The following is a 65,554-nucleotide window of genomic DNA, read 5'->3' as shown; positions in this document are numbered from 1 at the left end:
GAAAGAAAGAAAGAAAGAAAGAAAGAAAGAAAGAAAGAAAGAAAGAAAGAAAAGAAAGGAAAAAAAGAAAAAAAATCCATTTTTGGAAACATTCACTTTGGCCATGGGACAGACAGCACTGTATATTTGTTCTAATTTTTAGATTTGCATCACATATTTCAGGAGAATGCTCCTAGCTCAAAGAGTGAAGGAAATACAGAAGCATAATGCTGATATACACCTATGGCAGCACTGCAGTTTACTTCCTCAGGTAAATATTTTCTTATCTTTAAACAGAAGACTTTGAGTCACGTATACTAACCTTGGCAATTCAGAGCAAATCTCATCCCATAAGACATAGACTTTTTCCATATATGAGAAACCTATACCTTAGAGTGTACATCTGTTTTCATCTCTAAGGAGTCCATGATCAATGAATCACTGCCACAAGTCCCTAAAAGTCAAACACTGTGATTACCACTTTATTCTTGCAGCTCATTAAGACAATTGAGCTCATCTTGTCTCTACTAGTTAAACACTGATGTGTGGACACCACTGCTTTGAGATTCCATTCTTCTATTGCAGAGAACAACCGTGGCAGACGTTGGTGCTTTTTGTTATGAATTTCCTCTTGAGGACACATGTACTGGGTGACTGAGTGATTTTATGTAATAGATTCATAACAGCATTTCAACCTCCCTGAGCCCTTGGGCTCCTTCCACTGCAGTATTCCGAGTTTCTAAGCATCGCAGCACTTCTTCCTCCCTGACTTTAGACCGCCGCTGTGCCTCGTCTTCAATCCACCATAATTACATTATTCCCGGATGACGAACCGCTCATATCGCCGCCCACACCCAAGTAAATGCAACTGCATACATACACTTGGCCCAATCTGTCTTTTCTTTTTATTCTTTTTAGTACATAGTTGTAGCATATAAGGATTATGTACTGATTATATATATATATATATATTATATATGTTCCTCTACCCCTCTTTATTCTTTATTTCACCCATTTTCCCCTCTCCTCCCTCACCTCTCCCTCCAGCTCTCGGTATCCTTGTCTTTTACAAAAGATCTATCTCCCTGTTTCTAATTATCTATACTTTATTTTTGCTCTTTACACTTATTTTTGTAGTTTCTCATGTAAAAGAAATCACACACTAAGTTGTGTCTCATTTAGTTCACTGAACACTATGGTCTCCGGCCTCATCTATTGTTCTACAACCAGCTGAAATTGGCTTTCTTGTGGAAGAGTACCGCTCCGTTCTGTGCACAGTTGCTCAGTCTAATCTTATATTCTTCCTTTTCAGCTGAGTATCCTTAGACATTACTCGTGTGTGCTGCAGACTTCTACTGACACAACTTGGCAAGATCCAACACCACTTTGAAGTACGTCTCTTTCCTTGTTAACCAGCTTGTAATTTCCTGTGTGCTTTCTCCTGTGTACCCCATTCTACTTCTCCAGACTGTGTAGTTTTGGGTAAGCTACACTGTGGCTGAGTGTTCTCCTTAAAATGAAGGTAGCAACATCTATCCTAACCTGTGCCTGCGAGATGACACATATATAAATAAGCAATACCGATCAAAGGTTCCTAGCACAGATCCTAGGACACAATTTGCACCCAAAATATTGTAGTATTCTCTCCCTTTACAGCTTTAAAACTCTCCCTTCTACTATATTCACAGATACAAGCAAAAATAACCACAAAAATTGAAATAATATAAACTACAATGATTCTTTTTTTTAACTATGGCTGTGGATAATATTTTAAACATTAAAAACTATTTTGGTTTAGACTGTCTCATAGTAGACACTGTGAAATATTGCTTGTGGAATTAAATCCAAATCCAAAATTCAACCTGTATCACTGTCCTTGGAGTTTATTCTCCTTCAAGCATTCATGTTTGAAGAAAAAAATCCATAGGATTTCCAGATTTACCAGTAAAAGATAAATGAATCATAAATTAATATTTTAATTGCTCATGAGTGGGACTGATGCTGAGCCTTGAGTATTCTTAACAGGTTTTGTTCTTCGTGAAAGCCTTCATTTCCATTGGCATTGGAGATCAGATTACAAATCTTAGCTCCAGCGCAGTAATTATGTCAAATTCAGCTTGGGAAGGTAAAAGTGTTCAGCAGAGAGCAGTTGCCCTTCTTCAGAAGGAAAAAGAACAAAAAGGATTACTTATTAAACTCGTCCTACTTGGGGAATGGCAAAGTTCTTACAGAAGCATAATAGTAAAGCCACAGTTAGAAACCACTTTCCTCTTTACGTGGCACAAGCAAATGGAAAGATGATAGAAGTGGGCCTTAAAAATTCATTTATTATTAACTTTTTATTCTCCTATTGTTTAGGAAGAAAGTGTGAGCATACTATTTTATCCACATGTTTTCATTTATACTAATACTTTTACCAATTAAGTTGTTGGGGAACACCCTTTTAAAAACTGATGTATTTGGGAGTAGTTTACCATCCACTTGTGATGTCAATGCTAATTGCTTTAAGAGCCTACAGTTTGGGGGAATTACCACATGTATGCACCGAGGAGGCGATACTCATTCTTTTGGGAAGCAACTTTCTTAATAACAAAAAGGTGCAATATATAAACTCATAGGCTGGAGTCATCTATTACAAATTCATTCCTTCTAAATACTCCCTCAATGTATAAAATGGAGATATAAAACAACCATTCCATGATGTGCTTCAAAAACATACCAGATGTATTTCTCCATTCTTATGGGAACCTGTGGATTAGCCTTCCCACATGAGCAATCCTCAGGCAGGAAAATCATTTCCTCCTACTTTTTCCCACGAACTCTGCTGCAATTTGCAGGACATTATGGGAAATTTGCCACAATATGTGGGACATTTTGGTCTCTCACTGGAATTTTGCAAGCATGCACTGCTATGGCTTGAAGCAAGAATCAAGATATTTGCTTAATATGGTGCGATCTAATGTAACACTTCATGAGGGGATCAGGAACTTGCCTCCCGTGCCCAAAGTCATTAGAACTGACAGTACATCCCATCCATTCAGTCAAGCTGCAGAATATGAAGGCATATAACCATTAGCTACTGACATCCCTGCTGACTCCACTGTGCTGGAGATGGCAACCTCGTACCTTGGTGCTGGCAAGAAGGGAGAGGAGCTAGCAAACCCGGTCAAAACTGGATTCTCTTTCTAAGGGAAGTTTAAACTCCGCTGTTCTGTTTGCTGTCAGTATCACAGACGTTTGAACAGTAACAAATCAATATTGCAGGCCCTTAGTAGGCTCGGTAGAACCAGAATCAGGGAAATGATTATTTCTAAACTAGAACCCGAACTGTTTATGTAATGCAAGTTTTTATTTAGCCAAGGGGGAAGTACACTTTTAAATCAAAATTTTCTTGAAGAGAAATAATTTGATTTAGGGAGAAAATGCTTTCTGCATGCAAACGTATAAAATCTTAACCCTATAAAGCCTAAAATTTAAAAAAATAATTTGAAGTTGTAAGAAACACTCACTTCAGGTATTTCTACAATTGTATTTTGTTTGTTTTTACTTTTGTAACACTTACTATAAAAAGTAGAAGAAACTCTGAAAGGTATACATAAAGGGAAGTAATTTAAAATGATAATTTATTTGATAAATTCCAAGTCACTGCCCTGGGTTTCTGCCTTGACTTCTATGCTAAGACTGTGAGTCCCAAGACATACAGGTATATATATCTTTATTATAAAAATAGCTAGACAGACTCATAAATGGAAGAGTTAATTGCACTGAACTATAGTTGATATAATCATGAGTTAGGATTGGCTATTAATTTGGATGAAAAATAATTCAGTCTGCATATGATGAGTTAGTTCCATGGCAATCCTAGAGACATGTCTCTTATCAGAGATAATAAAAATTCAAAAATTAATGTCTTGCCAAATTATCACTGTGGCCTTCACTATGGAAATCTTTTTGAATAGATAGGAAAAAAAAAACTAATCAAATTCTAACTCAGTTTTTAATAATAAAATTTCATGATGAAAACGCAAAAGCATATATGACTTGAAAGCTGGTCCAAAATTCTCTAAAGAGTTGTAGAAAACAGTTATTTATGTTTTCTTACCTCCCCTCAGCTGCCAGCCCAAACCACCCTGCCTATTGTATCCTCTCTTCCCTTCGTTTACACTCACACTTTAGGTGGAAGCAATTTCTGCTGCGGTTAACACAGATAAAATGACATCAAGTGTAGAGACACATTTTTGGTCCTTGTCTTACCTGGACCTCCACAAACATCATACTTAACTCTTTATTGCTGTCTTCTTGATAAGTTTTGTTTCCTCTGGCTGTTGTGTACACTGCATTCCTGGTTTCCCTTCAACTCTGGAAACATGTGGCAACCTGGGCATTAGTCATCTTCTTCTCCCCTATGTACTCTCTTCCTAGATAATCTCACTGAAGAGCACTGCTATGGGTTGTACATGCACCCCTCAAATTTCTTGTGTTGAAAACTTAACCTCAAAATCACATGTTCATGATATCTGGAGATACGGAAACTGGGAAGTTAATCCATATGTTAATCCATTCCTGGGTTCATGGATCAATGGGCTAGCATGAGAGCGGCCAGTACAAAAGCTAGTTCTCTCCCGCATGCTTGCTGTCTTGTGGTGTGTGGTGCTCTGCCCTGTAGGATGTAGCAAAAGGACACCAGAGGCTTAGCACTATGCTCTCAAATCACCAAACCCTCCAGATCATGAGCTGAATAAAGCTCTAGTCTATAAACTACCCAGTCTCAGATATTTTGCTATGTAACAGAAAATGATTGAGATTTTCATGCAAATTTGTGTACAAACCTAACTCTGCAGTCCAGAGTTCCCATTTCAGGTCACTGCTTGACATGTTCACTTGGTTATCTTACAGAAAAGATATCCAGAACTAATCTCATCATAGATTTCTATTCTAAGTTGTTTGGCTCCGATATTTCCCTACGACAGCACATTGACCCTGTTATCTAAGCCAGAAACCTAGGAATAACCTTCACCAGTTCTCTCCCCCGATTTTGCCCTATATAAGTAATCCTGTGAGAATTCCTCCATTATTTTTATTGAGGTCATCCTCTTTAGCCCATCTCTGGTGACAGTATCCCTGTTGAAGCTACTTTATCAGACCATTATAATAACCTCATAGGTGAGCTTTCCATTTCTACTCATGCCCTATGTGAACCAAAGTCCCAGTATGGCCAGAGTAATGTAGGTTAAAAACTAAGCAAATAAATAATAAACCATTATCACCCACTGCATAAAGAGCAAGGCTCTGAATGGTTTTCCCTCTGTATACATCATTAGCACGGCTTCAGCATGCTTCTTCCCATACCTTCTGCTTCTGCCACACCTACTTCTTTCAGTTTCTCTAGCACAGCCTTGTGCCTATCCGTGTCATATGTTGGTCCCTTGCTCACCATGCCCTCCCTCTTTCCCTCTTCCATCAGTCAGTCCTTCCTGATGGTCTTACCTGCAACGTCATCTCCCAGAGAAGTCATTCGTGAATTTCTTGACTGGGAAAAAGTCCTCACAACTTGATCTCATAGTATTTCTCTACTGCTGAATTGCAGCACTTTTGAGTCATGACGTGAAAGTTATCTGTATATAAGTTATCTGTATATAAGTGGTAAGACCCATGAAGGCAGTGAAGTCTATTTTATTCTCCATGGTATTCTTTGCTTTAGCATGGTATAGGTGCTAAATCCATATTGGTAGAAGGAATGAATGACATGCTCTGGAAATTCTTACTAAAGAAAAACTAGTGATGTTGATAATGAATGATTGAGAAGACAGGGAATTGATACTGCTGGTGACAATGATGAAGCAAGCTAACAATATGCTTCAGACAAAGGTCATAGACAAAGTACCAGAAAAATACTCATCATAACTGTACAAGTAAATATCCTTGTCCCCTTTTTATGAGAACATTGAAATTTAGAGATATAAAGGTGACTTGTGCAATCACTATCATTAAAATTTGATGACCCTCTCAAGCGTGTTTTCATTATTATTTTCTATGAGGTAGAAGAGGACGTTTTACTCTTTTTTCAATCCAGTAATGCCAAACTTCATCTATTTAGTGCCCTTAAGGGAAATTTCTGACCTTTAATAATGAGCTTATTAACAAACATTTCCAATAATTTAAGTGCATTGTTGCTCATCCTCAGCAAGTAAAACTTTTTTCCTTTGGTACAGGAAAAGAATTAATCTAAAATATAGTATGTCCAGAAAGTTAGTCAGTCGACCCAATGTTTTTTCTTGTAGAATATTATCTCTAAAAATCTAGTTTCTTGTTCAAATTAAGAAAAATTTAGTATTTTAAAACATTAAAATAGAAATTATCCTAATGTGGGAAGTAAAACTTTAAAACCTAGAAAAAATGTAATGTATAATGATTACTTTATCTATTGTTAATAAATATTTTCATATTTGTTTTACTAAAAATTCTAAGTTCATAATTACAAAGCATAGTAGGACAACATAGACCACAGCAAAAAATAAATAATCAGAAGTGATAAAGATTCCCCTCAAAACTACCCTCATGGATTGTCAGTTTCTAGTGCATTGTATAAAGCTGAATTAACAGTAATAAGCTGAAGCCATGATTTCTTGATATAAAATAAGCTTTAATGGTTGCTAAACTTTTTACATATTGGAAAAGATTTCTCTATCTCTGGCTAACAACCCATGATAATATAGAGCAATTTCTCTAGGATAGTAGGCTCAACTTCCCTTGATCCTAACTTATAGGAACCTTCTGTCACCTAAACTTTTAGAATATATAACTAATAATATAAACTATTTGGGTAAACCTGTGAAAATGACAGCTAATCCTGTTTTAAGAAATGTGTCACTCCGTCTCACAAGAAGTCATGCAGTACTGAGACCTAATGATGGCTTTACAACCATTTTCCAGCATATTTTTACATTGCATGCATTTTCACTTCCAGTACTTAACAAGACAGAAAATTAATAATTCAGCTAAACATGTTTAGCCAGGTAATTCAATCACATGCTAACTCCCCCAATGAATGAGCTTTATTTTATTTTCTGCAGAGATTTTAAGTTATCTGGCATTATGAGCAAAGGAACTGAAATTGTAGTGAGTGAAAATATACAACAGGTATACACTTCAAAAGTGCTTTGCTTCGATTTGCTGAAATGGGGCAAGGAAAGAGTTAAGGGAGGAGGACAGCGAACTGACACTCCATGTGTAACTTGCTCCATTGTATCTCATTACTGCAGCACATATGCCTCATACCATACTGATCTGAGCTCCCTCCAGCACCTAGGAATAAGCAGAAAAAGTGTCAGCCTTCACTCTCAGTCTCCCAACTTTGGAGATTTTCCCTAAGAGTATTATTTAAAAGTTGTTAATTTCCTTTGATAGCAGTATTTTAATGGAAGAAATTCATCATAGAAGTGTAAAGGAGATGGTATGATAGACTGTAAAATTTCTAAAGATGTGTAAATACTTTTTTGTGCACCGTTTTGAATTTTAGAATATGCTAATAGTCATCAAGGATTCAGAAACACATCATTGGTCTGTCAATACTTGTTTTATTCTTGACTAGTAGAATGTTAAAATAGAAAGTGCATATTTTTATTTGTTTAGTAGGTTATAAGGACCCTAACAGGACTATTAGTCTGTGCATAACTATTTGAAATAGATTGTGAAAATTAGCATCCCATAGCACAGCAAAAATCTTTCAGGAAGCTCTTCCACAAAATAAAAATCAAACAGCAGTCTAAAAGTCAGATATACATTTTGGGACTCACCATCATGTTTTGCACGATCAGATATTCTGCAATTTTCCAAAACGTCAGATCAGCAGGCATTTCTTGTAACAATGTCAAAATGGTTTAGAACTCTTTCTTTCCCAGAAAAAAATTTCAACAGCAAATTCCCCTTGCAGACATGGCTTTGCTCCTCAGTAAGTTTTCTTCTGGGATAGCTTGGAAGTAAAAGAACAAATTTTGATCGAGTTTGACCAGTTCCACAACCTTGAGGTTCAAAATCCACCACTTCTACAACTCTAAATCCTTCATTAGATTAGTGTGAATGTCAAAAGAAAATGCATTTTCAACAATTTATTTAGAAAATGAAAGAGATAAAATTATTCACCTAGAAAAACTTAAGTGGATAACTCTTATTTACCATATGCATGAACCATTAAACTTTTTCTGCTTCCATGTATTTAAATACATTTATAATTGTAAAATAAATATACTTCATATTTTTAAAAATTTGCCCTTTTGCATTTTGTATACTAACTACATAACATATACTTTAACAACTCAAATATAAAAACATAGTAAATTTCTTATTATAGAGTAACAACATTAAATAATTTATCTGCCGTTTACTTGTGTGTGTTTTATATATTTGCCTAGCAGCACAGAAAGATATTCAGGGAACTTAAACAGGGAGGAACAAGTAACCAAAGGCAAGGAGTATATTAGAAAAAATGCTTAGTTATAAGGACATTGTTGTATTGAGGCAGGTAAAATAGAAGGACATTAGTCATTGCTCATCTGGAAAGGTTTCTACATGTATACTTCATTTGTCTCCAGATGGAAGTAACCTAGAAGAACAAAGAAGAAATTCAAAGCTGATTCAGAAGTGCTGGTACTGACTATAACCCAAACTTTGGTAATGGGAAATTGCACTGAACAAAAATTTAACTTCCTATTTAACAGAGGAAAAGACATTTTAAAAGGATATCTGAGTCCTTGCTTTTGAAGGTGGATGATATATCAATTTTTATAGACAATAATTTATCAATAACTTCTGGAAGCAAATGCATATGTATGGAATTTCTTCAGTATCATTTAAAATAACTAAGAAAAGGAAATATTTGGGATAGAAGGCATTTGGAATTTTATTAAAAACAAACCATTTGTAAAATAACAAGCTGTTTAATGAGTTTAAAATGTGGATTTGTTGGCAAATTCTCCTTCTGGATTAATAAACTTTTTTATTACTAGAGCCTGGTGTAGTGTCAGCACTGCTCTCCTTCAACAAAGAATCCTAGTATTATACAGGGGCCATATCTCTAGTGTCCTTCAGGGCTGGAACCCTGGGAAATAAGAGATGGCAGAAGAGGGATGATAGCAAACTATCACCATTCTGAACAATTTTTCCAGTGTTGACTTGTTCTTAGAGACAATTAGTATGAGAGAAATACTTGAAATTTTATTTATAATCCAAGTAAAAGTCTTTCCCTGGTGCTTTGAATAATTTTAATGTACTTGTCCTGCCAAAATAAATAACAGTCATTGGAAAATAGCTTTATATTTTTTTAAATGACATAGAAACAGAAGGCCACAAGCTTTTGCCTACTTTAGTGTCAATAGTATTCTATAATGTTGTAGTAATTGCAAACATCACTTTTAAAACTTCAGTGTCCAAGGAGTCTACTCCAAAAACCAAAACTTAACTTACAAAAAAGAGAAGTTGTTATGACTTCCCAGTACCAAAGACTGACAATACAATTTTTATTTAAAATATACTTGAATAATAAATTTTCTTTGCGTAAAAACCACTTTGTATATCTGAAGACACATCTGCAATGGTGAATGTTAAGGATAATTATTAGAAATAACAAAAGAAGAAAGTAAAATAAAAAGCATGAAGCACACAAATCAAAGCAGAGATTTACTTTTTGGTAAGACATTGACTAACCTGGCTAGAAAAAGGTGAATGTAGAAGCTTATGAATGAAACATAAATTGACTGTAAAAAGCTTTTAATACTGAACAGAAAAGGTAGAATATAAGGCAATAGAAAATAGGTGAGAAGTTTTCAGTTCAAAAATGTTTTGAAGGAAAGATGTATTAGAAGCATTAGTATAGTTGTATGTAGAATGAACTAGAGTAGAGACACTCAAGGAAAATGATCTAGGATATTATTACAGAACTACCAACATAAACTGATTAAGAAGTGAGGTGTTCTATCTACAACCACCAAAGCCAATGGAGCAAAAAACATAACCAAACGTCAACAGCCAATATGCTCAACTAACACAGAGATCAAAGCATGTTATTATGGGAAAACCATGGACTGAAGACTTTATCATTTAACTCTGTGACCATATTCAAGTCAAACACTCCCTTTAAAGCTTTCAGCTCATCTTAAAGGAAGCGCAAAAGATCTATAAGAGTTGAAAGGAATAACTGGGATAATGTAGCTGAAGAGAAGAAAAATACAGTACAGTACTTGTTTTTATTATTAAAAGCCCACACAGTAATGAAACGTGGAATATTTGTGATTTTCCATGTTGGCCAAAAATATTTATAATCATTTTTCTTCTTCTGACCCTGACAGGGATACTTCAGAGAAAGAACTGATGCCTGGGGCCCCATTTGATGAAAACTTTTAATCATTACTTGCAAAAAAATCAAGTTATTTTCTGTTCTGCTTCTTGCTGATATTGTTTTTCAAGCTAGTGGCTGAGAGAGTGAAAAGTTGGCAGGACAAACCAAAGAGATGCAATTTAAGGGCCATACGGACACTGACGAATGAAGAAAACTAAAATTCTGCTATTGATTAGTTTTGCTTCAAGAACTGCAGGTATTTTTGCTGGGTAGTTTATGTATTTTTTATAAGATAATAGATGCTACTCAGGCTTTACTTCTTTTATCTTTTTTCCATTGCTGAACTCTTTATTTTCACATAAGCAGGTATCTGCTTATACAGAATGTAACCTGTTACAAAAACCAAGTCCAAGCACATCTTTGCTTCCGGGTTGCTCCTATCTCCCATATTAAGTGAGCCCAGTCATTCAACAGCTCAGAATGCGGGTATTTATTATTACCTGAAAGACATATAGCTACTGTTCTTGAACTGCTAGTGTTCTAGAAACCAATAAAATTGTCTTCCCAAAAATGTAGATGGAATTACAAGTCTCCCTGGGTGTCAACCCCTCTATCAGAAAAACATATTAGTGTTGTCTCTCAAAATATCTCTCAGAGGGGCTGGGGATTTAGCTCTGCAGCACAGTGCCTGCCTGGCAAGCACAAGGTCATGAGTTCAATTCCTGGTACCAGTAAAAAAACAAAACAACAACAACAAAAAAAAAACAAACAAAGAAAACTCTCAAAAAAGTTTATTCCTACCCAAACTTCAAGGAATAGAAGACAGAAAAAGATGATATTATAGAGGACACTGCTTTAAACTTGCTTAGTTTCAGGTACTTTTAATATTCTGAATTTATATTTTTTCAACCTCAGGCTTTTTATTACATAAATTATATAAGGTATAGTTATGAACCTACCACAGAAATATAAAATATAAAATATGTCCATTACCCTTATGCTTGCTCGTTCTGCCTTAACCTATTCCTAGCCTGCGGCATCCACTGCAATAATACTTGTTCAAAATATTTTTTTCCTTCTCTGAAGAGCATGTAAGTGGAATAATATATAATTTTTTTCTTGCCTTTTTGAATTTGTAACTTGACAACACCCTGAGCTTCATCCACAATGTAGTAAAAATGTATAAACAAGTCATTTTCCCCTTTAATCTTGTGTAATATTTAATTGTATGGATATACGACAGTTCATACTTTCAGCAGTTAATGGACCTTTAAGTTACTTACAGTTTTGAAGAATTAGAAATAAAGCTATTGTAAATGTTCATATATTGTTTTGTGTTCACATTTCCATTTTTCTTGGGTAAATACCTAGGAGTGTAATTGCTAAGTGAAATATCAAATATAGAATTAATTATATAAAAAAATTCAAAAATGTGTAAGAAAATACACTGGGGATGTAACATTGTGCATTTCCAGCAGCATGTCCAAGAGTTACAAATGCTCTGCGCTCTTGTCAGCACTTGGAGTCATCAGGGTTTTTAGCTCTTGCCTTTCTAATAGGCATGTAGTGGATTTTCATTATGGTTTCATTGACTTTTGCTTATTGACTAGTGACACTGAGCATCAGTTCAGAGTGCAGATACTTACTTCTACCATAAAGGTACATAGCTGCACTTCTCAGTCTGTTAGTGTACCAGAGACAAATGCGATTATTTTTCAAGAAATGTAAATGAACAATATGAAGTATTTATAGACACATTTGGAAATTATACTTACTTCCTGTCTGTATCTCTTCTCTGATGAACCATTCAAATAGGTTATCCATTTTGTTAACTGGATAATACTTTATGTTTATTGTTATTGAGTTATGCATGTTTATTTCTGTTATTGTTGAGTTGTTGTGTGTGTACAAGACTACCAAAAATGTGTTTTGAAAATATCTTTTTCATAGTTTTGCACGCATTTTAAATTTTGATGAAATTAAAATTACAATTTTTCTTCTTTTGTGCTTTTGGTTTTTGTTTATTAGCTAAGGCATATTTGCCTTATCCAGCATCACAGAGTTTTGGTTTTTAGTTTTGGGGGATTTTTTTACTTTGTTTTGTTCTAGAAATTTTGTAGTTTAGGTTTGTGACTCTAGGGTACATTGTAGTCAGTCTCTATCAATGAAATGAGGAATGGACCATCAGTAATTTTCAACTGACCGTATACATGGGTCTATTTCTCACATCTGTATCATGTTCCTTCATCTATGCCTGATCTTTCACTGAAGCCACACTTGTTAATTTCTATAGAACTAAATATGAAGTATAAGATATGCACTTTGTCTTGTTGATCATTCTAGGTCCTGTGCTTCTCCATATAAATTTTAGAATCAATGTATTGATCTAGATACAAAGTCCTGTAAGAGATTTTACTGAGATTGCATTTTCACTAAATGAAGATGGGGAGAAAGACCTTATAACAATATTGTTTTCCATCTATGAACATAGTATACCACTCCATTTATTTCAGTTTTCCTTCATTTTTTTCTACACTATATTGTAATTTCCAGCGTATAAGTAATGGGCTTTTCGTTTTACCCATAAAAGTTTCATATTTGTGTACATTATTATAAATGGTACTGCTTTTCAAAATTTTGTTTTTCTTTCTTTTCTTTTTTTATTTTTATTTTAAAGAGAGTAGCACACGAGAAACAAATAAACAAAAAAATAGAACAGTAGCAGCATACCAGTATTACAAACATAAACAAATCAAAGCAAGAACATTCAAAGTGATACAGGGTCTCAAGACAAATTAATACAAATCAACAGTGGTTGTTAAGTTGCATACCGCTTCCTCAAATACATTGCTCAGATTATCAGATGTAAGAATGAAATATTGCCCCGATTTTTCTTTGAGGATACATAGAAATACACTAGACTTTTGTATTGATGTATTGCTAAACTTACTTATTACTTGATGTAGTGTTTCTTGTTTTGTTTTTGTTAATAAAGTTTTTCAATGTAAACAACTTTTTGATTAGGAACAGTTTTATCTGTTCTTGTTTAATCTACAAATCTTATTTTTCTCTTTTATTTGCCTGATTACACCACCTAAGAATTCCACTTTACACCCTAATTTTATGGTAAAGAATTTCACTGTAAAGCATTATATTAACTGTAGTTTTGCATACAAATCCTTTAAAAAATGTATGATGGCTCCTGAGAGTGTTATTATGAGTGGATGTTAAATGAAGTCAAATATTTTTTCTACGTCTATGGAGAAGAGGAGATTTGTTTGCATTTTTAGACTGATAATATGGTAAATAAATCTGATTGCTTTGTGTGTGTGTGTGGTAAGGGGAATCAAACTCAGGACCTTGCACTTGCCAAGCAGTCGCTTGTGCTGCTGAGCTATATCCCTGGCCCTTGATTGCTTTTTAAAAGGTTAACATAAATTTGTTTGCATTGGGTCACAATGTGTTATCTTTTTAAAATATGACTGTTAAGAACTTCTGTGCCTATGTTGATGAAGGAGATATTGAACTTTTGTTTTCTTTTTTTATTCTAAAGAGAAAGGAACGAAAACAAAATAATAAAAATAAAGACAAAAACAAAATAACACAAAAATAATAGAAATGATACAGAATTCAAAAAAATCATAAGAAATTAACAATGGTTGTTGAATTACATATTTTTACCCTCAAAGTAGTTGCTCAGATTACCAGATATAGGCATGCAAGAGTGATCAAACAATTAAACATTAACTGTTCCTTTCAATAAACCGTTAGAAATCAGTAGTACAATTGTCTTAGCTATCTTGTTATATCTTTTCAAGTATTATTCTGTGAATAATACTGGCCATACAAATTAGTTGAAAAATTTCTCTCCTCTTCCTTTTTCTCAAAATTTTGGGTAAAATTAGTATCATGCCATCAGAAAATGTTTAATAAACTTTTCAATAAAACCATCAGAAATTAGAATTTTCTTTTTTGAGCAGTTTTTAACAATAAATTTAATTTCTGTGATAGTTACACATACAGAGATATCAAAGTTATCTATTTTCCTAGTTCATGTCACAAAAGAATTAATCTATATCATTGAGTTATCAAGTTTATAGGCATACAGGCTGTTAACAAAAGATCTTATTGTCATCTTAACTTTCAAATTATTTGTGATTTACTCTTATTCCTATTATTAGTAATTTCTGTCTTTTATTTTTATTTCTTGATAAGTCTGCTTAAAAGTTTATAACATTTGTTGGCCTTTTAACAAAAGTAACTTTTTGGTTTACTGGCTTTCATTATATCTTTTTAATTTTTTATTTTCATTTTCTTCCTTCCACTCCCTCAGGACTTGATGTGCTTCTCTTTTCTTAGTTTCTTTAGATAGCACTTATCTCATTATTTTAAAACTCCTCTTGGGTTCTAATCCAAGCACTTAATGCTATAAATTCCCCTTTCATCACCACTTTGGTTTTTCCCATAAATTTGTACATGTTCTATTTTTATTTTCATTCAACTCAAAATATTTTCTACTTTCCCTTGTGAGTTTCTGTTTGAGATTTGAGTTATTTAGTAGCCTAGCATTTATTTGGGAATATATACATATATATATATATATTTACTGATTTATATATTAATTTTTCTTTAGTCAGAGAACTTACTCTGCAATTTTATTCAATAAAATGTGGTAGTTTGCTTTATGTTCCAGAATATACTCTATATATCTTGTGTGAATAATGCACATTCTGTAGTTATTGGGTACTATGTTCAAAACTGTCTAAGAAGCCATGTTTTATGATAGTGTTGTTGATGTCTGCTATCTTCTTATTATTTCTTATTTGCTTTTACTATCAACTATTAAGGACAGAGTACTGACAACGCTAACTGAATACCGAATTGATTTATTTTTCCTTTCAAGTCGGTCAGTTTTTGCTTCACGTGTTTAGAAACTCTTTTATTAAGTTAATGTATACTCGGACTTGTGGAATCATCTTGATGAATTGACCTGATTAACAATATTCAATGCCCCATTTTAGCCCAATAATATACCCTGCTTTGAACCACTACATCTCAAATCTTTTTCACTAGAATATTCTTGGTGTATTTTTTTAGTCTTTTAATCTGTAATCATGTATATCTTTATAAATAAGGCAGATTTTTGTCTAAATGGCAGATCGTTGAGAATTGCTGTTTTAATAATCCGTCTTTTTTAATGGCATGTTTAGATTCTTTGCCTTCAAGTATTGAGATGTTTAACTTAAAATTTACCATCTCTTATAGTTTTTGTCTAAATTGTTTCCTTTTTCTTTCATCTCCTCCTTTCTTTGGATTAAACACTTATTTTTTTATAATCTAATTTAAAGTCTAATCTTGTATTAATTTACATTACCTCTTTTCATTGGGTGCCCACAGACATACAATCTATATTCTTAGCTCAAATTATCTTTTTGTATTTGGCATAAGAAACATTACTATATTTCCAAAATCCCCTCCTTATCATTTGTCCTTTTTCTCAAATGTTTTATATTCACATATTTTGTTTACCATATATTTTATCATTATTGGTCACATGATCAATTATTTTTAAAATTATAATATACTTCTTATATATTTTAAATTAAGCTTTATTTTTATCAGTTACTCTGCTGTCTATTTTTTTTAGATACAAGTTTACATTTGCTTTCATACTCTTACAAAAGTCCTCTCCATTTCTTCTAGTGCTGTAATTTTGGCAATAAAGTCTCTAAACTTTATGGTGTCTGAAAATGTTTTTGTCTCACATTTATACTTAAAAATTATCTTCACTGGGGATAGGATTTTGAATTGATGCTTTATTTTGTTTTGATTTGATTTCCTTTTGGTAATTTAATGATGTTGATCCACTGGATTTTAGTTTCCATAATTTCTGACAAAAATTCTGGTAAATTCTTTATTTTTGTTTCCTGGTTTGTAATATTTCTTTTTGGAGTAGAAGTAAGGATTCTCATATTGTACTTATTTTTAGTATTTTCATTATTATACATTTAGGTATAATTTAGTTTTATAGTATTTTACTTATTCTACTTGACATTCTTCAATCATTTGGATTTCTTATTTGATCAAGTATGTTTTTTAAAAAAATTATTAGCCACTATTTCTTAAATATATCCCCTTCTCCATTCTATCTTTCCTGAGATTATAATTGTTCATATTTTAGCCATACAGAATTTAAATAATCAGTTCTGTTCATAATTCTTTTCTCTTTATTTGTAACTTTGAATAATTCTTGTCATCCTCTCTTCAACATCTGTGTTTTTCCCCTGACCTGTGTCCATTTTAAAGAAAATTATGTCAAAGGAACTCTTGACTTCTGGTTCCATGTTGCATGAATCTGGTTTTTTTGGATTTTTTATTGTTTCTTTTTAGCATTCTCACATGACTATCTCCTGTACTTTCAGTATCTCTACCAAATTTCCCAACTAGTCATATATACTGTCTATATTTTCTTCTAAGGTATTAGTTACCATTATTTAAAAATCCTTTTCTAATAATAGTTCAAACGTATACATTATCACTGTTTAAGGTTTGTCAATTGCTTTTATCACTTCACAACAGATTTGTTCTTTCTTTCTACATCCTGTAGTTTTCTTTTTGAACCTTTTGACATTGTATGCAGAAGAAGGGCAGTGTTTGTGCCTGGAAGTGGAGATCCCCCTGCCATTGCAAACGATGAGATGAGAGTTAGCATCAATCTAGTCAGCATCAACTCAGTTAGCTGAGTCCGCGTTTCACTGCTGTTAGCTGACCACAACTTCAGGACACCTCAGGCTCCAAATTCTTCCAGCAATAGAGGGAAGTCACTGTTATCACCTCGGTCTCAGAGTGATAGCTGAGATGTTAGAGGTTTTTAATCCATTTTCTTATTTGCTTTTTGGCCTATCACAAAGGCCTACTAGCCTACCAGCTGTGTGTCTCTGTTCCCTGTTTTAGTAAGAGATTGCTGTGCTTGCTGCTCAGCATCAACCTCTGGTAAGATGGCCGCTTCAGGTTAGGGCGGGCCCCTATGCCCTCATGGACACAAAGCTCTTCCTTATACCTGCAGGTACGTCTGGGTTTCTCACCTCTCCCCACGAAATTGTAGATCTCTACATGTTGTACATGTAGAATTCTGAAGCCAAGATTGATTTCTGCTGCTCCCCTGGGCATAGTGAATTTTTGTTAGTTGTTTTTTTGTTTGTTTGTTTGGTTGGTTGGTTGGTGTCTACCTTTTCTCTCATAATAGATTTTTTTTCTAGTTTTTAAAAGTCTGTTAAATATACCTCCTTCCCCTCCTTCTAAAGCAGACACATTTTACTGGGATTTCTCCACAGAATTAATGAACTTCAAGGAAGCATCTACGATCCTTCATATGTGAGAGGGCCCAGGAGAGCAGCACTGTGCCTCTCTACTATACTACAGTAGAATCCCACCATCCCCTTCATTCCTGAAACACTGAGCATACGCTCACTGCCCCCTCATATTCACCCCATATTTCTATTAGCTTTGGCCTATGCAGAAATGATTCTGAATTACTGTAAATTCCTCTGTGTCTCAGACTCCATATACTCAAAGAAAAGAGCTTCCAGTGTAAGTATTTTGCTATTGTCAGTGCAGTGGAGGTAGTTTCCAATTATTTAACCAAATGCTAAGTTAGGTGTTGATCTAAAGAGATTTTTGAAGACTTGAGTAAAATCTTTAGTCAGGTGGTTCAGATAACAGAACTTACTTGAATGCTTCATTCAATCCCCTGGAAAACCTTAAATAAACATTTGAGCTTCCTTGGAAAAGATGACACTCTGCCCAGGTACAGCAGCTTAGGCCTATGCCTCTCAGTTTTTTTGTAGATCATTCCCATCTCGACAGGCTGTTCTCTCTTTAGTTTCGTCTTTACTTGGTCAGCTTCCACAATCCTACAACTTGATTCCAGCAGAGATGATTATGGATAACAAACAGAAAAAGAGATGATGATGACAGATAGATGATAGATAAATGATACATAGATAGATAGATGATAGATAGATAGGATATCTGCTGATTTCATTGCTTTGATTTAATCCTGACAGGCACAATTCCTGATCTAAATAATTTTGTATTACAGGCAGATACTCAATAGTAAACATGAAGAAGTGATCACTAATATGAAAAGACATTATGTAAGGCAAAAGCATAGAACACATCAGAAAGTGATATGATCTTTGAAGAAGCAATACTGTCCATGTATTTGAAAGAACAACATTTCTCATGTAAAGAATAGCAAGTCCAAATTCATAAGATTACAGAGTACTTTGTGTGGGGAGGAGAAGGACAAAAATGCAAAAGTTTGGGGCATCAGAATCATAACTGAAAAGGTAAGATCATGGCTATTGTTTGGTCTGGATGTTCACCCAAAACCTCATGCAGTCATGAGGCAGGCTTCTAGAGTTTATGACTGATTCATGGTCCAAAGTTGGAATTATGGATGTGAGTGCTATACCCACACTGAAGCGATTACATTGTTTGCATGCAATGTAAGGGAGGGAAAGAGACTATTTGCCAGTGTTTCTCCCTTTTGTGCTTGTTGCTTTTGCTGTTTTCCTCCTCCATGAATTTTTGCCTTGTGCCATGGGCCACTCTGCCTTAGAGCCAGCTGAATATGGATTGAAACCTCCACAAACTTTGAGCTAAATAAACCTTTCCTTCTTTAATTTTGTGTGTCAGGTATTTTGTCTCAGCAACAAAAAAAAAGTAACCAAAATAATCATCCAGCATCCTGGGTAGAATACGTGGGGTTTGGAAATTCATCGAAATTTTTGGGTCTCATTTCAAGTCTCTGCATAGTAAACAGGCATAGATAACAGATACCAAAAACTGAAATACATAAATAAATAGGTACTTCTTTGCTGTGTGAAGAACAGAATACAAGGTAGAAGAATGAAATCAGTGACCACTTGAGGAATTATTCCAATACCCCAGGAGAGGGGTGAGGATAGTTTGAAGCAGAGTAATTGAAAGGAAGAACACAAGGAATTGTTAGACTTTCAGTGTATTTTGGACATAGAGATTAATGGTCTCTGCCTTCAAAATATTAGAATTTACATGAGTTGTAGGAAAAAGCAGAGAAGGGAATGATATCTACCATGGTATAGATATACGATGTCTCCTAAAAGTCATATTCAGAGGTAAGGCCAAGCTGAAAAGGATGTGTCACTGGGAACATGGACTAAAACAATGTATTCTCTTTCTTACATCTTTGAAATTCATTTTTTGAAAGCTTATTCAAAATATTAAATAATACAATTTCACATATGAAAAAAAGTACTGCAATAAAACAGTTCGGGTGCATTTCCACTCTGCTCCCCTCTGCCCTAAGAAGTTGATTGTTGACCTGAGATGAAGGAGGGCCTTCTTCTATCTCCACACAAGCTCATGCCCTGTGGCTCACCTGGGCTTTGTTTAACATATAATGGTAGAGATAATGTTTCTTAAAAAGTATTTTAGACACCTTAGAGTCATGATTTAACTGTGATTGATTCAAATCACATATTTACCAGTATATAAACCAATACAGTGAAAATGACCATACTTCCAAAATTGTTACACAGATTTAATGCAATCCCCATCAAAATACCATTAGCGTAAGTCACAGAAATAGAGACAACAATCCTAAAATCCATTTGGAGCCAGAGGAGACCTAGAATAGCACAAGCAGTTATGGACAACAAAGGCAAAGCAGGAAGCATCACAATCCCAGACCTGAAATTATACTACAAAGCTACTGTGATAAGAACATCACGGTAGTGGGAAAAAAAAAAAAAAAAAGATGCAGTGATCAATGGAACAGATTAGAAGATGCAGGAACAACTCCAAATAAACTCATCCATGTTATTTTTGACAAAGGAGCCAAACACATTCACTGAAAGAAAGATAGCCTCTTTAATAAATGGTGCTGGAAAAACTGGCTTTCTGTATGCCAAAGATTAAACCTAGACCCATATCTTTTATGATTCACTAAACTGAAATTGAAATAGATCAAAGATCTGGATATTAAAACAGAAACATTAAATCTGGAAGATAAAATAGGTAGGACTCTTGAAGACATAGGTGTAGGTAAAGACTTTATGAACAAAATCCCAATCACACAGGAAATAGTACAGAGAATCAACACCTGAGATCTCATCATATTAAAAAGCTTTTGCACTGCAAAAGAAGTCACCAACAGAGTGGAAAAACAACACACTGAGTGGGCAAAATTTTTGTCAACTGTTCCTCAGACAATGAATTCGTATCTAGAATATATAAAGAACTCAAAAAATCACCCCTCCCAAATTTAAATACCCAATCCAAAAATGGGAACCTGAAATGAATAGGCATTTCTCAGATGAAGAAATACAAATGGCAAATAAATATATGAAAAATGTTGAACATCACTGGTCTTTCAAGAGATGCAAACTAAAACACTGAGATCCTTCTCACTCTAGAAAGAATGGCTATCATCAAGAAACCAACCAATAACAACTGCTGTCAGGGCTGTGGGAAAAACAGAAACCTTTCCACTGGTGGTGGGAGTGTGGCTTGGGGGAGCCACTGTGGAAACTGGTATGGAGATTCCTCAAAAAACTAAAACTAGAGGTTCCATTTAACCCAGCTATTTCCATTCTTGAAGTCTTCCTAAAAGAATTAAACGCATCACATCTCACTGATATGCACACACCATGTTTATAGCAGCACAGATTGTAATAACTAAATCTTGGAAACAGCCTGAATGCCCATAAGTGAATAAATGGATAAAGAAGATAATTTTATATACAATGGAGTACTACTCTGCCCAAAAAAAGGATAAACGAGCACTTCTTGGTAATTGGATACACAGAGACCATAAATTTAAGGGAAATAAATTGGACACCTGTGTTTAAATATTACATTGTTTCTCTGGTGTGAGAAACTGAAAGAGAAGATAAGGACAAAAATGTATAATAGATATTGGGAAGTAGAAAGAAAATGTTCAAATTGGAAGGGGAACCAAAGATAGGGGAGAGGGAAAGGAAGGAAGAAAAAGGAAAAAAATGATAAAAAAGGAAAAAATGGAAACAAGCTTTTGTAAACAAGGAGGGGGAGAGGGATTAAAAGAAGGGTATCAAAATGGGAAAAAGTAAGAATCAAGTTATATCATATACAGATATAAATCCCCTATGATGTATGTGATCATTATGTATATGTAAATACACCAATAAAATTATTTTTTAAAAACTGGAATTTTGAACAGTTTGTAATAGCTAAATCTTAGAAATAGCTCAGATGCCCCTCCATCAGTGAGTGGATAAATCAGGTGTGGTTTTTCGATAGAATGGAATATTACTGTGCCATAAATAAAGACAAGCTTGAGGCCTTCCAAGGTAAATGAATGCACCTTGAGATTACACTCTCAAGTGCAATGAATCAGACACACGTGTTTAAATAATTCATTATCTCCCTGGAGTTAGAAACCAAACGTGTAAATAAGGACCAAAATAATAATAGATATTGAAAAATGAGAAGAAAATGACCAAATGAGAAGGGGCACAAGGGAGGGTGTAGGGGGAAAGGAAAGAAGGGACAAGAAAAAGGGAATAGAAGGGAAAAAAGGGAAACAAAGTTTTTGTAAATGAGGATAAGAAGTGTTGAAGGGAGGGGGGCGGAATGGGGAAAATAAAGCGAGATCTATCACGAGCAGGTACAGATTCCCTATGGTGAATGCATCATGATGAATATCTAAAATGCACCAATGCCATTTTTAAAAAGTAAAACAGAAGACAACTGGGAGTGACCTTTAGAAATACTCCAGCTCGGTGCTTCATTTTGTTGGTGAGAAAACAGAGCTGCAGGAAGGAAGAGATTTCCCTAAAACGTGTGACTATGAGATCTTCAATGTGACTGTATCAGGAATTACATACTATGTGCTTCTCTAACATGTTTAAATAGTTAGCACATCAACTCAAGTTATTAGGTATGTTTTAATGGTCTAATCTACATCAGATACTAAAAGATATATACAGATGTGTGAGATATGATCTTTGCATCTCATGGAGCCTATCACTGATTAAGTTGCATGAATGATAATTTTAGGTTAGACATAGATGCCAGGTCTGAAGTTCCACATGGCCAAATAAATGGTGTTATCTACATTAATAAGTCATAATTCTTGGGATTTAATTGATAATTTCTTTGAAAAGTCACATAGTCTTCTTGATTAGGTGTTGGCACCTGTAGGGTTTTCAGAGTTTCACTGAAATCAGGAGCAAAGGGAAGAATCAAGAGCAATAGGCAGAACCAAAAGTATACAACATTTCCAGTTTTTCCGGAAAGAAAGCATCCACAAAGCTCAGGCAAAGGAGACTGTGGTTATTAAAGGAATTAGCATTGAAAATAAGCCGTGTGCTTTGTATTAGGACCATACAGAAGATGGCTTGAGTGCATCTCGGTTATTGCTAAATCTCACCCATTATAGGATCAAAATTGGAAAAGGATAACCCTTTCATTTGAGAAGAGAACAACTTGACCCCTGGTGCAGAAGAGTTGCCTGGGGAATTGGTTTCCTTGGGTTCTTCTCACATAACTCAGCCATCTAGGAACTCAGAAACTTCTACAAGCCATGGTCCAAGGGGAAAGATAACATACTCTTCATTCTTACTTCATAGCATCCGGGAAGATAGAGATAAGCCAGCACTGAGGAGAACAATATTGTCCTTCTTGCTACTGCTGGAGCAGGTGGCAGACCTTGGTGTAATCCATGTGGTGCTGGTTTTACACACAAGCAGAATGCGAGAGTTAGGGGGTTATGGAAGCTTCCACTCAGGTTTCAGAAGAAAGTCTGGGAGTCTATGCTTTGTGACCCTGAGGAAGCAGAACATGCACCTGTGAGGGTGAAGCTGACAGTGTACAAAGTTTCAAAAAGAGATGCTCAGAACATGAGATGACTACAGAATAAAGCTGTGAGTGAGCAGAACCAGCCCATGAGATGAGTACTGTGGGATGCAACCAGCAGGGCCTTGAAGGTTGAGACTTCCGAGGCTTTGAAGCTCACATCTGAGCACAAGCTTCCTTTGGTACTGCACATGCAGCTACAGATTTTAGCCCTGTGGGGTTTCAGTCTTATTTTAATGCAATTTCTATTTCCCTATAGGAATGAGGAGGTTTGCCCTATGCCACTATATGTGGGAAGAGTTTAGCTTTCTTTTTGATTCTTATAGGGGCTCACAGTTAAGAGTTTGCCTTAGGGCCACATTGGAGACTTTGGAATGGACTTTTCAACGATGCTGGAATTGTTGCAACACTGCAACTTTTAGAGATGGACTAAGTGCATTTTGAATAATTAAATGAACATGAGTCTTCTGTGGGTCAGGAGAAGACTGTCATGATTTACGTCTAAAATGTTCCCCAAAAGTTAAGAGGTAGCACCTGCTCAAAAGGGGCAGGTCACTGGGAAGTGTGAGCTGGAAGAGTTCGTTCTCGTCCCCAGCTGCTCCCTTCTCTCCCTGCTTCCTCGATGTGATGGCTTGAGCAGCCTTCCTCCTCTGGGTCCTTCACCATGCTGTTTCTGCCTTGGAGCTGCCTGGCCATGGACTGAATCCACTGAAATTGTAAGCAAAAATAGGCCTCTCCTTTAATGTAGGGCTTTTGTGTATTTTGCCCAGCAACAGGAAAGTAACTAATGCAATATCAAACTCTTTGTGACTCAAATCTCACTTCTTTCAGAGGCCTTACTGATCCTTCATGTCTAGGTTAGATGAACCTTCTCTTTGAACAGTAAATTGGCCACCTATCCTCTTGTGTTTGCCTATTATCTGTCTATATCCCACTCAAGCCTTCAAGCCTTTCTAGGCTAGAGTATTTACATCTTGTTTACAGCTATAACTCCAAGTACAGTACACTCAATAACATGTATAGGATGAATTACTATTTTTTTCAAATGTTTGCTATTTATAACTAAGGAATATTTTCTTACATTCATATTAATCTCAGCCAGTTTATTGCATAATATATTAAATAGAGTCGACATCATTTTACCTTATTTTCTTTCATAAATTTGCTAACTTTATTTTCACTGTTCATTTTTCATCCTTTCCTTTTTATCTACTGAAGTGTTAACTTTTTATAAATTTGAATAAAGTCTTCTCATATTATAGACATTAATTCATCCATGACATCTATAATAATATTCCTTTATTCTTTGTTTATATTTCAATCTTGGTGTTTGGAGACATAACTTTCTTTTTGCATTTTATGAAGTAAAAGCTATTGGTGATTCCCCTCAAACTTTCTTTGAAAGTCCTTTTACATCTACAAAACAAGCATGTATAATTTATTTTATTTTTCAAGTTTTTATGTTTCAATTTTTATTTTTTAGTTATCCACTTTCCCCCTGGAATTTATTTTACATGTCACAAGAACTGATCTTTCTCTGAAAATATTAACCAGTTGACAGGGACATGAGAAACCTCCTTAATCTCTCAAGGTCAAAAGTTGTGAATTCTGTGCGTTATTTTTAAAATAGTAAATACTGACCTTGTCATTCTAGAAATAATAGTACCTATCTCTGCTGTTTATACTCAAATATGGAATACTGATATTCTCTATTTGAAAAGCTGTATCAATATACATCAGACATTTCTTTGAATTACTCGGCTAACACAACTGAAAAATTCAGAATTTACACAAAGACAGAAACTTTATCTTTACAAGGAAAGTGTCCTCCGATACCCCAAAACCAATATAGCTGAAAGCAAGGACTTGCTACTAAGCCTAGGATTCTTTTGCTCAGTTCATTCAGAAATGATGAATCAGAAAAGTGAAGCTCTGCTAGCAGTCCTGGTGTCACCAGATTACACAAATAATACTAGATGCTAACAGTAGACATAGCCAGGTGCTGGTCTCTGCCACTCCTGGCCGCCACCTTACAGTGCTAGCCTGATACTGCAAGTCAAGTCAGCTGCTTACTGGGCTCTGCCACTGCTGGCCACTGCCATCCAGTGCCAGCTTGTGCCAGACACTGTAGGTGGCTGTTGGGTGCTAGTCTCCGTCACTGGTCTGTGTTCAGTGGTCTCTGGAGCTCTTTAGTGCTAACAGTCCCTAATGTTTGTTATTCTTTCTTTTTAACTGCACTCTGTCTATGAGTAGATTTATGGGACTTTTGGAGCCCTTACCACCCAAAAAATAAGTCACAAGCATGTTCATAGGACCATCAATGCGAGTCTTTATTTCAGTAGGGCCTGTGCTGCAGCACGGAGATCAGTACACTGGAGAGAGCCTTCCTAGACTAAACTGAGAAGTATTGGGAGAGCTGCTAATCGCAGTTTCAGGCCTGTGATTGGTGCAAGTATGGGTCCATGACTGGTACACACTTCCAGAATATTCTTAGCGGTCATGGCAGCAATCCAGTGTAGTGAGTGAAACCAGGGCATCTTCTGAAAGGCTAGGTGTGGGGGTAGAAATGTTAAGAATGGGCCTAGATGCCTCCATTCTTTTTCTTGGTTTGAAAGAGAAAAAACAATAAAAGCAATCCCTCCCTTCTTTTAAAAAGACAACAGTAACATCTGAGGTTGGGAGTTGGAAAGGGGCACCACGCTGTGGTGGAGCTACACCTTGGATGAACTGTAGTGGAGAAGAGTAGCTACTGGATACCCAGGCAGGACACCAAAGCATGTGATCCCAGTCCACCGGGTAAGGAGCAAAGAGAAGCGAGGAGGGGTTTGACAGCTGCCAACCAACCCGTGTATCCCGTAACAGGCACTGGAATCATGGGAGAATCAGGCACTTCTAATATCCATGCTTTGGGACAAGGTACTTTCCAGGCAGTCTTATGGGTTCAGCAAACATTGTGTTCATTCTATCTGTCACCTAAATAAATTATTGATTAAATTATTTTAAGGCATGATACTAGTCAACTGACATGCTCTTAATTCAGACCGAACAATAATAATTGAAGGAATATTTTTAGCTTTTTCTCCCTGTCAAAATTTAACGTGAGAGCTACACAGCAGTGGAGACTGATAATATGTAAGTATAAGAAGAAGTTTTCAAACTTTAAAGCTCATAATAAATTCGAGGCCAAAGGTTGATTCCTGTACCAAATGTGGGATTTTTAATAGTTTGGGGCCCTAAATCCCCAGGGTTACAGAAATCCCAAATACAATGTATTTTCTATTATTAGCATTTGCTATTTCTAATCCTGCTAAATTTCTACTCTAACAAAATATAAAAATTTGTAGTTAGTTTATAAGATCAGATGTTTTCATGTGCAAGAATATTTCTTCTCCAACTCCAGGATTTGTTTTAAAAACTGAAATCCACAATCAACTTATCCTATTTTTTATCAAAATGAAAACATTTACTGAGGAAGGGAAGTGACTAAGAAATATGCTGGAATTTCACCTTTGTTACTTTCATTTAAATCAAATTTTTTAAAAAAATCTGTATGGCTTTCAGAGATACAAATAAAACATGTTAAGAATTTTAGCTGACTTCTAAATGAAGGGATTTCTTATATAATATTAACTTTTCAACCATAAATCTACTTTTTATGTTAGACTCTTGTCATCGGGGCAGGCAGTAGAAGTTTAAATGTTCCTACTCAGAGAATATCCTCTGGTAAAAGAGCAGGGGAGTGTTAAATGACCACCAAGTTACCAAGTAAATCATCTACAGATTCTATCATGTACATGTTACAATTATGTACCTTTGCGTTTGGTTCCATTTTCCCCAAAGTAAACAAGGGCTTAGGAAATGAAGCCATATGTTTTATCTAGGAGATGATATAGTATGAAATTTTAAGTTGAGCTAAGCAATCTTTAATAAAAGCACTTTATTTGAAGTAGTTAAATAAAAAGTAAATTTAACCATCTGTAAGAAGGAATCATTTATACAATAGTTCAAAAATTCCGTTAGTAATGAAACCAAAGATATCACCATGTATGAGAAAAGACTACAGATTCGACAGTCACCAGACCACATGAGGTGTTTTTACCGAGTATTTATTTTTTCATGCTTGGTCTAGAAGACAACACTTCCATTCTTTGCCAAATTCAAGCATTTGGCTTTGAAATCATGATCACATTCAGGTCATCAGTGGGGACTGTAGCAATAAAAGTAAAATTGTGTTATGGTGCATTTTAAGTGGTTTATTTAAATGCTTCTTCTTGCAGGCTAATAACATCTTTTGGATCTAAAAAATGCATCATTTTAACAGTGATTTTTAAAATGTACACAAGTGTCCAGAATTCTGATCACCTGCAGAACATCTGAGTGTAATGACAATATTAAATCACTTTTAACTGCCAAAGTCCAGGTTCCCCCATTTCTCTCAAGCTAAAACACTTATGATAAATCGGAGGGGTTCTAATAACTTTAAATCACTGTGTCCTGCACATGCTCAGAACCAATCACTTCCAAATTTGAGAGCATATAAAAATTTGAAGAGTTTCAATTATTTTAAATTGCCATGTGCATTGTAGAGAGAGATTTAAAATTGTTGTAGTGCCTCACATTTTCGAAGCATTTCAGTTTGGAAGTGAGTCAAGAGCATTCTCGTCTGGAAGCTCAAGACACATTGGACTAGTTTGACTCATCAGAACTAGAAATATAGACCTGAAAAACAAAGAACAATTTTTTTTAAAATGATACAACTTGAAAGGTGGGTGTCTTTCAAAAGCGAAATGAATGCTCTGTTCCAATTAGGAAACAGGTAAACAAGAAATGTAGGGATTGTTAGGACAGGCCAGGGGAGAAAAATCCAAACTGTATTTAGAAAGGGAAAGGATGGTTTTTCTTACACTTGAGGCAATGTGAGAGATAAAAGAGATACAAAGCTAAAGAAATGCAAGAAGGCTCTGTAAGCATAGCAGGCAAATTCACACACTCCTACGGCTGAATTTTAATAGTGGCATTTCCTTCACGATATTTCTCTTTGCCTCGATTTGCCCAGTAAAGCTAACTTTTTGGTTTCCTGTTGCACAGATGATTGTCCGGCCTTATGTTTTACCAACACTCTTGCGCTATATTTTCTGCATTCTCTTTGTTTGATTGCAGGAAAGGGTGAGCACTTTGACATTTTACACAGCCCAGAGTTCACTTTCAACATCTAAATCCTTCAAGGACCCCAAAATTATATTAGCACAATCGGGCTATTTAAAGATGGCCTTTCTTCAGCATTTGCCATCTTTTCATCTAAGAAACAAGTTATGGTCTCCTTTGTGACCTTTGGATTTTCACGTATTTTAGGCCAGGCACTGCCCAGAGAGCAAGACGCTCTTCATAATTCTGCATCAGTGAAAACATAATGTCCTATAGTTGAGAAGGGAAAAAAAGGGTAAAGGGAAAAAAATGAAAGAAAAAGAGCCGGAAGGCACTGGAATAATTAAGCAAATGCAGTGACAGCTGTGGCAGGTCCTGGGCAGAACTGGCTCCACTGAGCTGAATTAATGACATCAACAGCCCAGTATCTCCATTAACACTTGATCATTAATTATTACCCTCTGACAGTAAGAGCCCAAACCTTCTTAGGAGTGGCCTGTTATTAATCTACCTTACCTGCCCTCAACACTGACACCTTGGCACATTTAGTAAAGCTAGCTTTCATTTCTTGTTTCTTATAAACTTCAACTATGGCTTAACCTACTTGAATAAACAGCAATGACCCTCAGATTATAATTCTACTTTGGATTATTGTGTTTCACATTCCATTTAAGGCAGGGAGAGAACCTACCTGAATCTGCTACAGTGACTTCTTTGTCAGGCTTAAGCGGGTTGAGAAACACAATTTACCTGAAGAAATGCACAAGGTAGAAAAAGGGCAAATCATTCACCCTCGTCCTTCTTACCTAGTTCTCGGGGGCAAGGGCTCCCTGGATTTCCTCAGACTCTCATTTGTGGAACTATGATCAGCATAACTGTCTTTTCCATTCTAAAACTTCTTCACCGAAAATGCTAACTAAACACACAGAGAACTTCACTTTTATGTAGAGAGCATCAAATAATTGCCTTTATCAAATTCAGATCACCTCCTGACAAGTCACAAAACTATCTGTTTTACAGTGAAAATTACTTGTATTTTATCTTTGCAAGACTAAAGATTCATCCTATATCCACATCTAAATGAATCTAGTGAAACTTTAAAACTGTGGCCATTGCCGGGTTCGGTGGCCATGCTCCTACATCGGGAGGCTGAGGCAGGAGGATAATTGAGAGTTCAAGACCAGTCTGGGCTAAAAAGTGAGTTCAAGGCCAGCCTGAACTGCAGAGTGAGACCCTGTCTCAAGAAAAAGACCCCCTCCTGAAAAAAAAACTCTGGCTATTTAGCTGTGGCCACACACAAACACACTCACATACACAAACAACACAGATACAACACAATCTATAAAATTGCAGGAGGATTAAGAGCTGAAAATAACCAAATATAGTATCCTGTTAAAGTTTAACAATGCCTCAGTTTTCTCTTCAACAAGAGAAACTGCCAAATGTCACTGTGTTTTAGTCACTGCTGAGGAGAAAAAATTGTGGAAAGTAAACACAAGCTCACAAGCTAAGTACTCTCCTTGCAGCAGCAGACCTTGCAATATAGGAGTGATAATTAACCTTCACCAGTGTAGACTTCGTAGAAGTCCAGCATGTTAACTTGCTGATTGTTCTTTTCCTGCTAAAGACTGAATCTAGAGTTCATTTCTTAGTCATAAAAATAGACACAGTATAAGTTAATAGAGCATCTGCTCAGCTAGTGGTCCTGAAGACACTGAGAAAATCCTAGTGCTCCCAGGAATGCGTGGTATATTTTCCAGGTGGAAAGAGAATCCATGTATAAGCAAACAGTGATAGAATCAGACTTGACCACATTTCTGTCTATTCTCTTCTGTAAGGCAAAAGTGATATTGGTCCCAACATTGATGGGCAATTGTTCATTTTTCTAAACTAATTGTGAGAAATAAATATGGAGATTACATATATATATATATATATATATTCCATTTTACTAAATACATAACACTTAGATCATGAGGACTAAATGTTCCTCCATCTTTGCTGTTCTAAACCCTCAAAGTAGCCTTCCTCTGACCCAGGGGCAGACCTCAGCCCTGGCCTATATTTACAAGGTCTTGTAAATTAGTCCTTCCTGAGGATCCTCTTGAGTCTTTTGGTGGATTAATGTGACTCAGCAGCGTTTTTTCTTTTTCAGAAATCATTACTTAGAGATTACAGTGTGCGAGACAAAGTCTTTCATTTTGACCAGTACTTGGATATCCAACACAATAAAAGTGTAAAATGAAAGGAAACATGATTTAACTCTAATGACATTAGTTCTTTCATCTGGAAAAGTGCTAGAAAAAAAAGAAGCAGCGTGGTTCCTTACAAGTTAAAGCTGAGACAATTGTTGATAGATGTATATTTCCACAGCTAATGCCACAGTGGAGAAGGAAGGATCTAGAAAGACTAATAACAGGACTAAATTCCATTTAGTAAAAATTAAAATGAAACAAAAAAAAAAATTTTTGGTCTTTGATGTACAAAGCAGTTTGGGGTTGGGAATCAGTATACCTTATCGATATTCCACTTTATTTGTACTTCATGGGAATTATCATCTAATGGAACCAGTCTTTCTCATCAGTTGAGACCTGACCAAGCAGGTCTGTTCCTTAAAATTGTTCTCATCCTACAGGCTTTGTAATAATTAGGAGGAGTTAGCCCAAAATTAACTTCACTTCAGGGACATGCTGATTCTACAGACACCCCAACTGATATCCCAAATGTAGATTTTTCTGGTCTGATAGACTCAGATGGGTTCAATGATATTTTATAACTTTCTTACATCAGTCAAGTGTTCTTTCTTGATAACACACTAGTTTCAAATCTAAATAACATACTTTTAGGGCTGAGGATTTAGCTCAGCATCGCAGCGCCTGCCTGGCAAGCACAAGGTTGTGAGTTCGATTCCTGGTACCGGAAAAAAATCAAACCACAAATAAATAAATAATATACTTTTAATTCCCCTTTTCCCTTTAGCTTGCCTCCATAACAGTAATGTTGTTCTGAATTCTTAAAACCACAGGCTAGGACCATAGCTTAGTGGTACAGGTGCCTGCCCGGCAAGCGCAAGGTCCTGAGTTCAATTCTCAGTACCAAAAAAGAAAAATATTGCTAAGAATGGATTCTTAAAACCTGTTCTATTAAGCTTGCTCTAGTTGTTCCCACAGCAAGGTAGGTCTTCCTCCTAATATCATTTGTTTTAGTTTTTCCATAGTGTTTCTGACTCATAAATTGCTGAGTGACATAAGTTCACTTTAGAATCCAGCTATAAATACCGTTCTCCAACGATCGCCTACCATATAGATTCAATTTGTGCTCAAAAACACTTAGCAGAAAGGATAGTAATGACACAAAGCATTAATTCACTACATTCATGATATCTACAACAAAGGAGCCACATTTCTTCTTAAAGAAGAAAAGTTACTATATTAAACACTCTCTATTACAGCTTCTTCCTAAAAATTTTTCTGGATTTTCATCTTGTACACCACACAGAATGACCCTTTAAAAATTAAAATCTTGCATTTTGATTACTTCTTTTTTCTGCATTTAGCAGAAGATTACAGAGAAGATATTGTTTGACATTGAAATTCTGTTAACCATGTCCTCGGCTGGAGCATAGTTGTACACATTGTTTCAGAGCTAACATAATGGGGAATATTTTCAAAGAGGGCTGTGTTTCAAGCCAGATGGTTTATCTGCTGAAACAATTCTCCCAGTAGAGAAATAGTGGCTGCACAGTTGCGGTAGTGTTCATAAGCCTAGTGCAGTAGATTCATTTGGCACCCACATTTTGGAATCAAACAAAAGTGTGGCTTGTGTGAATCTCAGACTCAGACGTTCATAAGTGAAAAGGAGTTTTCTGCAGTCGCACATTGTGCTTTGCTGTAAAGGCAGTAGCGTTTGTATCACAAACTCAATATGTAAATATGATATGATTTTTAAATATATATTAATAGTCTCCCACATATGATGCAGAGGGACAATACGAGGAAAACTGCCTCGGAGATTATCACAGTCTGGCCTAAAAAAGAGCCAAATTGCCATTGCCAGTGTGGAAGGCAAATGGATCACCAAAATTCAGTGCTATTCTAATTTGAGGAGCACAAAAAGGTCCAACATTCCATGTTAGACTTTTGGCAAAGATCAACTGTTACGTGTGAGCAACTGAGAGTTATACTACCATTGCTGCCACACAGGGTGCTCCTCACCTTCTCACAAAGCTCTTAATTCAAAATCTCTTGATTTTCTAGGATGCCTTAAAAGGAGGCTGTGGTAGCCACAGAGTTGCCTTCTCCAACCGCGGTCTTCAGAGATCTCACAGTACACACTGGAATCTCATGCTCCTCTGTCGTAGGTACAGTCACTTCCCGTACACTAGTGCAGCCCACATTATAAAAATAAAACAGAAGACTTAGAGGATTCCAACAGGGGGTTACCATGCCCTGAAATGTCTTAAGCATGTAGAGGGATGGGAAAATCCCTGAGATTCCAGAGATTTAAAAAAAAATAGCACATGGGAGGTTCTAAATAAAGAAATGCTTGGGTATGTTGGGGAAGTTGGCACCAGCCTTGCAGTTCTTTCCCTCAGACACTATTTTTGTTCGAGTTAGCGAGTGAGCAAGTGCGAGCAAGTATGTGCATGGATGTGCACTTTGTGTGTGAAGAATTCCATAACTGTTAGCGACATTTACTTTCCTTGAAAAATAACAAATCTTAAAAATGTATTACAAACATATTCCCCCCTGAATCATCTTTAAATGTCACTTTGTTAAAGAAATTATGATGTCCAGTGTGAAACATCAGCATGAAAAAAAGGTTTTTTAAAAAAATTAAATGGTTAAAATAAGATTAGAACTCTGAATCCGAAAAGTGAGAGGTGGCTTAACACTTTTCCTCACACACACACACACACACAATTTTTAGTGCTGCATTTCAATTCTGACTATGGAGGGGGAAAAGGTAAACACTAGAAAAACACTAGAAACTTAATATCTTGAAATTAACAGGTTGATTGGAAAACTCCAGAACCCTGTAAATATCCACATATTGGCACTTAAGGTCATAAAGTATGAAAAATGTAGATCAAAAAAATTCAATTCAAATTAATGTGTATATTAAATCCAGACAAATGTTAGAAACACATGCCAAGATAAAAATCTTTATGTTACTGTTTCCAAAACAGTACCTGTGGGCAAATTTAAATGAAAAATATAAACACTTGCTAATTACCTGCACTATTTTGGAGACTACCCAAGATATTTCAACACATTAGCTCATCCACAGTGTATGGTGCATCTTGATCTTGTTGAGTAAAGATTTGTGTATGTGACATTAAGTACAGGTATTGGATATGCTCAAACTGCAATAATTATGGGCTTTTTCTCAAGTGCTTGCTTTACATATATTTCTCCTTTTTTCTTTTGTATTATTTTATGAATATTCTCATTTCTAAGCATCTTTTGAAGCACTACAGTGCAGACTCCATTGCATTCATAACGAGACTTTTATAAATACTTGGTAAAGGGTCTCACATGTCTTACAATAAAGAAAATCCTATCAAGTCAGATATTCAATCCTTCAAATCTTTATGAGAAATTAATGCCATATATCCTCAAATATATCCATGTACTGAATACACACCAGAATGTTGCCAACTGGTTAAAGGCAATGTTGGGATAGTTCTCTTGTTTGCTGTAGACATTTATATCACTCCAAATGATTTCACCAAGCAAGAAAATGAGTGTGTATTTTTTCCTACTTTTTTTGATATATTATCTCATCAAATTTATATACACAAAATCTTGGGAGGGACATCTCTGAAGAACAAGTTGAATCCAGTTCAAAAATTTGTAGCATCAAGAGCAAATTGGGTATTTTTTAAAAGGAAATAAATGCAGTCATTCATGAGGCCATGCTTAGATAAGTGTATCTCTATTCTAAAAATACTCATTCTAATAGTTTGTATGGTAACTATATAAAGTATCTTTACAATTTATGAATATGTGTAAGCAGAAATCAAAATCTGGTGGGGTGGTAAGTCGGAGTACGTGTGATATAACTTTTGTAACAAAATAATTCATATTTTCAAAGTAGGAAAACCTAAAACTTTGTTCAGAGATGTTATGAGGTTTGCAGAATATTCAGAGAACCAGGAAACAAATGAACGTAAAGGAATTCATCTCAACTATTTTTGTTGAAATGGTTATAGGGGTCCAGGATAAACTGTTTCTTCTTCCTATCTTACCATCATTTTTAAGGGATGCTGCCTTCTGAACCCAGGGCAGGGTGAATTACCATTTTATAGTTATACTAGCTTTCAAAGAAAGAATATTCATTATTTCTCATATTATTTTTGCTAACTTCAACATAATTTTACTTAAAATGATGAGATAATTTATCACAAATTTGAAAGTGAATTTTGAGGACAGAGAGCAAGAGAGAGAGAGGAAGAGAGAGAGATAATACAGGCACATAGGCTTTACACAGTTTTTTAGCTTTGGTGTGATTTTTGGAGTGCACCAGTTGTATGTTATGAACGGGCTATGTGGGTCCCACCAATAAAAGAGAAGTCCACCAAATATTCTCTCCTATATCATATTTATGATGCCCATTCAACATCACAATTCCAGAACCAAGTTGTTTTCCAACAGAGATGCCTCCAGGCTGTACCAGTATGCCAGGGTCTTCCTGGTCAGGAGTCCTTGAACTCTAATTTAGCTCTACACTCTCCAAGCATGCAAAAATACAGCCACAAACCTGAGCCATGCTTCTCCATGAAGGCCGAAGTTTCCAGGTGGCCTGTGTATGTTATGACTGTGCCCGGCCTCAAAATAAAAACAAATTGACAATCCCTTACCTCCCCCAAGCCAGTGCCAATTTTTAAATAAAATGTCTACTCGTGATTTATTGCCAGAGCAAACTGCCAGACTGGCAGCCCCGTTCACCTAGGAGGCAGACAAATCAGTAAAAGCTATGTCAGCTCTGCCAGTTCCCTGAAGTGTGTTCTAGAAGGCATTCCAAATACCATATTTGTTCTATCACCAGGTTTCTTATTTGTGTATATTTGGGGAACAAAATATCTAGATGACTTTAACAGTTTAAGAGAATGGTCATTGTTCCCTCGGAGGCTTCCTGGGATCATCCAACCACACTTTCCACAGTTTACACATTCCTCCGTTCAGGTAAGAATCATCCACCTGGCTTGAACATCACACAGAGATGCAGAACTGAAAGAATTTCTTTCCTGCATCTAACATCGTCTCTGGGGCATGTTTCCTACCACTTCCCCAGGGAGCAAACACCTGCCTTGGTGATTCTCACAAGAAATTTCTCTTATTTATTCCTATCCAACTTATAAATGACAGCACCTCTTGGCAAAGGTGTAATATTTTTCAGTGTTGATTTAGGCCATGCTTGGCTTAATATTCCCTACCAGTCTGATTTTTCCTGAGAGAATAATGTGCATGAGATTTTTGTTTTGCTGTGGTCAAAAGCACTTAATCCTCAGGATTAGCAGTTCAAGGAAGATTGCCGCATAAAATGTATCTAAAAAGAAAAGAAAAAATATAGTCACCAATTCTTCTTTCTGTAAGATCACTGACAAGCTGGGCTGACAAATGAAACCTCTTCCAGTCTTACTTAAGGTGCTTAAAGTGAGTAGTTGCCATGTCAATAAGAAGAAATCTTTTATGTCTCATCCCGATGCCTCCTTGTCATTTTGATGCAAACTTCAGAACTGTCTATATTTCATCAACCATTTCCTTCATGTATTATTTAATAAACTGTTTAGAACATGCCTAATTACAGGCATCTATTATACACTCCAACCTTTGGAATGTATATGAATATGGTAAATTGTCTGCTACCTAAAGTTTTAATGAGAGTATAATACCTTTGGCCCATATGCTTCAGGAACGTTATCCTTAATTATGTAACATGGGTGTTTTACTGATATCTGTTAACTGCTAGAGCAGCTGTGGTTTTCTGCTTTTTTACACAGCTCAGGAGAAGCAGTAAGTTCAGTTTCCCCTTTTTGGGGGGTTGCAAAATCCATGCCCCAAACAGGTGTGTGCAATCACGAACCACAGTGATGAACCCAAACTGCTGTCTTTCTAAAAATTCCACCAGCCGGTGACACACGCTGGTCAAGGTTACACAACCTTGTTTTCCACCGGTTATTCTGATGATTCATTCCCCCATGGGGAGGTGAATTTCAGCCATTGTTACTTTGCTCCTGTTTCTGATAATTAGAGGGATCACTTCCTCATTTTGATGATTTCTCTTTCTCTCCTTTTTGCTCTTGCTTTCCTTCTTTATTTTCTTAAAATGAATTTTGTGCTCTCGGAGGATGTTGCCTGAACTGGCTATTCTCCTCTTCATGCCAAGAAGTAGGAGAGAAAAAAGTAAAAGAAACACACCTACTCACATGCACACATGCACAAAAGAGAATTCTTCCAGTTGTTACTTCACGGCAGTAAATCTGCCTAGAATAACACGTAAACATCAAAGAATCATTCATTCAAAATATGCAAACTCGAGCTAGTAAGTGCTGTCCGCTTCCACTCGGTGACTGTGGAGAATTTCCCGTTGATTCTATTGATTTCTCAAGAGATTTTCTTATGTATGGAACTGTCATCAAAGCCTTCTTCATTTTTTAAAATGCAAATGTTGCAAATTCTCTTTTTTTAAGGGAGGGCTTGATTTTTATAAATATCCAAAGTTTATCCAGAATCAAGTCTGCTGATAAATAAATCAAGTCTTCCTTTAAATGAAGGCAAGTTTGATTACTAAATGATACAATTTAGCTCTACAAGAAACAAAAAAAGGAAAAAGATGATTCTAAGAAAATGAACTGCACAATATTTTGAACAATGGCAAATACATAGATAAAATGTAGGCTTCCCGTCACAACTGCCGTGGAAAAGGCAACACTCATGTAAATTTTGTATGCTTGGTAAAATCATACAGTATTTTGCTCTCTCATCTCAGGTTTTCTAGAAAATACAACATAAATTAATTTCTTACCTTCTTAAGCAAAAATACACACAAGGATACTGTGTAGAAGTTGTTTTCCTAATTAACTGGCTCTTAATAGACACAAAAATGCCTCAACCCATTCCACTGTGTGTGTGTGTGTGTGTGTGTGTGTGTGTGTGTGTGCGCGCACACTGGAAAGAGTTCCACCCTAAAATGTAATCATCCAATATCAGGCCCTGAGTTATCACTGACTGTCTGCCACCTTGGGTAGGTGACTAGATTTCAGTAAAACTCAGCCTTCTCATCTTTTAAGTAAAAAATCATGCTAGTATGAGAGCCAAGGTAGGAGAACTAAATGTTCCCCAAAATGTCCAGCAAAGTACCTGGCATGGAACATGTACCTAAACATGTGGCTAAGCAACTGCTATTATTAACACACATCAGCGCTCTCTTCTGCAGTATAAGCTACGAAAGCACAATTCTCTGGCATGTTTGTTACCCAGCATCCAGTGTACTATCTGGTCCACACTAAGATGAGGTAGGCTAAATATATCCTTCTGAATACACCTAAGATTTTAAAATTGAAAACAAAAAGGGATTTTAAATCAAAGTCATTATAAAACTATTCTGTAGCTTGTAGTATAGCCCAGGTTTACTGAAAATGAAAAAGCAATATCAATATATATTTTAAAATAGCTGATTTCTTCATCTAGCCTTTTCCTGCCCTCTTCCACATTTTAAGAATCTTACTTTTTATCAGTCCAAAATTAATTCTTTTTTTTTCAAAATTAATTCTTTAAACAAAAATTACAAACAACTTTTGATTAGGTGAATCTAGGTACATTGAGAAGATAATACAGCAGAAGTCATAGGTTTGTTCCAGATGGGTAAGTGGTGGGAGGAGGACTTTGAATAGGAAAAACATTAAGCCACTACTTCTATAATTCTTGGTAGTTGCAGGGGTGTGGGCTCCATAAGTGTGGCGGAGCCCTGAAGCAAAGTCACACTTCCCCAAACACAAACTCAGCAGCATGTACCCCCGCCTAACCTGCCCCAGATAGAAGCCTAGTGCTGCACTCTCCCCACAAATCAACCATGTTACATAGCTTTCATATGTATACTGACACTGAAAAGCAATTACTTACAAGTAATTAATAAATATCACTTTTCCCCCCTATTTTTCCTTCTTTTAACTACCTTCTGACCACATTCCTCAGAAGTCAGATGACTCTGAGAAGAAAATGACTAAAAGATGAGACAGTCCTGGCTCAGCAGACAATTGTACAAGCTGTCCTTTGTGAATCCAAAGCAACTGCTCTATCTGCGCACATGGACTGTCTCTGTCAAGTAACACCTTCCTGTACAAAAGTTGACAAGGTTGCAACCACTGGACCACAACCAATACTCACGTCTGCTGAACTTGGCTGGATCTCTTACTTCCATCAAACTCAAGGAAGGAAAGATCTATGGAAGAGGTACATGCTCCACAGAGGGAAGGATGGTACTCACAGATCTCCTTCAAAAGAATGGGTGGTAAAAGTGTAAAATGAACAGGGAGCTTCAATTCCTCACCACTGATAACATTTCCCTGGAATGGTTTCCTGGTGAACATTGCACGCTTGCTTATCCTGAAGCACCCGGTTACAAAAACCATAAACAGCACCTTCAACTTGCACATAGGTACCTCTTTAAAAAAAAAAAAAAAAGAAAGAAAGAAAACTTTGCTTTGTCACCGCACTTAGAGAAGAAGTTAGATAATCATGTCAGGAGAACAAGGAACAGAAACTTCGGACTTTTTTAAAATCTAGGTTGGAATCGCATGACCGAAGATTTTGCAAGTCCTGAAGGAAACAGCTCAGGCAAAGGAGAGTCTTATGATACATTACCCTGCAATCTCTTAGTAGTTAAACCACTGAGTCATAAAGGAAAATATGAATAAAACAAAATGTCAGAACTAAAAAGCGAAGGAAACACACACAGGCTACCACACCTAACAGTTAATCATCCCTCTTCTCCAGTCTCATGGCTCGGGACCACCCTCCTGGAACGGTGCGTCTCAGCACCTACGCACGCTGTAGGGCGGTGCCCGAGTCCTGCGTGGCCCTGAAACTCCAACTCCAGCATAGAAATTGGCCGAGATGAGATATTTGGTGTTTGTTAAATCAGTAATTAAAATGGCAAATAAACCTTAGTCTTGTAAAAGTGTTTGTCTACGAAGAACAGCACATTTTGTGATTGAAGCACACACACTGTAGAGTGAGAAGCACACACACTGTAGAGTGAGAAAACATGGTTAGGTCTCTTCAACAGAAGCAGGTGGTCAGGCTTTTCCTTTACCGTGTCCACTTAGTCTGCTGCCTCCCAAGCCCGCTGTTCACCATACGCTTCCATAGTTAGAGTTTTACGAGTCAGAACGGAGGACAAAGTAGAGTGGTAAAAGCACCTGTAGAGGCCTGGGGAATTAGCTCAGCAGCAAAAGCACCTGCCTGGCAAGCGCAAGGTCGTGAGTTCGGTTCCCGGTACCGGAGAAAAACCAAAAAAAAAAAAAAAAAAAAAGCACATGTAGGGCTCCTCGGCTTCATCTCACTCTTCCACTGCTCCGCTGGACTGAGTACTTACTGCGTCCCTCACCCACTCATCTCAGTGAAAGCCAGCCACATCCTTTGCTACTCAAACCAAAGACTTCAGGGCACCATTAACTTCTCTCTCCCTGTACTTCATGTTAACCCGATAAGAAACCCCGCTGGTTGGTTCTCAAAATATATCCAACCCAAACCATTTCTCATCAACTCCACAACTACAACATAGCCCAAAGCATCAATATTTCTTATGGAGGCTGTGGGACCCGGCCGTACCCTGCAAGCCATTCTGCATGGAGCAGGCAGAATAACGCTCTTTGCTCAGAAGCTGCACCCTGTATTTCCTTCAGTCTGAGCTCTCCTGTGTCTTTTGATCTGGTCCTTCCTTACTGGGACTTACAAGGTTCTACACTGTCTGTTCCCAACACGCCACCCCTTCTCTTCCCTCTCTGAACTCTGTGGTTACTCCCCCATCTGCTCCAGGCACACAAGACCATGGCACCATTCCGGAAAAACCTGATCTTGACATTGCAGGAAATGCACCTACCTGCCTGGATTACCTTCTGGATGGCTGTATATTACACTCTTTATTTGCCTGTTGTCTAAACTGATATTTTCCTCTAAGCTCCTCTCTTACTATCTTATCTACAGTGTCCTTCTCCCTCCCTGGTAACTTCCGTTGGTCTTCCTACTACATTTTTATTCTTAACATGTGTTACTACCTTACAAGTCATAGTTGCCTTTATTTATCCTAGTTATGTTCTATCATCTTCAGTAGACTATGTTACATCATGACAAGGGATTTTAAGGCTTTTGGTTTGTTTGCTCCTGTTCTATCCTCTAAGCATAGTTTTAGCTCCAGGTGCATGGCCGGTTTTCAGTACATCTTTGTCAGTGAATGACTTGAGTCTGTCAGAACGACATTATCTGCATAATGCACAGTCCTGTTTTTCTGCTTTTCTTAATATGGCACCAAGTTTATGAACTTTAAAAGAAGTAATTTTCGTACTTGCTGTGTGAGATACACTCATAACAAAACAGAATGTAATTTTGTTCTACTATGTAGTTTTACTTAGGGAAGAAGCTCCTCCAATTTTTAGATTTAGGTCACAAGGATTAAATTATATACGTTGAAAAGTATTTTCATAAAAATTAAACAGGCAAAATTAGCTTTATTTTCAAGTAATGGCACTTATAATGAAAAGAATTTCAATGATTAATTAAATATCCATTTAAAATATCTGGGAAAAGCCAGGCAGTATAGCTTAGGCCTGCAATCCCAGCATTCTGGAAGGGTGAGGGAGGATCATAAGTTTAAGTCCTGTCTGGGAAGCTTAAAAAGGGTTTTCTGGTCAGCCATGTAACCCTAGTTGCAACTGATATGTTTCAGAAACCATACCTTACATTTACTGTCGCCTCTCAGGAAATTTCCATTCTTTAGGTCAAAGAAATATTTATTTAACACAGAAGTAGGATATGAATCCTCCTTCTTAGAGATGAGTATAAGAAGAAGAAAATCCAATGTGAATGTGGTGATACTCATGAAGGCATTATTTGCAAGTGTGAAGCACTGCAAATAATCTATCCAAAAAGATAGGATTGGTAAGCACAATATTATGCAGCCATTAACAATAATGTTCCTGAAGATTAATACATGATATAAGGAAGCCAGACCCAGAGATCCACCTCTGTAATCCTAGCTTCTTGGGAGGCCGAGGTGGGAGGATCACAAATCCAAGGCCACCCCGGGTAATGTAGAAGATCCTGTTTCAAAATTTAAAATAGAAAACACATTTAAAAGGTGGGAATGTAGCTCAGTAGTACAGCTCCTGTGAGCTCAGCCCCCAGTATCAAACACACAAACATTCACATACACATACGTACACACACATACAAAACACCCTGAGAACTAAGTAAAATGACTGTTTGCATTAATTTAAAAAGTATATAAAGTTCTTTTACAGAAACAATAATCCATGAAAAGAATGTAATAGAACAGGAAAAATCTTTTAATAGTAGCAAAAAAATAGATGAAACATTATGGGAAAAAATAAGAATTGCTCAAAAACTTCATGAGTAAAATGTTAAAATGCTATTTTGAAGGTAAAGAAACTTAACAGTGAGAAAGATATATCTGCACTAAATTATTCAGAAACTGTTTTTGTACCCATTGAAGTGCAAGACCACAAAGGGCACCAGGGATTAAGCGATGAATAGGACCAGATTTTTACCATGGTACTCAAAGGTACAAAGTTGTGTGTGTGTGTGTGTGTGTGTGTGTGTGTGTGTGTGTGCTGTTTTGATTCCTTTTTTTTACAGAATTTCCTTCCTTTTATTTTATGTTAAAGAGAATAAAAAAGAAACCATAAAAACAATACAGAATTTCAAAACAAGATGATAGGAAATTAACAATAGTTGTTGTATTGCATATTGTTATCTTCAAAGTAGTTATTCAGATTACCAGATATATGCGTGCAAAATTAATCAAACAGTTGAACATTAACTGTTCCTTTCAATAAACCAATGGAAATTAGTAGTACAATTATCTTAGCTATCTTCTATATATGTATTTTTCCCTTACTTCTTTCTTTTTACCTTTCCCACTCCCAGCTATTCTTTCCTTTTGAGAACTCCAAAACCAAAGTCACACTCTTCCTCCAAATATGGCGTTATCCTAGGAGCCCCACAGCTGAGAATGGCACCAGCATGCACATAAACCCAGAATGTGAAGTGATGTTTCCCTTACCAAGCAAATCAAAGCCACCAGCAATCCCTCTGACTTCCTAAACATTTCTGGTTCATTTCTCCTCTCTGTCTCCACTACCAACACCCAAACTTCAACCATCATTTCCCTTTCTCTGGAAAAGACTGCTAACCACATCAGCTCCACCTTGACCCAAATCTCCTAAGGGGAAGGCAAATGTGATCCTTTCTAAAATATAATGTTTTACAGCCTGTTCACCATTCCAATTTCAATTCAAACACTGGTTCCTTGGGGGAGATAGTTATGATTGTGAACAGGTTCTGCTGGTACCCTTTACTACTTAGCTGAATACAGAGTAGGTGCTCAAGTGTTAAATTGATACATGCTATATTTAGTACACTGCCTTCAGACTTTAACAGAGTTGCATCCTTACTGTGTTGATATTCTCTACCGCCTACCACCATACATTTTACACACACACACACACACACACACACACACACACACACACAATGGAACTGAAAACATGCAGAGATCTTTGCCATGTGGCTCTTAGTACACAAGCACAAAACAGTGGAGGCCACAGCCCTGTACACCCACTCTCATAATTAGCACCTTTCAGAACCCAGGCAGTATGTCCTTTCATTTCCTTCCCTAAATCTCATAGGAAGAAGTAATGAATGGTTGAGGGTTATGTTGGTGCTGACACTAGGAGAACCTCTGCTTCATGTGAGTGGCAAATGTACAATTAGGTAAGAGAAAGACAAATTAGTCACTTTGTCAAATCCTTACCCTCAGACAGCCTGAATGCAAGATAATCTTGCAAAATAATTGTAATTTCCCAGAAGTTGCTGACATCTTTCTTCTCTCTATTCAGGTTCCAATTTATAACTGGGGAGGCACTCACAAACCAACACAGTTGGTTAACATGAGAATTTCTCTTGTATCAGGAAAGCAAAGCTGAAATCAACTCAAGGTTGATGAAAGTATAGTGAAACAGATACTTTGCACTGTAGTAAGGTGAATATTTTAGAGAAATATTTATCAAATTAAAAGTCTCACCCCTGGAGAGGTGACATATTCTTCCTATCTTGACTCTGTTACTTCCTTGCTATGTGATCTTGGGCAACTTTCTTAACCTCGGTGTGCCTCAGTTTTCTCTTCTGTGTAAGAGTGAAGAATGACAATAATATTACTTACTTCACACATTGGAAGAGTGAGGATTTAAAAGAACACTGCCTCTCGCATGCTTAGCACAGTACCTGGCCCACAGAAATGATTCCTGACTAACATCAATCACCACAATGCTCTCTTTTCCTGCTTCTCCACCTCATCATCATCATCATTAGACCAAAAACTGTGTATGTGTCACTTTATCTCTTTAAAAATGGAAAACACTGAACTTATAAGTCATTAAAAAGGAGATATATCCATACATGTTAATAAACAAAGTTGTTCATTCAGTATAAATAAAAAAACTTCTAGAAGAAAAAAAAGTGTGGTAGAATCCTACTTCGGTATAACTTGTGGTATGATTTAAGTATTCAAACAATTAAATAGAAAATTTCCAGAATGATATACAAAAACTATTAAAAGTGCTCAATGAAAGATACCTGAATTAAGGGAAAGACTTTATTAATCACTTTATTTTCTCTTTGTTTATTTGAATTTTTAACATGCAAGTTATCATTTTCATAGTGTAAAATTTTTATTTGTTAAAGTTGGTTTTTTCTTTTCTTGATATTGAGAATCCAACTCATGGCTTGTGCCTGGCAGACAGGCACTTGTGCCACTGAGCTATCTCCCCAGACTTGTTTTCTAATTTTTACTCTTTGTAATTATAGTGTTAACCAATTTCAGCACTTGTTTTTTTTTTTTTTTTTTTTGGTTTTTTTTTGGCACACCACAAGATTTTACATTCTTCTTTGCACTCTTGTTGAAGCAATGTGACTACTTCTGACCAACCAGCTGTAAGCAGAAGTGGCATGTATTACTTCCAGAATAAGGGAGTTAAGATAGTTTGATATCTCATCATCTTTTTGTGCCGTGGAAGACATACGACATTACTGATTGTGCTATCAGAAAAAACTGCCCAACTCCTTAACACAATTTGAGAAGTGTTATGTGTTTTACCTTAGACATTCTACTCTTTATGGACAGTTCTACCACTTTTTGACCTTTGAGTGTAGCAAAGCTCCCTGCACTATTGAAAGGTTACAATAAGAATTTATCAATGGTGCTATTTATTCTTTTCCTTCCACATTCCCAGATATGCAATATTCCAATTTAACTTGCAAACTGTAGTAAATATCATTGAAATTTTGAGGAGTACTTTACCTGCCATCTTTGAAAATATGTAAGACATTAGAGAAAAATAGCTGCCTGCAGAACACTTTGGGGGATGAAGTACATCAGATTCCTTGATATTTTGCTAACTTGCAAATCTCCATATGTAACACTTCTCCAACATGAAAATGTGAAGTATTTGTACCAGGAGCTCAGAAAATACAGGCAACAAAAGCTGAGAGCCAGATCTGCCACATCCACAACACTAACAGAAAATAAACACCTGGAAAAAAATAACCAGTAGACACATCACAGAGTATTGAGGCTGGACAAAAATGTAAATGGGCATCTATTCACTGGGATGTAAGAAACTGTAAAAGAATATTTTTTTTTTATTTTAAGGATAAAAGGAGGGAAACATTAAAAAGAATATTTTTAAACTAGCGTAAGGGAGTTTGGGTCATACAGGCAATAAATTTAGAAATTTAACAATATCTCAAATAAAGGTGTTTAAAGTAAATTATGATAAAATTTCCATTTTTTAATAGAACAGAATGAACTTTCTGAGCTATGTTTGCCCGTATTTGCTCATAAAGTTGTACTTCTATGTATAACTTGGCTGTACTATATTTGAATATATGTATTTGTGGTGATGTGTGAGTTATCTGAATACTTCTCATTAAAGACTGGTAAACAGTGGCTTAGTATTTTAAACACATGGAATTCAATCCGAAATCAGATATATGTCAGCCTGCAAATTTAGCTGAAAGCAGTGGCTGCAGCTCACAGAACTAGCAGTGTGATCAGAGTGCATACACAGAGTATTTTCCTCTTATCATATTTTACAGTTAAGTAAGGTGAAGGTAGGAAAAACTTCGGGTAAAAATTGCACAACAAAATAGGACATAAACTCACAAAACATATTTGACATGTATTTTATCCCTATTTACTCCTTGAATAGATTTTTATTTATCTTCTGAATTGAGTTTAACAGTTGCTTCCCTAATACTACAAAATTTGGTTTTTATTGTCTGTGAAACATATAGTCTCAGTAAGTGACAACTAAAACTTAAGTGTATAGAAGTTTAAAATCACACAATCAAGACTGTGCAGCTAATCTGTGTCCATTTTGTTAGACTATTTATTACAGAGCAGTTCTTAAGCCTATTACTATAGATAGAGCTACCAGGTGTGATTACCTATGTCAGCAGTTTCCAACCTTATTGCAAGGATTTAACAAGAAAACATTTTTTGCACTCTCACATTTCTATCTGGTCACCCTGTAGCATAGTTCTTCATTCTTCTATATTATTTCTTTTTGTGGACTCCCAAGATTTCTAGAGGAAAACACAGATATTTTATCTTAATTGTGATTGTAATTATATGTCTCAGAAACAATGTCTTACATTCACTGTCACCTCTAAGGAAATTTTCATTCTTCGAGTTGGGAAACTATTTAACACAGAAGTAGGATATGAATTCTATTTCTTGGAGACCTTTGTAAGAAGGGAAAAAAAAGAGTGAATATGATAATGCTTATCAAGGCATTATTTTCAAGTGTGAAGCATTGGACCTAAGCTATCCAACAAGATGGGATTGTAAAACACTATAATATGCAGCCATTAAAAATAATGTCCCTGAAGATTAATAGGTGATATAAGGAAGCCAAGCCCAAAGATCCACCTCTGTTATCCTAGCTACTTGGGAGACTAAGGCAGGAGGATCATACACTCAAGGTGAGCCTCGGTAATTTAGCAAGATATTATCTAAAAAAAAAATTAAAATGAAAAGCAGGGATGGGGTTATAGTTCAATGGTAAAGCACTTGTCTAACATACATGAGTCCCTGTGTTCAATCTCCAGTTACACATACATATATGTACATGTTCATATAATATATTGTTATTCACCATGTATTACTATTTAACATATGTTGTTAAGCAGCAAAAAAGATCAGATTTCAATATCAATATTATCTCAAGTTTACAAGGTCCAAGAGGGTAGATAATAAAATGCTAACATTGTCATTTATGGGGAATCAGGGAGTAAACAGCTTTCATTCCTTTTCCCTGGTTTCTAAATTACCTGAAATATCCTAATCAAACAGATAATCAAAAACATATAATGCGCACATGTACCCAGAGTTTGACATCTTTCTCCAGGGCCTCCAAGCTCTACAAGACAGTTCCATCATTTCTTAAGTAGGATGAATCAACTCATCCCGTAACACTTAACCACTATTTAATACAGAAAGTAAAATTATCTTGTAATACTCAGAGACTCATCCAGGTCAGAAAATAAAAATTACTTAAAAACCTGACACTAACATTAAAATATGTCTAGTCTACAAAAATGCATTCAAGTGCTGACACTTTAGTTGTCATGGCTCGGTCAGTTCCTGTTAGTTCATATCCTCTTTGGGCTTGCTGTTCTAGCCAAATTTAACTTAATTTTTTTTAAGCTCTCTATACAAGCCCTACTAATTGTAATGCCATTTGGTTAGGCCAGGATAGGGTGGTAATGATGTAGAGCCTTACCAACACAATTAGCCCTTAACATGGGATCTTTTTCTGATCTAATGTAGTTTAGTTCACTTATATAAAGACTTAAATTTGTGAACTGACCTTTTTCAAGCAAACTTAAGGCAACTTCATGGTTTAAATTTTTACTTTGCTGTCTTCCATCTTCACCATTGTTTTTTAAAAGAAAATGTGTTTTTACATGAAGAAAATTTGCAATGCATGATCTCAAAATAAAATATTCAGCTCTAGAAAAATGATCAACCACACACTAAAACATATATGAAGTGTTATGACATCATTCAGGATTTTCAAACTGCTTAGCATATTAGCAGAGCACACTTCTAGGTTCCTCTGAATGGGTCATGCATCTTGGGGACTATATCTGTGCCTATCCCTTTCATCTATGGCATTCTGTTTCCCAGCATCTGTGAAGTTAGCAGCTTGGTGACACCACTCTCCTCCACTATGATGTTCCTTCCTTGCAGCCAGCTGACCATGGATGAAATGCTGGGAAACTGTAAGCCAAATTCATCCTATCCTCCTTTAAATTGTGGGAGTCAAGTGTTGTGTCCCATCAACAGGATCAGTACCAACACCATCCTGTGATAATATGATCATCAAGCAAAGGCTATCCAAGGATTCTTCTGTAAAGCTTTCTCTTGTAGGCAAAGTTGTTTTTATTGTTGAACTTAAGATTTAATTATTATAAAATGAGTCAAAGCACAAAGACATATTCATTCTGTCAGAATTGACATGCCAAAGAACAGCAAAGAAATTGATTATGTAGTCCATTTTATAATAAACACTCTTCTGAAGGGTAAAAAGAGTGTCAGAGAGCTACCTTTCTTGAAATACTGCTCATTATTACAGACCTTGGGGTCTTAGCATGGTCACTATATAACCCGTCTCAAGTCAACTCAGATTTCTTTCTTGGCACCAGGATGTCCCTGATTTTGCTGGAATCCTCCAGTACGTAAGTTATAATTCCAAGCAAACCCTACTTCATTACAGATAAATATAAATACATGAAAAACTAAGGGATGTGCTAGTTAATTTTTCCCTGAGCATTAGCACAGATACATTTTTGTCTCTATGTAGCAAAGAACACCCAATAACCATAAAGTATTAACATCTCAATTCTAAATTTCGCTTATAAAGCAGCAAAATGTGCTCATCATGAGCTGAGAGAATACTCGTTTCTCTCACTATTTCCAAACCCAGGCAGATCATCCCAGATGACTTTCCAGTCATGGGCTAACTTATTTATCAGAACCTAAAGATGATAAAAACATGAACTAATCACTCACTTTTGTTTCAAAATCATTACATAGTAGTGTAAAGGCAACAAAAGTTTGATAAGAAACTAAAATAAAGGTAAAGTAAAAATGGACTCCCTGCAGACATTTTATTTTAGCTAATAGTTTTTAGGTTGGGAAGAGAAGGGTCAACATTAATAATCATGTTTTCTTCATAGTTTTTAATCCAAATTCAAAGGTAGTGCTTTCTATTATGAATATTTTATCAGACATGAATAAATGCAACATTTTATTTGGATTACACCACTCAGAGAAAGGGGAAAATAGAGAAAAGCCAATAAATCTTTAAGAGTTAATTATTTATACAGGGAAAATTTACTTTCTATGCCGTGACTTGTTTTATTGGTATACTGCAGTTCAATTTAGATTAAGAAGCAGAAAAATTATTGTTTCTCAACAGAGATGTATCATAAATAAACACAACAGAGAATTTTTATATGTGCTCCAAAACATCTACAAATGTTCAGAATAAAGTAAAAAACCCATTACTAATGTTCTTCATTTTAATATCCCGAACCACACTTAGCACCAAAAATTCAGTTGTGTGGCTAAATCAGTTATCAAGAGATGGTATCAGTGGAAGGGCTAGAATCATAATCTCCCCATCCTTGCTCAAATATTTGCTGGTTCTCTATCTCGCTTTATTTTGCCCACAAAGCTGTATAACACATATCATTCTGTGAGGAAAAGCGCACTATCAAATCACGTGATGCTCTTGCTGGAGTGGTTCCACTGTAATCTGAACAGAGTATTTAGTTATCACTGCTTGCAGTATGGAAGTTAAACTACCTGCCACCCTTCCAGAAAATAAGGAAATTTTGAAAGAAAGTTTTACTCTCTGGCACAAAGTGCTTTGCAAATAATTGTTGAATTAAAAGGTTAGATGGATGGATGGATGGACGGACAGATGGATGGATGGTTGGGTGGATGGATGGAGGGTGAAGATTGGTCAAACCTAAGATTTCAGCTGTCAACCCCACAGCCCTTGAACAAACCCCAAGAGATGCAGCTTTCTTTCCATTTGTCCTGACCACAGGAAAAGCAATAAAACTATGCCAGTTATAAAACAACATCTATCACAAGTGTGTTCTCTAGGATAGAAAAGAATTTCTTGAACTTAAAGACAAATTGGACTTTAAACCCCTCATAGAGTTTATTTTGTCTGTGGCTCTTACTCATTCTATAAACAGAGCTAGGAAAGCTTCTATTGCAAATCCCAATTTATCTTTTACTTCTCTTCTAGAGTTTTTTGTTTTTTTAGTTTTTTGTTTTTTTCACTTTTTTTGTCTTTTTTTTAGACAGGGTCTCGCTCTGCAGTTCAGGCTGGCCTTGAGCTCACTTTGTAGCCCAGGCTGGTCTTAAACTCTCAACAGCCCTCCTGCCTCAGCCTTCTAAGCACTGGGATTACAGGTGTGTGCCACCATGCCCAGCTGTCTTCTAGAGTTTTACAACATAATCATCTGATAAATGTTAAATAGGTATGAGCCTCTGCAATGGGTTTCAGAGACATGGACTTTTAGATGTTCATAAATATCCCATTTATTTATTTCAGCAAAGGTCAAGAACCTTCTATGTATCAGGGGGTGTTCTCAGAACTTATAAATTCATCTCACAAAAATCTATAGTCACAGAGCTTACATTTTTATCAAGGTAAAGGGGTGAACAATAAACATACAATTAACTCTACTTTCAAGGAGAAGCTATTAATATTCAGGTAATGAAATAACTCTCCGAAGAAGACATTGTCAGTAAATGGTAGACTTGAGGATCACATCCAGTACTCTGCAGCTCCAAAGGCTGTGTTTCTCATCACTTGGTTATACTACCTCCTCTTAGAATTGAGGTCTAATGGTGCCAGATATTGGAGCCCAAATTAGACTGTCCTAGGCATAGAGGAATGTAATTTGGTACATGGCAGCCACTCTCAGTCTGTAGTCATCTCCACGGCTGCCAAATAAGCTCAGCTTCCCACTATCTTTTCATGTGCAACCCATAACTAGCTGAGATCAAGGCAGCACAGCCATCCCTCCCATGTGCTGCCCGCGGTTCCGGTGCTCCCTCCCATCTGGGCACACGGGGGACTGCGCTTTCTGTGGCCCAGGGGGTTATACGGGAAGATACGTGAGACTCTGGCCAGTGTGTTGGGAGCATTTCCTTTTTGGAGGGAAAATTCAATTTCTAGCTCATGAGCATGTGGAACTCTTTTTTCCTTCTTGTATGAAGCCTGGAGATTTTCAAGCGTGTGGTAGCTTCTCGATGATGATGCGCTCAGCAGTGACAATGAACAGAATCCGTCCGCTGATCTGCAACAGACAAGCAGTATATGTGACGATAAAGTCAGCTAATTTTTCTTTCACTGGAGCACAGAAAATTCCTAATGTTTTTCTTAATTGTAATCATGTGTCAGTAAAAGTGTGTGCTATTCATGTGAAATGCAAAGTCTAAGAAGTAACTATTCAATATCTGCTAGTAGATGGCTTAGAGAGCAAGGAAAAAATGGATACAAAGCTCTCTGAAGAAAAGAAAACATACGGTAAATGTATACCCTAAAAATACTTGTGAGCAAAGAAAACTACATGCAAACAAGAAATGGCAAAGATTACTCTGTTTGCTTTAAGCCCTACACCTAACACCATGTAAAATCTTTAAAAATATTAGCTGGAAGCAGAAGCAGGTAGCTGGAGACTTTGCTGCTTCAGAGGCTGAGGCGCTGGATCCCAGGAGTTCAAGAACAACCCGGGCAATGTAGTTGGACCCTGTTCTAAAAATAATAATAATAGAAGTTCAATATTTAATCCATTAATGTACATTTATTGTCAATAATAAAAACACATTTATTGTCCCTACTTAAAAAATAGGCTCTCAGAAAAAAAAAATTAAAAAAAAATAGGCTCTCAGAAGACAAGATATTTGTCTGCCAGGTGTGTAAATGCTAAAATCTTTGAATAAAATTGAAAAGCTGATACTCAAATCTGAAATGACTTCTTTAATATATAGAGCAGAGAGAAAAGCCCCCAAGAACACAAGATAACACCTGCATCTGCATCTTCCAAATGAAAAGTGAAAAAGGAACAAATGTGGTCTCATTACTTTCCATCACGGGAAAGATCCTCACCACAACAATGCTTATTACAGCAGATTCTCAAAAACAGAATCACACTGTAACTTTTGGAAATTATAAAGTAGAGAGTATACTATATACACAAAACAGAGCTGAAAGACCACAATACAGGGTATGCTTCACCTAGATGGAAAAACTTAAGAGAAAGGAAGAAAAGGAGCAAAGGAAAGTCTCAATTTTAAGGATTCTTAATTTGAAAATATTTGTGCTGGTTTCAATTTACTTTTCATGCACTTCTTACTTGTCATGTTTTAAAGTAAGTTGCTTTTACATATGCTAGTTTTTTACATAAGATTTTTATGCAAGAATACTGACTGGCAGGCATATATGCATTGATATTATTGGGTTCATAGATTTCCTTTGTTCCAACGGAGCATGTAGCACATTCCTACAAAGCTCAATGCAAGGTCATGGGTTGGATCCCAGTACCAACACACACACACACACACACACACACGCATGTGTGCACGCACACATACCATGACATTATTCCACATAGGACAGGATTATATAATAGTTCCTGCTTTATCAAAACCTAGATCTTCAACCAGAGATAAAAATGGTTGAAAGTACCCAGAACCTCTTATTTTTGAGACTCATGAAAACGATTTCATGTGTCTCCACAGTCTGTAGGTGCCATTGAAAATCCTTAAACTTCATCCAACTATTGCATCACCAACGCATGCCGACAATGGTTATCCTGATAGAAGAATCATCGACAATAAAATGCAAACTGAAGTTGGTCAACTGTAAAAGAGAGCTTTTATAGAATTATGGAAATTCTACAATCCACCCAAATTTATTCCTAATATCACAGTCTATTTGGATTGAGTTAAAGTTTTTCTGTACCAGTTCTCTAAGTAAATTTCAGAAATACACCTCTCTCAAAATTTGTATCTCCTTCTGCACACTTTTCCAATTAGAAAGAAAGAATGAGTATATGAATCAAAGTTGGCTCAGAGAATCATCTCAAAGACTTACATGTCCATAAAGCTGGTAATTCAAAACAAGTAATCCATGTTCTTGGAATCGCTAAATCTCACCGTCTGGACATATAATGTAGTCGTTATTGTCATACTCTATAATTAGATCTTGGCTAAGTGATAGGTCATACTCTGCAGAAAAATTCTTGTCTAAAATAAAAGATCAGTTAAATACTCTCCCTACAAATAAATACCAACGCTTAGTTTAGTTCATTTGGGCAGAATATTAGCTTGATGCAGTTGTGCACCGTCTAGCTGTGTAGCCCAGGTATTCTCACTCACTAATGCGCCTATGGAGCATACTCTCAGTCCTTGTTTTGTTTGTTTGTCATTTTAAGACAGGGTCCTGTTATGCAGTCCAGGCTGGCCTTGAGCTCACTTTGAAGCCCAGTATGGTCTCCAACTCACAATGATCCTCCTGCCTCAGCCTCCTGAGTGCTGGGATTACAGGTATGTGCCACCACGCCTGGTCCATACTCTCAGTCTTGAACCATTCCTTACATCTTTCCTGCATTGTCGTGGCCCAACATAATGCCTAGCTCAGCTTATACAGTTGATGTATATTCTTTAATATACTTCATACATATTATTTGATATATACCCTATGTATGTATTTGGTATATATTTATTACAATAATATGTCCTGCATTGCAAAGAATCCAGAGTAAAAGTAAAATGACATAGCTCCTGCACACCCATCTTGGGGAGGCTCTTTGAGCACTTCTATGTTATCTGAGTTGGAACAACTCTCAGGGTGATTTCCTTCCAACAGCTGAGGAAACCAAAGCTCAGAGCTCATGGTAACCTATGAGACACTGCCACATCGTTCCGTAATGGGTGAAGATACTAACTCAGGTAGCTCTGGCTCCAAAGTTTATGCTCTTTCCAACACACCATGCATTTTAAAGCCACTTGTCCCTGTATCAAAACTTCTTTTCCATTTTCACAACAATGGCTACTGCCCAGCCTACAGTGAGTCACCGCGCCACAGGCCGGCGATAGGATACACATTTTCACATCCGGTTTCTCCCCGGATTGGATGAACTTCTTCCTTCCTGACTATGCAAACATCACTCGCCCTTCCAAAGCCCTGTTCTGCACGTAGTCTCACTTCCCCACCAGCCTTTTTCTCTCTCAATGCGAGTTGCACAATTTGGTTTCTGTGAGCATAAATTAGTTTGGGATGTGTTCTCTCTTGCACTCCCTTCTGATTATCATTTCAATTCCAGAAACATTGCAAATTGTTGTATTTTAGTTTCTCTTAAATACCACGGTTCTTTTTCTGAATGTTAATAGGTCATAAGTCTAATACAAATGCTTTAATGTTACTGCAAATAGTATCATTTGATTACTATGTAATAAATTAAAAGGCAACATCATGTACCACAAAATGCAGTTGTCTGGGAATCAAGAGGACTCAATTGACATTCTGTGCTGTAAACTAGTTGTGCCGTGTGGGATAAATAATATAACATCATTAGATCTCACTCTCTGAACCTATAAAAGAATGGTTTCAGACCACATGATACATAAGTGCAAGGTTTTTCTTTACTTGTTTTAAACTGTTTTTGAAAAGGGAAATTATAACCATAACCATACAATATTGCAGCCATATTTTTTACAGATATTTACACATATTACACATATTTTTCTCTACCCAGAAACATTTCTCCATGCTTTGTCTTTCACTCCATTGATAAGGTCTAGCAGATGCAAAGTATAAAATATAGACATTAACAGAAAGCTCTTTTCAAATGGTAGTCAGTTTCCCAAAGCAAAATCCCACACATCCACTCTGATATATTTAACACATGTGTTTCTGTAAATGTGATTTATTAGTGAAAATCACAGTGTTCCCTTTTCTGAAGCTCAGGCTACCACCTGCACATAATACTCTAGAAGTAAAGTTATTTGTCCACATGCAAAAACTTGGTTCAAAGTCAATTTCGTCCCCTCTACCGTCCTGCCTTTTCTTATACTGTTGCTTTTATTTAGCTTTCACTTAAGTTTTTCGTATGTGCTGGAATTGGGACATTCTTAATCTAGGAAAAATATATTTATTCAATAGTGCACGAGGCCAGGAAATCTCAAAATTAAATAGCACAAATAGTAACTGTGAGTATAATAATAACGATAGCATGTAGCACTCATTACAAACTGTTTTCTTTCACACTTGTTTTGAATTCAGCCTTTCATTAATGTATGCATTCATATGATTGTTACGTTATCAAACATCTATCATGGGTCAGCAGCCAAATGCTGCTTAATTTCAGTTTTGTCCTAATAAATGAAGTGCACTGACCTATTTTGTTTTGAGAATCTTCTATCTAAAGTCAGGAAAATAGTAGCCAAAAAAGTTAAATATGAAAAGAGAGCAGAAAAACATTGTTTAATTTAAAGAAAAATGTCCCCCAAAAGTGGAAGGAAAAAGAAGGAAAACCACAAAACATACAGATGTGAATTTCATGTTAGGAGAAAAGGACGGGTGATAAAAAGGATGAGGTGGTGGCCTCAGGAGGGAAAGAGGAACGCTCCACGTCCCTGCGCTTTCATCCTGTATCAGCAGGGAATAACCGTAATTGTTTGATTAGTTATATTTTATTTTTGAAAAGTAAAGTATAAATTATCCAACGTGGCAGAACTATTTGCCACTCGATACTTACTTTATATCAAAGAGTAACCTACACTACCTCATGAAATTTACTTTTTTGCTGAATTATCTCCCGTGTTCCACCCCCCAGGGACACTTCCACCCTGCAGGAAAGTGCACTTTCTCACTGACAAATTATTCAGTTATTAATAGACACTCCACTAAAAAATCATTACTTTCTTGACAGACTCAATGAATCTGGCATTGTTTTCTTTATTTATTCTTTTGTTTTTATTTTAAAGAGAAAAAAGCAATAAAACAGAGTTTCAAAACAGGTTAGCAGGAGAGTTACAATAATTAATATATTGGGTATTATCTTCCTAGTATTCAGAGTACAAGATATAGGCATGGTAACTTGTCCAAACAATATTAGCACAAATCTTAACTATCTTAACTATCTTGTGTATAAATCTATATATTTGTTCTTTTTCTCTTTCTTCCTTTCCCCTTTCCCTCATCACAGTTTGTCTTTTCTTTTGAACTTGACATTTTGTCTTCAGTGTTAAACAGTATTGTAGATCTTGGTAACATTGGGTTAAAAATATATACATTTCATTACAAAAGTTAATGTTTGCAGCAGGCAAAAGTTTTATTTGTTACCTTTGCTATGATATTAAGTCTTCTGGTCTAAACAAGATGTCTTAGTAAATTAAGGCCTAGAATTGACTGGAATGGTACACCCAGATCCTAGAAGGAAAAAAAAAATAAACAAGAACTCGGAGTATATTATAAATGTATTGATTTATTTTTCTCAGGTTACTTGGGGTAGAGCTGTTGGTTTTATCTTTCTCTAACTGAATATAACAAAGCTAAAGGCAGCCCACTTATTTGCAAGCCTCCAATATATCAAGCACTCCGCAGGGCACATCACATAATACACACAATTGCCTCTTTGCAAGCACCCACCGGAATACAGAATATCTTGTTTTATTTTTTTTTGTTTTTTTGTTTTTTTGGTTTTTTTTTCTCCTGTACCGGGAACCGAACTCACGACCTTGCGCTTGCCAGGCAGGCGCTTTGCCGCTGAGCTAAATCCCCAGCCCCCAGAATATCTTGTTTTATAGAAGAAGAAAAAAAATCAGAGATGTTCAGTGGCTTCCAAGGGTCCGCTCAGCTAGTACACACTGAACCAGGATTACAGCAGATTATCCAGCTCCCAGACCTGCGCTGGCTCCCTGTGCTCTTGGGAGCTCCTTAGAACCACACATCTGGCTCTTTGCCTCAGTTAGTTACGGCACAAGAAACCAGGACTAAATGGTAGACGGACATTAGTCCACTCGTCTAATAACAAAGGAAGGTTCTGCTCCAAACTGTGCTAGTAATATGTTCCTTTGGTTATTTAAGGAACCATTGAGGTTACCTAAAACTTTATCATTCATAGTCAAGCACTTAGAGGTGAACTCAGGACCAGTGGCACTCACTGTCCTCACCTAAGAGAGACAAAAACATTGGAAAAAATAGTGTGCACTCTTCTAAAAATTGTATTCTGGAACATAACAACTTTTATTGTTATTTATTTTAAGTTTATCTAGCATCCAAACATCAGGGAGTTAAGAATCATGTGATTGGTTCCCCACCCTGGGACTCTGAGTATGTGAAGTCCAGTTCTTTCAGGGCGGTGGTAGCAAATCTACAGCAAGGGCTGCAGCGGGCTGTTTGTACCACTGAAAGCTCTAAAAGGTTCGCCATCACTGTTTAGGGGGCTTAACCAAGTGGATGTTTTCAAGGAGGAACCATCCTGTCAAATTATGTAAATAATTCAAAACTTCCCCTTATGCATCCCTCCCTACTCTTTGTCACTCACCCAACAGTTTGTAAAAATAACCATGGGAAATGTTTTGGGTGGGCTTTTGAAGATATTTTTAGCTAAGCTGGTGGAAGTTTAAAATGCAAGTATGTGAATGTCTGCCATTTAGAGAAATCACCTGCTCACACAGCTCCGCGGAGAAGGGGAATGTTCTAATGTGTGTCATTCAGTGCGCCATGTGGACTGCGTTGTCAGGTTATTGTAGGTCATGCCACGTGACACAACTGAGTCACATGTAATCACCACCATACAAGTCTGCTCGATGCAACATAAATTTAAACAGGAGTAGGCTTTTCCCCTCGAAAAGAGGCAACAGCTGGTATAGATAACAAAATGCCCACACTACCCCACACTGAGAGAGGTTTGTGCTTTGACATGATCTGAATTATATGTAGGTAGTTCAGTACATCTATATTTAGTGGCATCTCTAAATATGAACAATTCTGCATAGAATACATTCTCTAAGTGGCACAAACCTCATGTCTTTTTAATAGTCTACTTTTCAGTTTTCTCACTATTGAATAAGATGCATTTTAAAATATAGCCTTAAAATTAGACAGTTGAGACAGTTTTTGGCTTAGATAGCTTCTGAGCCAGTAGGACTAATATCTTGTAATCTTTCTTAGACTAAAGATAAAACACTGTGTAAGTAAAGCAGTGAGAAGGCCCAGGAAGAAAGAAAGCAATGTTGCATTGTGATAAAACAAGAAATGGAAGAGAGTTGAGAGATGTATTGCTGAAACCAACAGTCAGTTTCCAAGAAAAGTGAGTACACGTGGCATCACCAGCAAACATTACACTGTACGTGCAAGAAAGCCCAGGTTTTTCTTTCTCCTTGGAAGAGGATATGGCATTGTAACTTGAATTCCTTTGACTTTGATACTACTTTTGACATTCAGATTTAGTTTCTCACAAGAGCTTCTAATAATTCCTGAGGAGGAAGAGCAGAAAGCTCTTCGGATAACTCCACCCAGCGCAGGTCACTCCCTCCAGGACAGCAGCAGCCCACCCAAGCTGCACTTCCACCTCTGTCTCTGCACAGCTATAATTAACTGGTTCCCAGCTCATAAATCTCTTTGAAGCACAAGTGTCCTATGATAAGAACATGCGAATATTTCTGTCATGCCTTTTTTGTATTCATCAATAAATATTATTCTGTTTTCCTCAGCCCAATATTGGACAGTATAAAAATAAGTTTAGAATCTCATTGAAGGTGCAAGTTTTCAGCTTCAGAACCTGTTATTGGACCATAAGAAGGGTATTTAAAGACTCAATCCTGTAGGCTATAGTCAGTAAGTGTATCTCATAACTAACACTTATTGCCTGTTTAGTGTGTACAAAGAAATTACCTGCCTAACACAGTGTAATCCACAAGAAATTTACAACTAACACAAGGAAATGCTTGCAGAAGTTAGGAAATTTAACCAAATTCTTGCAGCCATTATGTGGCAGAACAGGAATTCAGACTTAAATCTTACTGGTAAGAAAGTCACAGCTTCCAATTAAACACCTTTCCTTTCAAATGGCCAGTGTTAGTGTTAGCCTTACCCACACTGGGAGTTTTCTTTCGATCCTAAGCCTAACCCTCTTTAGCCTAAGACTTTTATTTGGTCTTTGTGGACTTTAAGTAAACAGATCATGTCTCCACAATTATAGCCAAGAACTTCATAAGCTGTATTATTGACTTACATAAGCTGTATTATTGACCTTCACAAGTTATATCTTTGACATTCCTTGACCTACTTATACGTTTGACACAAAGTAGGCACGTAATGTCTGAAGAATTTAAATGTTCTCAACCATGTCTGCACCACTATTAGATTGTCTTCCCCTACTCAGCTCCGACAATGTCAGAGGACCAGTTGGATTTGCTGAAAATCGGACAAGGCTTTCAAAAGACCCTAGTTTCAGGTCTAGCTCTGTCTCTCTTAGTTGTCCAACACTAAAATTCCATTATCTAATATTTTGGTTTCCTCATCCAGAAAACTGGAATATATAAGAACAGTTTCGCAGAGATAAAATAGTGTTACATTTTTCCCTTAGGTTTTTTTGTGTCATACATAAGGCAGGACAATTTAACTGACAAATTCCTGAGAAGCTGCTGTGGATGCAGTGAGGTGCTCCTGGACATAGGCATCATTCACTGCCCGCCAGGGCCCCTCTTCTATGTGGAAGTGGATAAGCAAGGATGAGCAGAACAGACTCATTTTCTGCTCTCATAGTACTCAGAGCGAATAGAAAGCCAACTGTTATTCCTGATCATAACTTTATTTAAACGCTTCCATTATTAAAAATATATCTACCATTTCAATTTCAACAATCTTCCAAGAGTTGATTTAATGCTGCAACAGATCTGTGATCTAATAATTGCATTTTTTTTCTAAAGTAACAAGAGTAAAAATTACACTTGACACCAGAAGTATAGTTGCCCACACATTTCTGAAATATTACTAGGCATGAGTAGAGCACTTTGGAATGACAGGGACTGCCATAAAATCATGCAAATGTTTTCAGTGTGAAAGTGTGTTCAAAGTTTCCCTGTATAGATGCAGTACTGCTATTCCAACCTTAATGTAACAGAAGGAGCAATTGGGCCAATGTGAAGAATCTGGCTTAGGCCATTTCCATTATATTATTTGAGGTAAGGTGAAAGTAAAAATCACTTTGACACTTATATGATGATATGTACTATAATATTAAATATTTGGGAAAATTTAACTCTCAGTATTACAACCATATACCGAATCCACCATACTAAATATGATATTTACATCAATTAAGTCTCCTAAACCTGACAGTTTTAGAATGCTTTCAGGCTAAAACCCAACTCCATTTTGTAGGATTACACTTTTATTCATTTTTATTCCTCACAAAATGTTAGGAAGTGTTTAATGTTAATAATTCCATACTAACCAATTAACGGGAAGTGTAGAAAACAAAAGTTTTGAGACAGGAAGGAGTTCCTTGGAGTGAATGTTAACAAAGTCCCCAGCTGGCAAATGACACATCACACTAGGCAATAGAGTAGGTAAAACCCTTCCGTGGCAAACTTTCAAGGATCTATCATCTACAGCCAAGCTTCCTGTCCCTTCTTGCCTTCTTTTCAGTGCCTGTCATGTGTGGACGAGCCACATGGTTCTTCTGCCAGTGCCCGCTCAAGCAGACAGTATACTAATCTGCAGCTTGGTAAACCTTTCACGACATTGAGTACCTTGAGGTTAGCATGTCTCTAATCATTATTTGATAACAGAAATCTGCAAGCATTACATCCCTAGTAACAAGAACATTGTATCTTAGCAACCAGCCTTGATATTCAAACAATTTCATTAAAGCGTAGCACCTCTTAACAGGTGGGTGAGTGTGGCTGTTGATAAACATTTATAACATGATCAGCCATTGTGTTTGCCAACACTATTATCAGCATGACACATTTATGGATTTGTTTACAACCTCCTCGATAGTCAACCTAAGTAGGTAAACTAGATTTCAAACTGGTTATGCGATCCACATCTCAGATCCTTGTTTGAGATGGAGACTGTCTTCCAAAACCTATCAATTCAAGAGATGACCAAGCTACTTTGGGTAGAGATGTCATTTTTTCCATTGTGGTTTGGTCTTCGAATAGTACAGTTGAATTTAAATGCCTCCAGAGCAAAATCTGAGAGGAAACTTTAACTACACTGAAATTCATAAGGATGATACTACAAGGTTTTTTTTCTTCTCCAGAGGAAAAACCAAGCTAATATATGTTTTATGCCTGATGATCTATTTCATCAATGACATAAAGAAAAAAATGTAATGAAATTCCTATTTCCAAAAGGATGATAATATTTCAGCTAGCAGTTTACTACAAATTTGTAATGTATTATTAATATATTGACATAAATGTCCATTTAAGGAATTATTGCTTCATCACCACCATCATGATTTCATCCAAACATGAATAACTTTTCCTTATTTGGAGTTTAACATTCCATTTTCCAGAGATTTTAACCTTTTCTAGTAAGTGATCGGGAATATATATGCGTGTTACATATATCTATAAATTTAATGTCCACTAACCTGACATTCGTTGGATCTGAAAACCTTTCAATATAGAAAGCACTACCAAAAAATATCTCTTCCTTAAATTATATAACACAGCTCCTAATGTTACTATAAGTTCCCAAACCTGCAATTGTTCAAGTGTTACGGAGAACAAAAGTTCACTAAGGTAAGGCATGCACTGGCAAATAGGTAGAAGATAAACAGGAACTCTTATGCTCTCTGAAGTTTGAACCTTGAACCTACAGCACACAGTTACAACAAGGCCTCAAGGCTCCTCATCCCTGAACAAGCTATTAATCTACCTGAAATAGGTGAACTTCAGTGAAGCATTATCAAATAGGTAACAAGCTCCCTTTCAAATTAAAACCAGTCATGATGAAAAACAAGTTTATTGACCCAGCTTGTTCACCATGAACCATGACACGTCAGTTAATAACTACCACCTGGGCGACTGTAAGCTTCCACCACTAGCACTGCTGCTTTAGAAATATTCAGACACAGGCATGCAGAGCAGTGCCCCAAGTAGCGAGAGCCTTTACATTTATATTAGTAGAAAAGACAGAAGAAAGAGTAGAAGGACAAAAAGAGCCAGGAAAAGACGAATCTTCAAGAAAAAAGAAAGAAAATCTTAAGAAGTTGTAGTCAGAAAGGATCATGGTCTGGGGGTTGTATTTATATAAAGACAATGAAATCTCTAGGTTCCTATATGTCCAGGAGGGTGGGCACACAGCCACCAGCATGGGAGAAGGGGACCGTATCCACCAGGCCTGCTAGGTCCATGTTGCACCTTCCAATTTAGTAATACCCCACCTGGTTTCCAGAAGCCTTCCATTAACTATTCCTTGTATAGTGACCATGTATCCAAAAACTCTTCTTGTCTGTTGAAAATAATTCTGTTTCTGAAGTGGGGTGAGGAAAAAAGACATTGCCCAACACAAAGCCACAGGTTGGGATCAGGGCTTACATGGCGCTCAAGCCTTTAAATCTCTTTAACCAAACACTGAAAACTGCCACCTATTTATCACCTCCATATATTCCTGATCTCACTTTTCTTTAACAATCAGTCATTTTGCATAAGAATTTTAAACTTTGTTTGCAAGTGCAGTTTGGAGCAGGAACGAGGATGTTCATGCCTGCAGAAGACTGTGTGTGAGAGAGTGAGAGTATCAGAATGGGCACAAGCAAGATTTTGTGTTCAGCTTTTTACTTTAAAAAGTCATCAGGTAATTCTATGTCTTATTTTATGAATGAGAACTATTTTGTTTATTTGTGGTCATTGAAATACTGACCTTATAAAAATATGTCCTCTAACCTAACTCATATAACTGTTCCAGATGTAAGAATTTTTTCTCTACTACTTTGCCTTCTGAACAATATTGTACATTATGCATTATCTTCCATCTGAATCAAAAAAACATGGATAAAGCAAAACCTCACTTCCCAGTAACATCAACTGGTTAAGACTCTTTGAGCTGTCCTTCTTCACTTGTACTTGACACTTAAGGAAATTCTAGCGCTCTCATAGAGATCCATGTTAGTAAATGCTACCACCAGCATCTGGCCCCAGTGTCAAGACCAAATCTTAGATTTTATGTACCAAAACCAGGTAGTATATATTCAAAACACAGAATTCATCTAACATGACTGGATATACATCTGTCACTCTAGTTGTCCAGAGCTATAGCTTCTGAAGGGGTGTGTATGTGTGTTTGTGTGTGTGTGTGTGTGTGTGTGTGTGTGTGTGTGTGTGTTTGCTTTGGCTGTGAATTAAATCCAGGATCAGGCACACATACTCTACCATTGAACTTCCCCCTCAGCCTTTGCAATAATATTTTACATGAAAGAAAATCTACACTACTAGTGATGTCAAAACTTGGAAGCTAGGATGGTGGCAAGCATCTCTAATCCTAGCGTTCTGGAGGCTGAGACAGGAGAAACACAAATCAGATCAGCACTGGGAATTTAGTGACTTGGAAAGATCCTGTTTCAAAATAAAAAATAATAATTATCATTTTAAAGGGTTGGGGATGCCAGCACAATATGAAAGCTACATGGTAGAACCTTGAAACAATTTGTAGTACTTTAAAAACCAACAAAACAAAAACTTGAGTATAGCATGAATAGAAAAACAGGTAAGAACAACCAGTTCACTAATGAATCCAGTCACCAGCATAAACTGACACCACGGTGGCTCTGCATAAGCCACCTTTCCAATAAGCCCCTTGCTGCTTACTTATTGTGATGACCGAAAGTGTCACTGAGTTCACAGTGCTTAGCATTTGTGTAGTACCTTTAATCTGCAGGTATCAAGGTGCAAGATAAATATTAACTCATAGATGCCATCAGCTTTGCAAACATGTCAAGCTTGGGTACTGCAATTTTAAATTAGTATTCTCCCCAATTCCATTTTTTCTGTTTCCCAAGACAAGAACATGAGTTGCATTTCCACAAAAATTTGAATATAAATAAAAAACTAAAACATTCATGAAACTCAAGCTTCTAAGCTCCTCTTCCTCACTGATAATCCATTCTCTTTAGATAGAAAAAAATAAAATGAGAATCATATTCACATAATTTAGCAGAAAGACCCAAAGAAAATGTATTAGTTCTTTAAAAAATAAAACTATGAAATTTTAAAAATAATTTTCACAGAAATATATTAGACTGTATTGTTAATACTCTGGTCTTCTAAGACTTAGCAACTCGCAGATAAATACAGCCTGGCTTATTACTCTAGGACACTGTTCTGGTCATTTATGGTTGAACTGAATTGAAATATATCTCCAATATATAGCAGCTGTTTGCCTCTAGCATAAATAGTTAAGATTACAATTTCTTTTTCCATGTTTTATCTGATTCTGTAGGTGTTTTTATCCTCAATCTTCTCCCTTTCCCTAAGCTGCCTTACTACTCTTAAAGCAACTTCTCCTCCCTTCCCACTTGTGCCCAGGTACTAGGTACCTGAGGCAGCAGACTGAGCTCTCAGTGAGGTCTATGATAAAGATGAAGTACATGAGCTTATTGCATGTTCCATACGCACTGGAACTGTTACTGTATTTGTGATTATCTGAATATATTTGTTCTATATTCTTGAATAGGTGAGCTGTCATCATAGTGAAAAATAACACAGATAAGGGACTTGTCAGAGAATATGCTGAAGGTAAATTTAAGGGTATTGCACTCAAAAAAGAGGGTAACAGAACTGCTGTTTTTTTCTCTCTCTCTTTCTTTGCAATACTAGTTTTGTTTTATAGAAAGTGGCCATTCCTAAGTGGATTTTCTCTATGTACATTGATTGTTGAAGACTCATAATCAAATCACTAAGTATTCTTATTTCCCAGGTTTTATTTGGTTTGCTCTTGCAGATTAGATTTCCCCTATATTTGCAACTAGTACAATCAGTCTAGAGCTAAAGAGAATTGTGGAAGTGAAAATATACACCCCAAGAAAAGACAATAAATCAGCGTAAATTCTTACTGAAATCTAGGGATACATGTAACACAGTCAGAAAAAAATGATGAAAATCTCAGAGAGAGAGAAAAAAGGTTTGTACACAGTGTTTACAGCTGTATACAGTGGTTCATCAGATCATGAAGTTAATTTATTTTGGGGGAAGACGGCAGCAGTTGTGTTTGGGTGGGATGATGGGTTGTGTTTGTTCAATATAAAGTTGTAAACCAAAGCAAAATTTTCTCAAACGCTTTTGCTTGACAACAGAATTGTTTGTGAACAGAAGCGTTCATGAACCAAGGCGCTCCCTACTGCCAGGAATACCCAGAGCAGGCAACACTGCTGGTAACATGAGCCTTGTGACAGGTGAGTTACAAGGGCCATCAGGGCGCCAGAAGCCACCTGTAGTTGATCGGGAAGAGCATGTGGGTCTCACCAAATACCTCCCTGAAGCAAAATCCTTAAGGGGCTTCCCAGGGATATACTAGGTCAGCCTCGTGAAGCTTTTTAAATCAAAACCAGATACGTCTTTTTAAATTTACAGAAGTAATTTTTACTCCCCAAATATTTTAATAGTTCCCAACAGGTAAACAGAAATCACTGAGAAGGCTAGTGGAATTATGAATTCGACTGTTGATTTTGAATTGCATTTTACATTTATTCCCATGCTTATTTCTATAAGCCCCCAGATTACAAGCGAGTTTACAGGCAAGAATACAAATAATACAAAATAATACTGTGCACCTCTTTCTGCATAAGCCCGTATACC

At 36.4% G+C, this 65,554-nt stretch overlaps 1 long non-coding RNA gene across 3 annotated transcripts; it reads right to left on the bottom strand.

Annotated features, from left to right (window-relative positions):
- Window positions 1-7,023: 7,023 nt before the first annotated feature.
- LOC106149233 lies at window positions 7,024-39,107 on the bottom strand. Of its 3 annotated transcripts, XR_001235279.1 has the most exons (4): window positions 38,731-39,104; window positions 35,778-37,151; window positions 7,776-7,951; window positions 7,024-7,284 (listed from the first exon to the last, which is right to left on the bottom strand). It is a non-coding gene; the product is annotated as an uncharacterized LOC106149233 (long non-coding RNA). The 3 variants fall into 3 exon arrangements; XR_001235280.1 differs by lacking the exons at window positions 7,024-7,284; window positions 7,776-7,951 and having other exon boundaries at window positions 27,285-35,890; window positions 36,237-37,151; XR_001235278.1 differs by lacking the exons at window positions 7,024-7,284; window positions 7,776-7,951 and having other exon boundaries at window positions 27,285-37,151; window positions 38,731-39,107.
- Window positions 39,108-65,554: the final 26,447 nt, after the last annotated feature.

The sequence above is a fragment of the Chinchilla lanigera genome, unplaced genomic scaffold (assembly GCF_000276665.1).
Source record: "Chinchilla lanigera isolate Chin_1 unplaced genomic scaffold, ChiLan1.0 scaffold00039, whole genome shotgun sequence".
In the NCBI taxonomy this organism is placed as follows: domain Eukaryota; kingdom Metazoa; phylum Chordata; class Mammalia; order Rodentia; family Chinchillidae; genus Chinchilla; species Chinchilla lanigera.
This window is presented reverse-complemented; position numbering and strand designations above follow the sequence as displayed.